This window comes from Nyctibius grandis, chromosome 1 (assembly GCF_013368605.1).
Source record: "Nyctibius grandis isolate bNycGra1 chromosome 1, bNycGra1.pri, whole genome shotgun sequence".
NCBI lineage: Eukaryota > Metazoa > Chordata > Aves > Nyctibiiformes > Nyctibiidae > Nyctibius > Nyctibius grandis.
The window spans coordinates 100,295,720-100,367,808 of NC_090658.1; positions in this window are offsets into that span (position 1 = coordinate 100,295,720).

The window sequence follows — 72,089 nt, forward strand, 5'->3', positions numbered from 1 at the left end:
TATCACCCAGGCTCCTTTTAAGTCAGTGGAGTGCAACACATGACTAATCTTGCTCTGGAATTTTTCAGATATCCAAGCTGAACAGCCTTTCAGAGATGCATTCTGCTCATTATTGATTATAAAAGGATTCTAGGGTAATTAGCTTGGATTTAAACAATTATCATTTAGACGACCAATGTTAGGAACAACAGGAAAAATTGCCATTTTGTCTATATGGTACCTGTCATGGTTACCGTAGAGCTCTCTTCAAGAACTGAAACAGAACTTACTGTTTTGCTCTTCTGGTCAAAATTGCTCAAAAACCTTAAACATCTTCCCTGAATCAAGCTGAGACATAAGATTATTTCAACAAATCTCTGCATTTTTAGCTTGGGTATTTGTCTGCTTTTACATAGCCAGATGTCATGTAAGATTTGCAAATAACATTACACATTCAAATGGATCAATTCAACCACTGTAAAACTATGTTTGGGAACAACCAGTCAAATTCTGAATATCTGATTGATTTGGCTTTTATAATGCTCCCTCATTTATTGTGTACAAATATTCACAAGGAAAGGCTTCAGCGCTCTGGTATGTTTGGAGAATAGCCATTTTTTCATGCAAATTAATGCATTTGCAAACATTAAAAAATTATTTCTGCCAAAAGGACACCATCTGCTACTGTGATCAGTGCAATAGCTGATTCAGCAGAAATCCCCCTGTCCTTGGATTTCCTTTATCTTAAGTTATTTAGTGCTGCTCAATCAATTTTCAAGAGAAAATGGATCTTTTAAAAAATGACCTGACTGCTCGCCGTAGGGGAAGCTCCCCTTTCGCTAGAGGGCTCAAGGATCTTGATTTTTTTTTTCCCCTCTCTCTCTTTTTTGGCTCATTTGACCCATATATAACACTAAGCAGCTCCCTGGCTGACAGACAAGGCCATTTCATCGTGGTAAATGGTAATACACTCCATTACACAGTAAGTTTAAAATCACAGCCCCACTGACAAGGCTGTGTTCAGAAATTAAAAGCCTTCCCTGAAGGATATCAGCCACCAGTTAAATATGTGAGTGGGGGAGAGCCCACATACCCCAGGAGAGGTTTCAGGGGAACTTCTTGCACATGCTCCATGGATTATTCTCCTTTGCATGATTGCAATCCTTTGTGTTCTTTCTCTCCCGTTCTATAATTACCTCTCACCCCTCAGATGGTACTTCTTTTAACCTCCTCTTCCCAGCATCCAGACACGCACTTGCAGCTTGTATGTAGAAAACTAATAATTTTTACCCATGAAAATGGCATAGTTTGGTGAAAATGCACATTTCATTTTCTTCATCCATATTTATCCCTCTCTCATTCTCTCCCTGATATTTCCCACCCCCCATCCCCCAGTATCAGCAGCTTGGGCTAGTTATATAAGCTGCCACATTGTTCATAGTTGGCCAAAGAGGATGTCTGTCTTAAATTTTGGAGCATGGCATAGAGACTCCCAGATTATATACAAGAAATGTAGCCTCTCTACAAGTACAACATACGATAGTTCCTCTCAGCAAACAGTATAGCCAAATCAGGGAAGCATTGCATGTAACCCACTCAGATGAGATATATATATTGTAGCCTACACTCTTCGAAAAACATCAGGAATGAAAAGTGACTGGCACCCTACGATAGTTATACTTACTCAGAAGCAAAAACAGAGTGGACCCAAATGTGGGAATTTTTTAAGGAAGATAAGAAATGATGAGGATTAATGGGAGAGGTTATTGGCAGGAAAGGTGTGGGAAAAAAGGAAATTTTACAGTAGGGTTCACATTATAATATGTATAATATCAAGGGTATTATCTAGGTAATATTTATATTTCGAGTTAATTATGTGTTATATATGTGAAAGTCTGAACCTTTGTTGAAAGACAGAAGCATTAGGGTTGAATGCACTGACATACAGTTATATATAGCATAGCTATATTATTCTGGGGATCTAAGTTAGTCCCTTCACACTGCTCCACACTGTGCCTTATGGACACACCAACATGGTCAGAACCAGCTCAGCTACCTATTTGGAGCTGCAAGCCAACATATGAGAATGCTTTTGTATATAGCAATTATTTGTGAATCCAAGTGAATATGTCAGTGAGAACACAGAAATAGAAAAAAGAACAAATACATAAAAACATGCTAATATACTTATCACAGGAATTTATATAATGCCTATCTTTTACTGGATATGTAATTTTTGCATTTTTTCTACTAACTGAAGAAAAATGAAAGAAAGAATGCTTTCATATATATAATCTTATGTACCACAGAGAAATAAAAAAAGTTCTATAAGTAATTTGGGCAGCAGATTCTCTACCACTTAACCAACTCAGATGAAAGGCTCAAAGTTGGGTACTTCTACAGCTTGAACTGATCTATTATAAGAAATTTGCTGCCTTAGACATCATTCAATGTACACCTAAAAAAATGACAAATTTGGGTAAATTTTCAGTAAAGAGCTAAGTATGAATCCGCAATAGGTGATGAAACTCTTATTGAAGTGTAATTTCATACTTTAACAAAAACTCAAACTTTGTAACAAAAATTGATAATAGTCACCATAATATCAAATTACTAAGGACTTACTCTGTTTCATTTAAGAGAACATGGTCAAACAAAAGAGGATCAGGATACCACATAGAAAGAACTAGATGATCTGATATATTGATGCAACAGAGATGTGACAAAATAAAATGGTCTGAAATGTGATGTCATGAACTTTAGGTTTTCTGTTATAACAACGTCTCCGTAGGCTAATGTCCTATGAGAAGATATATCATCTGTAAATATAGAAAGTGGAATCATACCATTGTGTAGGTATTAATGAAACATGTTTTATAATCATGTGCATTGGCTTGGTCATCTTTGTTGAAGAAGAAGATTTTCAGACATGTAATGTACAGAGGAGCAAAGAACTAGACAGATGTACCTCTCCTATATGCTAAATGAGATCCTGAACCATAGCACTATTGCACTCCTGTATGAGTTCACATTTAATTTGAAGTATCGAAGAGCTCTGTAAAAAGAAAGGAATATTAAAATATTTACATGCAATTTCTGAAACTTTAAACAATTAACATTTCAAATGGTAAAGATTACAATTCCAGTTATTTTTGCTTGCTTGGGTTCTAAGACTTTTTTTAGAAATTGTTTTTAACTTCATCCTTTCTTCCTGCTGTAATACATAATACTCTAGATTCAAGGACAGCTGTTCACTATTCTTTTTGCTATAATAATCAGAAATATTGTCTCATTTTAAAAGGAGAAAATTACCTTATTCTAAGTGCAAACCATGACTACACTTTGCAAGTCTCCTTGGAAGAGTTAGCAGGAAGATGTAAAATTATGAATTTCCAAGCACATTGCCAAAATTATAGCTCAAACTTTATTGGCAATAAATAGACAAGCTCAGCATCTGACATTTTATTTAGTGATAGGCTTGATTAACAAAGTTATAAAACCCAGACAGATTCAGAATATTCCTGACACTTTAAGTAGCTATGATTTGAGAGGGTTGTTTTAGCTTCACAACTACAGCCAGATTTTGAGAAGACCTCAAGGCCAGATTTTTAAGTACTCATCCTCTAGAACTGGAAACAATTCTTTAAAAATACGTATTTTGTCTTCTATAGGCAAAAAAAGAAGGGCAATACTCAGCAGCTCCAATCAAAGTACTTGCTACCCATTCTTCTAATGCAATCTCTTTGGACAATCTGGCTAATTAATTTGAGTCCTAAATTGGAGCTCATTGTTTAGAAAACCTGATCTCAGTCAGAGGTGCTGAGGCTTTATCAGCTTTTACCACTTTGATATTAAAGAGATTTAGATAAAGCCATTATTTTTGACATCTAAAGAAAAAAAAAAGGAAAAAAACTTGTATAATCAGTTGGATTTTTAAATACTACATTTTTTATATATATATATATATATGTATATATGCATACACATATATAGAAAAGTTGCCTGGTCAGTCATACCTGAAAAATATGAGGGCTTTTTTAAATTTATGGACATAAGGATTATAATTAATTAACTGCAGTAAGGCATCTGACACAACAGAATCCAAACTTTGTTTGCAATTTTCTTCAAAATTTAACTCATCATGACCACTTCTCGGATTTTTTTAAACTCTGATTTTTAGTAATACATGTGTTCATTTAAAAAAAAAATGAGCTTTGCTCTCATTTCACTATATTATATCACCTCAGCATTCAAGCAAGTTGTATAATATTTTCAGTATCTCTTCCCGCATTTGCACAAATACAAGTAAATATATAAATAAATAACTTCCAGAATCCCGGCAATGTATAATTTACTGTCTATGAGGACAAAATTCTTGTGCTTGGAAATACTCAGAAGGAAAAGGCTTTCAGGTTGCAATAGCTGGGTTGTGGGATGAGATCTAATTTGAGGTGTACCCGCAAGCAGTAATTTTCTTCAAAGTGGGGAGTCTGACAACTTTTCTTGTCCAGTCCAGACAGTGCAGGATAAATTGTACTGAAACAGATTCAGCACCATTTGTGAATGAAAGCTGTTCACAAAGGCTAGATCAAGCTACAGGAGGATGAGTTGACTTAGGAGTGGGCTTAATGTGCTTTACTGCAGGACTCACGTACTTAATGCCAATCTTCCCAGCTATTAGGTCAGCCAGAGACTGGTCTCAAAATATACTCTGCACATTTAGGGACAGACATGCTTAGAGAGAGACAGTGCATGTTCTTTCTGGATAGCATGGCCAAGTGTCTGTCTATGTCTTAAAATGTTAAGCATACTAAAGTACTCTATTCCAGTTACAAACAGAGCTACAGTAATCAGTTGAGCAAATATTAGGGAGGGCAGTGGTTAAATGGACAAGTCTAAAATACAATTGGGGTTTGTATCCATCTTATGAAGATGGAATAAAAAGATTGCCTCCATCTCCAAGGTCCTACAAATAACAGATGAGCACAGACATACAGATCAAAAGACAAAGAATGTAACAATTACAGGTGGCAGCTGCCCACAATAATCAAAAACTACAGAAATGAAGGAAACTAGGGAACTAAGAGAACTAAAGGTACTATTTAGGGATCTACTTAGGCAGCTAAGGAAATAATTTGTTTTTCTGTTCATTTCTTATGAGGTCTGATTTTGTAACTTTGAGTAAGGTGGGTGAAAAAAATTAACAGATCAGAATATTTTATATGCACTTTCAACATCTATATAGGATTTTTTTTCAGATAGTTACACTACAATTATGTGAAAAACAGAGTTCATAATGAAACTTTGGCAACACTCATAACCTATGACATCCATTAACATGTAATACTGTATACTACTGAACTACACTGATGCAAATACATACACTGTTTCTAGATTAGAGGTATTTCTACCATAAGTTGCATATTATATTGACTACAGTGATAAGGACATATATTGCTATAGCCACAATTCAGTCCAAAGAATCCCAAAGCATTCCAGAGACCAAAAATTTTATATAGATGGTGAGTCAGTACAGTCACTTTTTGCCCTTTTTCTTTTTTAATTCATAAACTTCAAGACTAAATATAAGAAACATTAAAGAATGTTCAAATTTAGTACAGAACAACTTATTTCAGGAGGCAGAGATTGTTTTCTTCTATATAAAGAATACCAGAATAAGCATATTTTTCAGTGAAGAATGGGACAATCCCGATCTATACAAAACAAATGGAAGAACCTGTAAGAGTTCTTTTTCTTTAAGGTCTTTTTTATCTTGTTTTATGGTGGCATCAAGTGAGAAACCCTAAGAGAAACAGAGATGACTGCTCTATCAAGATCATCACAAGAGTCGATGTTCTGGATGTGACTGAAAGAATATTTTAGAGTTGAGCATGTGACAGGGAATGACAACCTGGTATCACTATTGGACAGTCATTGCTAAGCTAGTATGCAAAATTAACAACCTCAGAAGAGAAAACATATTTGCTATATTCATCTGATGTTGTTCATTGTATAAATATTTATTTCAAGCAGTCCACACTCTTCATATGTACGTAAATATAGAAAATATGCAATGGAAAATGTGGATATATGAAATGAAAAAATACAGTTATACAGGCAAGTTGCTAACTATTTACCTTCCTTTGTTCAAATTCAAACCTTACTCTAAAAGTTCTGGATATTTTACATATTCTGAAAACAGTCATCATAGCCACTTTTTTAAACCTCAGTCACAATGTTACAACTTTAAATAAATTTAAACAACAAAAACAGATAGTAAAGAAAAAAAAACATTTACATCTTTCCTTAAAAGCGCTGAAATTCACTGGAGCAGAAATTATGTGTAAAAGCTTGTCATCAGCTAGAAGCCAGATGTGAAAATGTCCTGTACCCAGAAATTAAACAGGGTACAGATGGTACAGCAAGCAAAATGCCCAACCCAGAATTCCATGCCTAAGAATTATAAACATAAATCAAATTATTAAAAAAAAAGTTTCATTGCAAATAATATAAGGTTAAATTTTATCCCAAGGCTAGAAGTTTAATTGACTGCATAAGAGCATAACGTGGGAGTTGTGAGGTGTGGAAAATGTCAACCATGATGGTATGTTTTAAATGGAATATAAATGGGAAATAGATGAGGTAGGAAGGCTGGCCAAGAGATGTTCATAATAGCCCAGATGCAAGATGACAAATGTTTGGACAAAGATTTTCCCAGCTGGCATAAAAAAATATCTTCATATATTGGGAAGGACTAGCCATTTCACAGAATCACAGAATCACAGAATCACAGAATGTTAGGGATTGGAAGGGACCTCGAAAGATCATCTAGTCCAATCCCCCTGCTGCAGCAGGATTGCCTAGACCATATCACACAGGAACGCGTCCAGGCGGCTTTTGAATGTCTCCAGAGAAGGAGACTCCACAACCTCTCTGGGCAGCCTGTTCCAGTGTTCGGTTATCCTCACCGTAAAGAAGTTTTTCCTCATATTGAAGTGGAACCTCCTGTGTTCCAGCTTGCACCCATTGCCCCTTGTCCTGTCAAGGGATGTCACTGAGAAGAGCCTGGCTCCATCCTCATGACACTTGCCCTTTACATATTTATAAACATTAATGAGGTCACCCCTCAGTCTCCTCTCCTCTAAGCTAAAGAGACCCAGCTCCCTCAGCCTCTCCTCATAAGGGAGATGTTCCACTCCGTTAATCATCTTCGTGGCTCTGCGCTGGACTCTCTCTAGCAGGTCCCTGTCCTTCTTGAACTGAGGGGCCCAGAACTGGACACAATACTCCAGATGCGGCCTCACCAGGGCAGAGTAGAGGGGGAGGAGAACCTCTCTTGACCTGCTAACCACACCCCTTCTAATACACCCCAGGATGCCATTGGCCTTCTTGGCCACAAGGGCACACTGCTGCCTCATGGTCATCCTGCTGTCCACTAGGACCCCCAGGTCCCTTTCCCCTCCGCTGCTCTCCAACAGGTCTGCCCCCAACTTGTACTGGTACATGGGGTTGTTCTTGCCCAGATGCAGGACTCTACACTTGCCCTTGTTATATTTCATTAAATTTCTCCCCACCCAACTCTCCAGCCTGTCCAGGTCTCTCTGAATGGCTGCGCAGCCTTCCGGCACATCAGCCACTCCTCCCAGTTTGGTGTCATCAGCGAACTTGCTGACAGTGCACTCTATTCCCTCATCCAAGTCATTAATGAATATATTGAATAGTACTGGTCCCAGTACCGACCCTTGAGGGACTCCGCTAGACACAGGCCTCCAACTGGACTCTGTCCCATTCACCACCACTCTCTGGCTTCTTTCCTTCAGCCACTTCACAATCCACCTCACTACCCGATCATCCAGACCACACTTCCTCAGTTTAGCTGCGAGGATGCTGTGGGAGACCATGTCAAACGCTTTACTGAAATCGAGATAGACCACATCCACAGCTTTACCATCATCTATCCACCGGGTTACGTCCTCATAAAAGGCTATCAAGTTGGTTAAGCATGACTTCCCCTTGGTGAAGCCATGTTGAGTGCCCCTAATGATCCCCCTATCCTTGATGTGCCTAGAGACAGCACCAAAAACAAGTTGTTCCATCACCTTTCCAGGGATGGAGGTGAGGCTGACCAGTCTATAGTTCCCCGGGTCCTCCTTCTTGCCCTTTTTGAAGACTGGAGTGACTTTCGCTTTCCTCCAGTCCTCAGGCACCTCTCCCGTTGCCCACGACTTAGCAAAGATGATGGAGAGTGGCCTAGCAATGACTTCCGCCAGCTCCCTCAGCACCCGCGGGTGCATCCCATCAGGGCCCATGGATTTATGGATGTCCAGATTGCTTAACTTGTCCCTGACCCAGCCCTCATCTACCAAGACAGATTCCTCCTCTATCCTGACTTCTTCTGGGGCCTCAGAGGTCCGGGGCTCCTCAGGACAGCCTCCAACAGTATAGACAGAGGCAAAGAAGGCATTCAGTAACTCCGCCTTCTTTTTATCCTCTGTCTCTAGGACCCCCACCTCATTCATCAGTGGGCCTACATTGCCTCTAGTGTTGGCTTTACCTGCAATGTATTTGAAGAAGCCCTTTCTGTTGTCCTTGACCTCTCTTGCAAGGTTTAATTCCAAGGAGGCCTTAGCTTTCCTAGTTGCCTCCCTACATCCTCTGACAACAGACTTATATTCCTCCCAAGTGGCCAGCCCCTCCTTCCATGATCTCTACACCCTCTTCTTCCACTTGAGTTTGCCCAGCAGTTCCCTCTTTAACCATGCAGGTCTCCTGGTACCCTTCCTTGACTTCCTACCTGTTGGGATGCTCTGATCTTGAGCTCGGAAGAAGCAGTCCTTGAATGCTAACCAACTATCTTGGGCCCCCTTACATTCTAGTACCCTGTCCCATGGGATTTCCCCTAGCAATTGCTTGAAAAGGCCAAAGTTAGCCCTCCTGAAGTCCAGGGTTGCGATTCTGCTAGCTATTCTGTTCCTGCCACATGAGATCCTGAACTCTACCATCTCATGGTCACTACAACCAAGGCTGCCCTCAACCTTCACCTCTTCCACCAGACCCTCCTTGTTAGTGAGGATAAGGTCCAGCAGCGCTCCTCTCCTAGTTGGCTCATCCACCATTTGCATCAGAAAGTTATCATCAATGCACTGGAGGAACCTCCTGGACTGAGGATGGCTGGCTGAGTAGGCCTCCCAGCAAATATCAGGGTAGTTGAAATCCCCCACGACAACCAGGCCCTGTAATTGTGAGACTGCTCTCAGCTGCCTGTAGAAGGCCTCATCACCCTCCTCATCCTGATCCGGTGGCCTGTAATAGACACCCACAACAGTATCACCCCTGCCAGCCTGCCCCTTAATTCGCACCCACAAACTCTCAACTCGCTCCTGATCCGCCCCTGGACAGAACTCAATACATTCTAGCTGCTCACTCACATAAAGAGCAACTCCACCACCTCTCCTTAGTGGCCTCTCTTTCCTGAACAAGACATAGCCATCCATGACCACATTCCAGTCATGCGAGGCGTCCCACCAAGTCTCTGTAATTGCCACTAGATCATAGCCCCCCGACCGAACACGGATTTCCAACTCCTCCTGTTTATTCCCCATGCTGCGTGTATTGGTGTACAGGCATTTCAGGGAGCGAGCTGAGCACACCGATTTCACCCCAGGGGGATGGGAGGCCTCCTGGTCTACCTCAGCACTAGAGCATTGCCCCAGTGGTGCAAGCCCAGCTACTACCCCATCCCCCTTCGAATTTAGCTTGATGATGATATGTTACCTAAAAAGTTGTTCAAGTACAAATACGGGCAGAAAAGGATAAACTAGAATCTAGAATTTCTCACTAAATTTAAATATCTGTCATCTTGTTCAGGAAGCACTGCCTTCCTGAAAAAGAGCAACAGGAATCTAGTACAATACCTCAGTAGGTCACTGGAGAAAGGTAGCAAAGATTCATTTCATACAGATTTTATATTAGTGTGGAAACTCTCCTAGGCACCAAAGGAAATTATAAATAGTATTATAAAAGGAAAATAAATCTAACATAAATCTAAATCTATAAATCTAAATCTATGTCCTATAAATCTTAGACATAACATTGAGTGAAAGCATAAACAAGCCTTCTCCTTTGCTTAAAAAAACATTGAAGTAACAAATTCTGAGGAAGATGAACCTGAAATCTGTACAAGAATATATTAGAGTATGTACATTGTACTCTTATATTGCTTTGAACCTTTAATTTTTAACAGAGATTTATTGCAAGTAAAGGTTTTAAAGGGAAAAGATTTTTTTCATTCCCTCCGATGGGGAAAGAAAAAAAAGCTCTGACAAAATAACTTATGTTCTGACTTGAGACCTCTTTTTACATACATTATTAGAAAGAAACGTAAGTAGAAAATGGCATTTGTGTCTCGAAACAGTGAAGAAGGCTGATTATCTTGTGAATTCATATTGCTATGGAACAGCAAGCATTTGCATTACAGTAAATCATGGTCCAGACAAAAGCATAGGGAGACATGGTAAAGTTCCTTAGTTTGGTTTTTTTTTTTGTTTGCTTGTTTGTTTTTTCACTTCCAAGCATTAAAGTCTGCTCAGAGCTCACTTTGCAAGATTGGATCCAAGGGCAATAGGAGTGCTGAAGGTTCACTCTTGGAAGCAGGAATATTGCACAGAACAGAGTTCTAGGAAACAGAGCCATTGAGGTTAGTCTGTGGATAGCCAAGGGGGTACTGGAGAATCACAGCATCAATCAGTTTGGAAGAGACCTCTGGGACCATCAAGTCCAACCATTGCCCTGACACCACCATGTCAACTAGACCATGGTACTAAGTGCCATGTCCAGCCTTTTCTTAAACACATCCAGAGATGGTGACTCCACCGCCTCCCTGGGCAGCCCGTTCCAATGTCTAATGACCCTTTCTGAGAAGAAACGCTTCCTAATGTCTAACCTGAACCTCCCCTGCTGAAGCCTGAGGCTATGTCCTCTTGTTCTATCGCTAGTTGCCTGGAAGAAGAGGCTGACTCCCACTCTGCTACAACATCCCTTCAGGTAGTTGTAGACTGCAATAAGGTCACCTCTGAGCCTCCTCTTCTCCAGGCTAGACAACCCCACCTCCCTCAGTCGTTCCTCATAGGTCAGACCCTCCAGACCCTTCACCAGCTTGGTCACCCTCCTCTGGACTCGCTCCAACACCTCAACATCTTTCTTGAAGTGCGGGGCCCAGAACTGGACACAGTATTCAAGGTGCAGCCTCACCAGTGCCGAGTACAGAGGGACAATCACTTCCCTAGACCGGCTGGCTACACTATTCTTAATAGAGGCCAGGATGTCATTGGCCTTCTTCGCCACCTGAGCACACTGCTGGCTCATATTTAGCCAGCTGTCGATCAGCACCCCCAGGTCTCTTTCCACTGGGCCACTTTCTAACCACTCTTCCCCCAGCCTGTAGCGCTGCATGGGGTTGTTGTGGCCGAAGTGTAAGACCCGGCACTTGTTCTTGTTGAACCTCATGCCGTTGGTCCTGGCCCATCTATCTAACCTGTCCAGATCCCTCTGTAGGGCCTTCTTACCCTCCAGCAGATCGACACTCCCACCCAGCTTGGTGTCATCTGAAAATTTGCTGAGGGTGCACTCAATCCCTACGTCTAGATCATCTATAAAGATATTGAACAGCACCAGCCCCAGAACTGAGCCCTGGGGAACACCGCTAGTGACCGGCCGCCAGTTGGACTTTGCCCCATTCACCACCTCTCTCTGGGCTAGGCCAGAGATGAATCATAAACTAGTGATATGAGTACATATATTTGAAAATGAAAAGGTAGTGGTGATCCGAGTATGACGTGAATGGTATGGAATAAGGGGTGGAATGTCCTGGTTTGGCCCAAACCGGGCCAATTAGTCTTAGAGAAACCAAGGTCACTGCTAAATTCCTCACTGCTTATGAGTGAAGAGCCGAAGGGGGCTCGCACCTGCAGGGAGGAGCAGACAGGGCAGGTGACCCAGGATTGACCAACGAGGTATTCCATCCCACACACGTCATTCTCACTTTCCTATTTATCACTAACCCACTGCCTCCTGGAGGTGGGGCCCAGGAGGGAGGGGCCCTCCTGTCTCCCACTGATTGGTACCAGCTTTGCCAGTTTCCAGTTAAAAGCCTGCAGGTGTGATGGCAGGGAGCTATTGCATTTTCCCCTCTGCCCGTGCTGGGTGGAGCTACTGCATTTTCCCCTCTGCCCGTGCTGGGGAGAGCTACTGCATTTTCCCCTCTGCCCCTGCTGGGGGAGCAACTTTGCCTGAGGAGGATTTCCAAGCTCTCAATCTTGGCTTTGTATATATTTGTATATATTTGATTATTTCTATTATTATTGTTATTATACTCTTTTTCATTATTATAGTTTATTAAAACTGTTTTAACTTTTCCAACCCATAAGTCTCTCTCCCTTTTCCCTTTCCCTTAGTGGGGGGGAGAGGGTTAACAGAGAGCATCTGCCACCTGGTTAACAGCCGGCCCAGCTTTAAACCGTGACAGCCACCCAGCCACTTTTTAACCCATTTAAGAGTCCACCCATCCAAGCCCTGGGCAGCCAGTTTGTCTAGGAGGATGCTGTGGGAGACAGTGTCGAATGCCTTACTGAAGTCTAGATAGACTACATCCACAGCCCTGCCCTCATCTACTACACAGGTCACTTGGTCATAGAAGGAGACCAGGTTGGTCAAGCAGGACCTGCCTTTCATGAATCCCTGTTGGCTAGCCCCCATGCCCCGACTGTCCTGCATGTGCCGTGTAATGGCACTCAGGATGATCTGTTCCATCACCTTGCCTGGCACCGAGGTCAGGCTGACAGGCCTATAGTTCCCTGGATCATCCTTCCGACCCTTCTTGTAGATGGGTGTTACATTCGCTAATTTCCAGTCAGCTGGAACTTCTCCAGTCATCTGGAGAAGACCTACTTGTAGTGAATTTGTTTGATTGGCTTGGAAAACTAAGGACACTTGTTTTCTGATGCCACAGGTCCACCAAAAAGACTGAATTCTTAAGCATTATAAGTCAATAAGAAACGTTGTGGGAAAGGGGAAAGGGGGAAGGAGAGTGGAGGAAAGCTAAAGGAACACTAAAGGAATGCTAAAGGCATGCTTTCTCAAGTAAAGCATTGTGTGTTTTTTTTTTAAAGGAGCCCCAAGCTTCAGTGAAACTAGCCATTAATGGGATTAATGATTGAAGGGGAAATAGATAAATATGGAAACTGAAAGCACATAAAGGACTAGATTCTATTGCCTTTCTACACATTTAATTTGTTTAAATATATTTAAGTGAGACCGACTATGACATAAGCTTCTACTCTGTCACTGATAGTATCACAATCTTGGGTTTAAACTTTATTTTAAAAGCCTTTGACAAACAGCTGTAAAAAAATGTGCATAACAATGGGTTAAAATTCAGAGAAGCTACAAAAATTCAAGCAAACAAGGCTTCTTACTCCTGCAGCACTACATTAACAAGTCTGCATGTAGTTCAGATCCAAGTTCTGTTTCAGATATATTGCTTTTAAATTCTGAATCTGAATAAGCAAAGAAGGGACATATTAAAAAGTAACTAATTTTCTCCATAGCCTTAATTCTTAGATTAATTTTTATAAATTGGATGTCATAGAATTTGAAAGCATTCAATTCTTTTACAGAAACATGATCACACTTTGTTGCATTCAAAGGACTCAACTGCGTGCACAGCTAAGGGCAATCAAAATCCATTTAATAGATTATATTCACCTGCATTTAAGTAAAATATAGCAAAAATAGATGAGTCATGTGGTGACTTACAATACCATACTATTTGTAATATTTTAAATAAAAGGGCACTGCCAGATAACGTGTTTTGAATTAGCACCTTCATCTCCATGTTGCCAGCAAGTATTATTATTCAGCAAACACATTTGAACAAGCATGCAGAAGATCAGTTATAATTTGCATAATTTTAAATTACATTTTCATTTTGTTCACACAGAAAAATCTTATTGTGCTATTTTGAATATATTTGGAGACTATGAGAAATTAAGGGGTTTAGGAAAGAAATGTGAACCGTGATGTTTGGGGTCGGATAACTCTGAATGGTGCAGTATTATAGAGGCTTAAATGGCTCCTAAGATTGGCAAATATTGGTAGAACAGAAAGTGTTCTCACTTTGTATTAGGAGAAAAGAGAAGCTGGAGCTCAGAAATAGGAAGAGGAAAAAAATGTGTCACTGAAGAGCTTTGCGGAAAATTTTCTATTGAGAATTGATTTTAAAAAAAAGGGGCATGGAACATGTTTCCTATTACTAAACCTATTTAATAAAAATAAAACATTTGGTAAAATTCTATGAAATATATTTTCTGTTAAATGCATATACCATTGCATAGTATATATTTTGCAAAATATATATTTTAATGATGTCAACATGATATATAAGTATAGAATTATATAAAACTCATATTGCTATATTATACAAAAAATAAATCTGAGAGTAAATTATGTTTATCTATTATTTTTATTAGACATGTTGAAATGCTTTGTCTGAAAGCTAGGAAGCACAGAAACTTCCTGAGAGTTTAAAACATCCTGACATGTTAACTGAAACATTTGAGACTACTTAGAGACACTTTGTGTCAAGTGAGTGCTGCAAAGATGCTGTAAGTGAACTGAAAATCTAGACCTTATGAGCCCAAAAATAGAATTAATAATTGATCCTACTTGCAGCTCACATGTGGGAAGGAAATGATTATCTCTCTGTAACAAGTGTGTGTTCAATACTGGCCCATAAGGAACTCGGTCTAGAAGGCAAAGCAATAATTGGCTAGGACCTTATATAACACAAAAAAAGTTATCAGTAATATCAGTAATACAGGATCAAAACTCAGAACTCTGAGCTAACACCGTAGCTAAAATATAATTTTTGATTAGTGTGTAAAAGAAAGTATCAATGACTATAGATAAAGAAAAAGACAACTACTAAATCATTTCAGATGTCCACTATGGATTCATCAAAGCCATTAATCTCTCTTAGAAAACCTTTTTGATGGAGCTGTCAGTTCTAAACCTGAAATCAAAGAGGAAGTCTATTATGTAATGTGTCTGAAGAAAGACAATATCTGAAGAAAAAGCAATGTGATCTAAAGTTTTTGGAGGAGGACACAAAGAAAAACGTAAACAATAACATACTGAGAATTGAAGGAGCTGCTTTTTCTTTGTTTTCAAGAGTAAACACTAACACTTGTTTAAGGTAGTTGGAGCACTGGTAGAAATACAGCTCTAACATTTACATGAAAGACTGATGTAGAAATTCATAGAATCATAGAATGGTTTGGGTTGGAAGGGACCTTAAAGATCATCTAGTTACAACCCCCCTACCACAGGCAGGGACATCTTTCCTCTAGACCACGTTGCTCAAAGCCTCATCCAACCTGGCCTTAAACACTGCCAGGGAGGGGGCAGCCACAACTTCTCTGAGCAACCTGTTTCACTGTCTCACCACCCTCACAGTAAAGAATTTCTTCCTAAGATCTAATCTAAATCTACCCTCTTGCAGTTTAAAACCATTCCCCCTCATCCTGTCACTACATGCCCTTGTAAAACGCCCCTCTCCCACTTTCCTGTAGGCCCCCTTCAGGTCCTGGAAGGCTGCTATGAGGTCTCCCCAGAGCCTTCTCTTATCCAGGCTGAACAAACCCAACTCTCTCAGCCTCTCTTCATAGGAGAGTTGCTCCAGCCCTCTGATCATCTTCGTGGCCCTCCTCTGGACTTGCTCCAACAGCTCCATGTCCTTCTGTTCGGGGCCCCAGAGCTGAACGCAGTACTCTAAGTGAGGTCTCATGAGAGCGGAGTAAAGGGGCAGAATCACCTCCCTTGACCTGCCAGCCACGCTTCTTTTGATGCAGCCCAGGATGCAGTTGGCCTTCTGGGCTGCAAGCACGCACTGACGGCTCATATTGAGCTTCTCGTCAACCATCACCCCCAAGTCTTTCTCAGGGCTACTCTCAATCCATTCTCCACCCAGTCTGTATTTGTGCTTGGGATTGTCCTGATCCACATGCAGGACCTTGTACTTGGCCTTGTTGAACTTCATGCAGTTTGCACAGGCCCAGCTCTCAAGCCTGTCAAGGTCCCTCTGGATGGCATCCCCTCCCTCCAGCGTGTCAACCACACCGCACAGCTTGGTGTCATTGGCAAACTTGCTGAGGGCACACTCAATCCCACTGTCCATGTCACTGACAAAGATGTTAAACAGGACTGGTCCCAATACCGACCCCTGAGGAACGCCACTCATCACTGGTGTCCGCTTGGACATTGAGCCGTTGACCGTAACCCTTTGACTGCGACCATCCAGCCAATTCTTTATCCAATAAGTGGTCCATCCGTCAAGTCCATGTCTCTCCAATTTAGAGACAAGGATGTCGTGCGGGACAGTGTCAAATACTTTGAACAAGTCCAGGTAGATGACATCAGTTACTCTTCCCCTATCCACCCGTGCTGTAGCCCCGTTGTAGAAGGCCACCAAATTTGTCAGGCATGATTTGCCCTTGGTGAAGCCATGTTGGCTGTCACCAATCACCTCCTTGATTTCCGTGTGCCTCAGTATAGTTTCCAAGAGGATCTGCTCCATGATCGTGCCAGGAACAGGGGTGAGACTGACTGCCCTGTAGTTCGCCAGGTCTTCCTTTTTCCCCTTCTTGAAGATGGGGGTTATGTTTGCCCTTTTTCCAGTCAGTGGGAACTTCACCAGACTGCCACGACTTCTCAAAAATGATGGATAGCAGCTCAGCAACTTCATCCGCCAGTTCCCTCAGGACCCGTGGATGCACCTCATCAGGTCCCATGGACTTGTGCACCTTCAGGTTCCTTAGATGGTTTCGAACCTGATCTTCTCCTACAGTGGGTGGTTTTTCATCCTTCCAGTCCCTGCCTCTGCCTTCTGAGACTTGGGTGGTGAGGCTAGAGCTCCTGCCAGTGAAGACTGAGGCAAAAAAGTCGTTGAGTACCTCAGCTTTATCCATATCTTGGGTAACTAGGTCTCCCGTTTCCTTTCAGAGAGGGTCTACTTTTTCCCTAATCTTCCTTTTGTCACTGACATACCTATAGAAGCATTTCTTGTTGTCCTTGACATCCCTTGCCAGATTTAATTCTATCAGGGCTTTAGCTTTCCCAACCTGGTCCCTGGCTTCTCAGACAATTTCCCTGTATTCCTCCCAGGCTGCCTTGCTTCCACCCTCTGTAGGCTTCCTTCTTGTGCCTGAGTTTGTCCAGGAGCTCCTTGTTCATCCATGCAGGCCTCCTGGCGTTTTTGCCTGCCTTCCTCTTTGTCAGGATGCATCGCTCCTGAGCCTGTAGGAGGTGGTCCTTGAATACTAACCAGCTTTCTTGGCCCCTCTTCCCTCCAGGGCTTTACCCCAAGGGACTTTCCCAGGCAGGTCCCTGAAGAGGTCAAAGTCTGCTCTCATGAAATCCAGGGTGGTGAGCTGTCTGCGCACCCTCCTTGCTGCCCTATCGATCTTGAACTCCACCATTTCATGGTCGCTGCAGCCAAGGCTGCCCTTCAGCTTCACGCCCCCCCACTCCTTGTTGGTGAGAACAAGGTCCAGCATGGCACCTCTCCTCGTCAGCTCCTCTATCACTTGGAGAAGGAAGTTGTCAACTACGCATTCCAGGAACCTCCTGGATTGCTTGTGCCCAGCTGTGTTGTCCTTCCAACAGATGTCAGGGTGGTTGAAGTCCCCCATGAGGACCAGGCCTGTGAACGTGAGGCTACCTCTATCTGTCTGTGGAGGGCCTCATCCGCTTGGCCATCCTGGTCAGGTGGCCTGTAGCAGACACCCACTATAACATCTCCCATCCCTGCCCACCCTTTAATCCTGACCCATAAGCTTTCCATCAGCTGCTCCTCCTCCATCCCCAGACATAACTCCATGCACTCAAACTGATCATTGATATAGAGCGCAACACCCCCTCCTTGTCTTCCCTGCCTGTCCTTCCTAAAAAGCCTGTATCCCTCCATTCCAACGCTCCAGTCGTCAGAGTCATCCCACCATGTCTCTGTGATGCCAATAAGGTCGTAGCCTTGCAGGTATGTGCATGTCTCTAGTTCCTCTTGTTTGTTCCCCGTGCTCCATGCGTTTGCATAGAGGCATTTCAGTTGAGCCCCCGATGAAGCTGCCTTGCGGCCTGAAATTCCTGTCCGTGGCTCTTGTGGCACTCTCCTGCCGACCTGCCATCCTTCTCCAGTCTCTGGGCACCTATTACTGGCCCTAGCATCAGACTGGCTGAATTGGGATGGACTGAGAATCCCTTCCCCCAGCAAATCTAGTTTAAAGCCCTCTACCAGCTTGGCTAACTTATGATCAAAGATGGTCTTCCCCTTCTCTGACAGATGGACCCCATCGGCTGCCAGAAGACTGGATTTCTCAAAACAAGTCCCGTGGTCTAAGTAGCCAAACGCCTGGCTGTGGCACCAGTCCTGTAGCCATGTGTTGATTTCCCTAATATGACTGTCCCTTTTAGTCCCCTTCCCTTTGACTGTAAGGATCGATGAGAAAACCACCTGGGCCCCAGAGTCCTTTACCACTGCTCCCAGGGCTCTGTAGTCCTCCTTGATATGTCTCAGACTGCTCTTAGCTGTATCACTGGTGCCCACGTGAAACAGCAGCAGTGGGTAATAGTCTGAGGGCTGTACTAGGCTCGGTAGTCTCCCCTTGACATCCCTGATGCGAGCCCCCAGTAGGCAGCACACCTCTCTAGAGAGCGCATCAGGTCGGCAGATGGGTGTCACTGTGCCCCTCAGTAGAGAGTCACCTACCACTATCACACGTTGCTTTTTCTTGGTAGTACTGGTCTTTATACGGGGGGCACACTGGGCTACCTTACTGGGCTCCAGCGTCTCTCCCGATGCGGCAGGTCTTTCCTCCTCAGACTGCAGAGGACTGAAGCGGTTCTGCAAGGGCACCTCAGGCTTCAGGGGAAGTCTCTTCCTCCTGCTAGTCCTTACTTTTGCATCCTTCCAATCCTCTGCAGTTTTATCCCCCCTTTCTTCTGTGTGTGCCACTGGGGGGTTCTGCTGGGGCACCTCAGGCTTTGGGGGAAGTCTCTTGCTCCTGATGGTCTTGTCTTTAGTACCCTCCATTCTCCTGCAGTTTTATCCCCCCTTCCGAGTGTGCCGCTGGGGGGTTATGCCTGTTTGTCCATAGACTGTTGGGCCACTGCAGACTGCACTTGAACCCCATTTTCCAACTCCTTCTCAGCCTCCTTGGTATTACACAGCCTCCTCACTGACTCCTGCAGCTCAGCCACCTGCTGCAGGAGGTCCTCCACCTGGGCACACCTGATGCAGGCAGGTCTGCTGCTGCCCATCCCTGCCCCTGGCAAAAGATCAAGGCACTTACCACAGCCCAAGGTCTGCACTCCAGCCTCTCCCTTCAACAGCTCTGTCTGGGTGGAGGCATCAGTCACGGCTGGGATCGATGGTGCAGATCCCCGAGCCGGAGCTGCAGCCCTCGCTCTCAGGCGAGTGCTCACCATCCTGCCTTGAGGGTCAGGTAGGGTGTCTGCGCCCTCCCTGCGCGAACTGCCGCGCGAACTGCCGCGCTACACCCTGTTTGCCCGCTCTGGTCGCTGGCGCTCCCAAGGCCGCCTTTTGTAGGAGGGGCCACGGTGGCTCTGGCAATGCCCCCGCCTCATCAGCGACCCTCCGTGAGAGCTGCCGGCTCCGGGTGGCTCTTGCCGCTGCCCCGGCGTTTCCTTACCTCAGGAAAAGCCACTGTGCGCCGAGATCTGCCGCTCCGTTGCAGGACGGGCTGGCTCTGGAACAGCTCCCCTCGGCGACTGCAATTCTTGTCCTTAAGCCTAGAACTTTCTTTTTGTTTACAAATACAGTTACAGGGCAGTCGTATATTGTAGAGGGTTCATCTTAAGTTTGATAAAGAAAGGCTTTAAGAAATTTTGACATGAGACAAAGGCTATTAGTTGCTTTTTGTTGCAAATAGGTACGTGTCAGAAATTTCATGTAGTCACTCAATAATAGAAAGTCCTCATAAGCTCTCTACAGTACATCAAGGTTCCTCTCGGGTTTGCATACATTTTAGTACGTAGTTCCTTGCATGTTGCCCTCTGAAATGCTAGCAGCAAAATCCCTTGGCATTGCCTCCCCAAAACTGCAGGTGACATCAGGTTGCTTAGAAATCAGGCAGAGCAATTTACAAGACTTGAAGAAGGGAGGATGAGGGAAGAAGGAGGTGAACACAGCTAAAACAAAAAAGATAAGGGGTGAAATGAAAATAAATGAAAGCAACTTTAAGTTGTTCCTTATGATCCTCATTCAGACTGGTTGACAGCGGTGGAACATACACACTGGTTGAATGTGGACTTAAATTTTAGTTTGATAAAGTCAGCCATGATGGTTGGAAAAATCTCAGTAGAATTATAATTTGTTCTAAGATATCTGAATGCAAAAATATTACAGAAGTAAATAATAGTAAGAGTCCTCATAGAATTTAGTTTCAGAAATGTTTCCTGAATACCTAGTATGGTTTGCAGATTTAAAACCTCATGCTATCATTCTCCCAGGTTGCTTTTCCCTGCACATTTGCTAGCTGGACTACATTTGCTGTGATGAATAATGATTTTTGTATGTGGACAAGTAGGAAACTGCATTTATTATGTGAGTCCTTGGTCATGTTTCATCCTCTTAATCCAGCTGAAAATTTAATCTAACTGCAGAATGAAAACCACAGAACATGGACAGGAGGCATTCAAATTGCTATTGTTTGAGGCACCCTGTCAGCTTAATAAAATTTAAATATTTTATGGATAAATATTCGGGGGTTTGAACGTTCAGTTTCTCATTGATATGAAATACATGGAAAGCATCCATGACAAAGAAATCACTAATGCCTTAGCCTTCTACCTAACATTGTTTATGTGTTTACCCACAAACTTGCAGGCTCTCTGGACTTATATATGTACAGCTGTAGTCCCTTGGCCTACAATATATGTACACACAGCTGTTTTACCGGCATCATGGAAATAATGAAAACCAGCTCTATTTCCCAGATTGCATTTTGTGTTTATTACTTGGAATGTGACTTTCCTCACCAGACACCCGTCAAGTAAAAGTTAAGATCCCTAAGCTAGTCATCTAGGTTTCCATGGTAGTCAGTAGTGAAAGATAGGCTGTTATAGTGGGGAACTGTCCTCTGCAGGGACTGGCCTTCTGTGCCAACTAGAGAAAGAGTTTAGACAAATACTTTTTTTAAAAAAAAAATTAAAATAGTGTTTTTATTCGAATGTTTCTGTCAGCATCTGGAATGCCAATTCTAATTCATTAGCCATGATCAGAAATACTCTGAATTCAAATATAAATCCGTGTTCTGTCAAAGCCAACTGTAAAAGTATGATTTATTTTAAGTGAGAGGACCTTGTCTGGAGTGAAAATGCTCCTGTCCCCTCGAAGCCAAGACAATATCTCTCCTGGTATCCTACTTGATAAGTGAGAATTTGTCTGAGTGAGAAATTCATGTAATTATTCACAGAATCACAGAATGTTAGGGATTGGAAGGGACCTCGAAAGATCATCTAGTTCAATCCCCCTGCCAGAGCAGGATTGCCTAGACCATATCACACAGGAACGCGTCCAGGCGGCTTTTGAATGTCTCCAGAGAAAGAGACTCCACAACCTCTCTGGGCAGCCTGTTCCAGTGTTCGGTTACCCTCACCGTAAAGAAGTTTTTCCTCATATTTATGTGGAACCTCCTGTGTTCCAGCTTACACCCATTGCCCCTTGTCCTGTCAAGGGATGTCACTGAGAAGAGCCTGGCTCCATCCTCATGACACTTGCCCTTTACATATTTATAAACATTAATGAGGTCACCCCTCAGTCTCCTCTTCTCCAAGCTAAAGAGACCCAGCTCCCTCAGCCTCTCCTCATAAGGGAGATGTTTCACTCCCTTAATCATCTTCGTGGCTCTGCGCTGGACTCTCTCTAGCAGTTCCCTGTCCTTCTTGAACTGAGGGGCCCAGAATTGGACACAATATTCCAGATGCGGCCTCACCAGGGCAGAGTAGAGGGGGAGGAGAACCTCTCTTGACCTGCTAACCACACCCCTTCTAATACACCCCAGGATGCCATTGGCCTTCTTGGCCACAAGGGCACATTGCTGGCTCATGGTCATCCTGCTGTCCACTAGGACCCCCAGGTCCCTTTCCCCTACACTGCTCTCCAACAGGTCTGTCCCCAATTTGGGATTAATTAAGTAAAATCAGCATTTCTTTTGATGACATTAGAGAATTTAAGAGGTGTAGGTGGTGTTACCATAGCAAAATCCTTTTTCTGCAATCTAATTCCCTAGCTCCCTAGAGTACCTTTCATAGCTTTTAAACGAGTTGCTGATTCTTCTTACTGTTTTGCTAGCTGTGCATTATGTGTATTTGTAAGAAAAAACGTTTTGTGATTGAAAGTCCATTGGTTTCTCCTTTTAAACCACATCTGAAAACAGAATCTGTGGGCATTTTCACTTTGTTTTTACTGACAATTCATCTGGTTCCTCTAAGTGTTAGGATGATGTCATAAACACTGGATTATGACTTCAGGCTGAGAATAAGCAGTGGTAGCAGATGGACTCCTGAAAAACAAAGATCCTGTTTTCATGCAAATTTTCCTAGTAGTAAAGAACAATGGAAGATAAATATAGAAAAATACATAATATAGAAACAGAATGGCTTGTAAACAAAATGCTTTCAGAGTCAGCTGCTCTTTAAGCAAACTAGAATAGAGTGGCTCTAGAGACACATTACTTGATTCAGTGTAATTACTGACTTGTTCAAGTAAGTGCATTTTATCTGATTCTAATCTGAATACATCAATTTAGCTATATGGTACAATGCTATACTTTGTATTTTGGAAAAAACACCATACAGAAACACAGACAATACATCTTCACAATTTTATGTAATATTAGATGATATGACAGAAAAATGAAATACAGAAGGGATTTTCAGCGCAAATAATGTTGTCAGAGTGATGAAGAGAGTTTGGAAACACTGTAAAATATATTATTTTTTTTTTTTTAATTAAGAAAAAAGCAAACACAGACATTTACTTTGTTACTGTTTGCAATTTCTGTTATTAATTTCCTTGGAGCACTTCCAGGGGTGATTTTTGTTTCTTCACAATGTTCCCATAACACAAATATCTTTTGAATATTTAGACATAATTGTGCACATACTCTATTTGTACAGTGTTTCTTTCCTAGAAAATGTCCTAATCACCAAGCTATACAATATTATGATATCAGAGATATCAATCAAAAAATCCTCACTCAATCCTTTTTAAGTAAGACATGTAAAAGGAAGAGAGTATCAAAACAAATTAGGCCAGAAGAAGGAAACAAAAACAATTCTAGACTAATGTATAGCTCAAACAGTTGGAGAGAGAAGTCCAGTATCTTATTTTCCTTGTGTTGTGCCTTTTTTATGTAACACATATGAATGGACTTAGAAACAGGAACAGTATTTAGCTTAATGGGTTAAGTCATATTACCTGTTTCTTCTCCTTCCACATCAAAACAATTCAAACTATTTTTCCCCACCAGAAAGAAAGGTAACACTTTCAAAAAGAAGGACAAAAAATAGATGCCTCAGTACAGTATGGTCTCTAGGTAGAGAGTCATAAGGAATTTGGAGATACCAATTTATGCCCTCTCAGGCTGAATAAAGAACTTTGGATAGAGTAGACTGGATCAGGGTAAGTGTGGCTGTATATAGAAGGTAATATTTATGTGTAGTCAGTTTTTTAAAATTATGTAGTTACTACCAAAATGAGGAGCTGGAAGTCACTGTGCAGCTGGAAAGCTATGATCTGATCACTGTCACAGAAACTTGGAGGGATGAATCACATGACAGGGCATCCACCACCTCTCTGGTCAACACATTCCAGTGTCTCACCACCCTCATCATATAGAATTTCTTCCTTATGTCCAATCTAAACCTACCCTCTTTCAGTTTAATACCGTTGCCCCTTCTCCTGTCACTACAGGTCTTGGTAAAAACTGTTTCTCCATCTTTCTTTCAAGCCCTCTTCATATATTGAAAGGCTGCAATAAGGTATCCCCAGAGCCTTCTCTTCTCCAGGCTGAAAAACCTCAACTGTCTCGTCTTTTCTTCATTAGAGAGGTGTTCCAGCCCTCTGAACATTTTCATGGCCAGGGCATGATCACTGAAGCCCAGGCTGCTACCAACCATAACCTCTCTAATTAGTTCTTCTGAGTTGGTAAGCAACAGGTCTAGCAACACTTCTTTTCTGTTCAGGCTTCTCTTAATCTCATGGATTAAGAAATTATCCTCAATGCACTCCAAGAATCTCCTGGACTGTTTACAGCTTGCTGTGCTGCTTTTCCAGGACATGTCAGGGTGACTGAAGTCCCTGAGCAGGATCAGAGCCTGCGAGCATGATGCTTTCTGTCTTTGAAGTAAGAACAGTTCATCAACAGGCTCCTCTTGATCAGCTGGCCTGCAGTAAACATCAACCACGAGGTTTCCTTTGTTGACTTGGCCTCTATTTTTTTACTCATAAGATCTCAACTAGTTCATCATTGTTTTTCAAAGACAGCTCTATGAAGTCAGTCAATTTTTTTTACATAGAGGACAATCCCCTCCCTCCCCAACTCTCCTTCCTTGTCTGTCCCTCCTGAACAGTTTATAGTAATTGCTTGCGGTGCTCCAATCATGTGATTCATCCCACCAAGTTTCAGTGACAGTGATCAGATCACAGTTTTCTGTCTGCACAATGGCTTCCAGCTCCTCCTGTTTGTTACCCATGCAGTGTGCATTGGCATAGAGTCACTTCAACTGCCCTGTCAACTGTTCCACCTTTTTGGTCGAACATTTTTGGAGCATTGAGGGACATTCCTCAGTACTTAGGTAGGTGCACTCATCCACCCTGTTGCTTGCAAGTACACTTGTTACAGCTTTGGACCTCACCCCCCAAGTTCATTAGTTTAAAGTGAGAATCACTAAATCAGCTAATCTGCCAGCGGAGATTCTCCTTCCTCTTCTAAATAGATGGATCCAGGTAGGATTCCACATTCAGGTAGACCTGTTTGGTTTTTGGTTTGTTTTTTTTTTTCCCCCCAGTGATGCTCAAGGCAAAAAGCATTAGTAGACAATTGCAGCTTTCTGCTTCAGTTTCTTTATACGAACTGAGGAGGGTCAGATTCCCTTCTCATGCCTTTGCCTCCCTTCTCCATGCCTTTGTCTGTTCTCTCTACGATTTCAGGGCAAAACTGGCATTAAATTTGTGTACAGCCCTAGGAAACTCTGTTTTCAGTGGGATCTTCGATAGTACTTCCAGGAAAAATACCTCAAATGGGTAAAATAGTGGGTCATATTCTTCTATGGTATAAGATGGAAGATTTTTAACAAAGATCTCTCACTCTTATCTTGTATTTTTAGAAGATTTGTGTGGAGGATTTGGTGAATACAAAAAGTACAAAGAAAGACCAAGTTTAAAATGGCTGTATCTGCTCATTCTACTGTACAATAACAGGTTACTTTTGCTGTGTCTATTTGTTATCGATATCATAGAAATTCCTTTCTCTTGATGAGCTGTGCATAGAAACAGGCTTATGCTATTACTCAGTAATAGTCTTTATATAATAGCAATTCTGTAGAGTTTGGTTACTTCCTTGAAAACTGTTTCAATCCCACAGGTCTTTATTGATCTTCTTTCAATCAATTGACCACAGTCTTACAGAAAAACACAAATAGTTGACATTCTAATGAGAATTCCTAACCCTTTTCAATTGAACACTTGACCAGTAAATGTGAACACTCAACAAACCTGTAACTTCATTACTAGCAGTAATTACAATCAATAAAGAGGTTAATTTCTAATGCTGTTTGAAAGATGGAGACAAGGGAGATTGCTTAGGAGATACAAAGAAATAGATAACACCCATTCCACATGCAGACAGGAAGCCTGCTGGCTACACAGACTACTTGAACCACAAAACTTTTTCTGTAAAGGTCCTCTTTCTGATGTATAAATCAGAACAAGTGGTTTCAGTGTGTTGACACCTACAAAAAAACCCTAAAAAATTATACTCCCTACAAAATATTTCTTTCGCCCTGGAAGATGAATTCCTTATAACTCTGATGGCACAAGGTATGAGGATTAATATGGGGTTTGAACTAGTGAACATCAGATCTCTCCCACTGTCATAAGAGATTACATGTTCAAATATTTTAACAGACATTTCTTTCCTCCCCTTTCCCATTCTTTCATTTTGGGTGGACTCTTAAATGGGTTAAAAAGTGGCTGGATGGCCGAGCCCAGAGAGTGGTGGTGAATGGGGCAAAATCCAAGTGGCAGCCGGTCACTAGCGGTGTTCCCCAGGGCTCAGTTCTGGGGCCGGTGTTGTTCAATATCTTTATAGATGATCTAGACGTAGGGATTGAGTGCACCCTCAGCAAATTTTCAGATGACACCAAGCTGGGTGGGAGTGTCGATCTGCTGGAGGGTAGGAAGGCCCTACAGAGGGATCTGGACAGGTTAGATAGATGGGCCGAGACCAACGGCATGAGGTTCAACAAGAACAAGTGCCGGGTCTTACACTTTGGTCACAACAACCCCATGCAGCGCTACAGGCTGGGGGAAGAGTGGTTAGAAAGTGGCCCAGTGGAAAGAGACCTGGGGGTGCTGATCGACAGCCGGCTAAACATGAGCCAGCAGTGTGCCCAAGTGGCCAAGAAGGCCAATGGCATCCTGGCCTCTATTAAGAATAGTGTAGCCAGCCGGTCTAGGGAAGTGATCATCCCTCTGTACTCGGCACTGGTGAGGCCGCACCTTGAATACTGTGTTCAGTTCTGGGCCCTGCACTTCAAGAAAGATGTTGAGGTGTTGGAGCGAGTCCAGAGGAGGGCAACCAAGCTGGTGAAGGGTCTGGAGGGTCTGTCCTACGAGGAACGGCTGAGGGAGGTGGGGTTGTTTAGCCTGGAGAAGAGGAAGCTCAGAGGTGACCTTATTGCAGTCTACAACTACCTGAAGGGAGGTTGTAATGAAGTGGGAGTTGGCCTCTTCTCCCGGGCAACTAACGATAGGACAAGAGGACACAGCCTCAGGCTTCACCAGGGGAGGTTCAGGTTGGACATTAGGAAAAATTTCTTTTCAGAAAGGGTCATTAGACATTGGAACGCGCTGCCCAGGGAGGTGGTGGAGTCACCATCTCTGGATGTGTTTAAGAAAAGACTGGACATGGCACTTAGTGCCATGGTCTAGTTGATAGGGTGGTGTCAGGGCAACGGTTGGACTTGATGATCCCTGACGTCTCTTCCAACCTGGTTGATTCTGTGATTCTGTGATTCTGTGATTCTGTGATTTTCTTTCTTTCCGAGGTTATTATAAAGGCTAAAAAATAAAAATACTGTGGACTTTCTGTCAGCAGATGTATAGTAGGAAATAAATCCACAAATGCAGAACAGTGTTAAAGAAGAAGAGAAAAAAACTTTCTTGAATGTATAACAGAAAAAATATAACATCAGCACGGTCTTACTTTTCTCATCTTTTTTTTTCCTCTGGAATACAGAGACATGTTGAAATGTATATATGCATTACTATAAACTTCCTCAAAAAAGACATCATGACTCTTCTTTTTAAATAAATTGCAAATTTATTTGCATTTTATTTACATTTGCTTGGTGCCATTAAGTAGAAAAAAATTTTTTTTTGAATCTTTCTAACTCTTTCTACCTAGTTTCCACTTCTGGTTCCCTTTTTCAATACCTGGAGACAAACATCAATTTGTATATGACTTGTTTATGGACTGCATGTCCAAAACTTCAGTAGGTATTAATTAATGCAGGAAAACACAATGAAGAAGAGAAAGACCACCACCACGTCATCCCCCAGGAACAACCATGACCCATATTTTCCTTAATTTTTTTTCTTTTTAAAAGTTAAGTAAGAGAGAGCAAGCACATTCATGCATGACAATACTTTTAAAAATTGTTATTTTCCTATTTATTCTCCTTAGCAATATGCATTGTGCACTGGTTCTTTGATCAATGTGTAGAAGGTGGCATAATACACATTTGCTAGCATAATTTACAATATGCTGATTTTTTCTGGCAAACCTTTTCATCATATATGAAAAGCTTTTTGTGTATTAGATTAACTGATTATCAGTCAGTATTTTTAAAATTTACATAGGCTTAATTATACATTCTTGAATATGGGAAAAAATTATGTTCTCTCACTTTACAGTTACATAAGTGACTATCCAATTTGTAAGGGAGTTGACCATGCTGTCTGTTTTAAAGTATGACTTCTATGACATTTTGCTCTTTATTTTGGTAGCCCTGCACTAAGTCAGTGATACTTTGACTGCTTCTGGAAAGGAATGAATTCAGTTCTGTTGTTACTAATCAAGATATTTAGTCAGCATGTTTCTTTGTTGACTCTACAGTAGTTGGGGGGTGTGTATACGTATACACATAGAGAGAGAGAAAGAGAGTGTGAGCAAGCTTACTGGTTATCATCTCTCATGCTGTTTTTCTCTCAATTCTACTTGCGTTTTCCCATGTTTGCAAACATTAGGCTGTTACTTCTGTTTGCATTTGAATATCATCCTAGATCTTCAAATGCTTTAACTTTTTTACACATTTTTTAGTTTGCTGATAACTGCTTTTCTGGGTAACATTCTATGTTTGCCTAGCTCAGCATCCTGTCTCTAATGTTTGCTCATAGAAGCTACTCAGGGAAGTGCAATATGGCAGGACAATCACACAGAGATCTTTCTCACAGAGTACATTATCATTTTCAAGCATCAGAAGAAAAAGAGCTTAACTATGTCAGAGATTTTGCCAGTTGTTAGCAGCCTGTGTTGGAGGCTTATTTGTTTAGTTACCTCTTGAAGTCTCTAAGCTTTCAGCTTCATAAACATCCTGCAGGAATGAGTTTCATAGTGTCAATGTCTTATTTAAAAAAAAAAAAAAAGCAACCAAATAGTGTCCTTTTTTTTTGGTATGAACCTACTGACTTACCTATTTTCAGATGACTTTGTTTGACTCCCCAACTTCTGATGTTCTGGACAATATAGAATAATTGCCCTTTATTAGCTGCATTCATGACTGAATTTATTATTTGGTTGCCATCTCTCATATTCTGCCTCAGCTACATCATTCCTGAGCTGAAAAATTCTTGGCTATTTAATTTTTCCTCATGAGATCTGTTTAATACCACTAATCAGTTTTGTTGACATTTTCTGTACCTTTATAGGTCCTGCTATGTCCTTTTCTGAAGAAGGGGATGAGAGCTGAATGTAGCATTCAAGATACAAGGACACCAGATATTTATTAACTATGCTGAGCACTAATATTTACACATAATCATTTCTTTCGTGAACAGTGATAAGTAACCTAGAGCTCATCATACTGTAGATGTAGTTGGCTTGTTTTCTTTCCCCCCATGTACAGTCCTTTTTGTGCATAATTTTTGGATTTTTTCCGCTTCCCAAGGACCGTGTAGGAATTTATTCCCAATAAACAGTGAAAAAAGTAGAGCTGCAATAAAGAAAAGTATAAGTAGCTAATGGAGAGAAAAAAAATGAGTCTCCCACTAAAATCAGTGAGTTTTTTTTTCTTATGTGAACCACCTGCATAGAGAAGAAAAAAAAAGTATTATCATAAACCCGTTATAAGGTTATTTTTCCTTCCCTAACATTTTAATCCTTAGCATACCTCAATGATATCCAAGGTATAGATGGAACTTTGAACAACTCAGTTTACGTTTCACACAGTGGGACGTTTCAAATAGTAAATGATTCAGGCCTTCTGCTCTGTTCTTCGCTAACTCTTTATTTACATATATTTAAATCTTTACAGCTTTTTACTCACACCTGCTTCACTTCTCAAATATTGTCTAGTTGAGTCTAAATTTCTTCAATGATTCATGCTTCCAAATATTGCCCATGTGTTGTTTCTTCAAATACTGCAGCTTTTTGAAATCTTCTTCTAAAACAACCTAAATCTCCCAGTTTTAATACAAGACCAAGCAAAATATATTGATTTCACCTGAACCGCACTTCGGCATTTTGTTTTCTGCTGAACATGAAATTAATACCAGAGCTGATGTGAACATCCAAGAACAAAAAGCTTAACAGAAAGAACTCCATAACCTCTTGCAGAAAAAATCCATCAAGCTGCACACTGATTTATGCACACTAAACACTGAAAACCTGCAGCATACCCTGGCCCCAGTAAGGGGTAGCATCTTTTCTTTCTGCCATTTCTGTGCCAGTGTTTCAAAACTTCCATTGTTTCTTGACAGTAGGTATCTTTTACTGTCTCCTCCATCATCAATCACAAAGCAGGACAGAGAGCTGTCTTTTTCAAGTCCTCTTCCAAAGTAACACAATGAATAATTGAAACAGAAAAGAAAATGAAACAGAACATTGCCAAAGAGCTAAGCCTTCCATATTCTGAATTGCCACAAAGCTGCAGACTGACCAGGGCCACACCTTGCAAAGTTGTCCCTGGTCAGAAGAGGTCATGACTACTGCCACTGGAGAGAGGATTGCATGATTTTAAAGAAGCTTATGACTTGTGCTGAGAAAGCAGGAACCTGAGACAAACATTACTGTGGAAAAGGAATCTGTGATTTATTGAATTCCCGCACCTCAACATAAGGCACCACTTCAAGTTATAAATGATACTTTACATTTAAAAATGCATTGGAAGTGCCTGCTACTTCTGCACAATTCATTGGGGGCTATTTTTCAGATTCTACTGGAAAAGGTTTGCTTTCATAAAGGAATGAGTCTTTCCTTTTTGCTTCTGTAACATCTGTAGCACCTTTTCTCTGATGAAGATGGCAAAGGAGAATGTACGTATAGGAGACTGTATATATAGTTTAAGGAACAGACTTTGCTATAAGACATAGCTCTCCATTCCTTATAAATCCATTAGGGTTAAGAAGGTTTTTTTTTTTCAGAACAGACAGGGACAAAGAGTATATTTTAGAGTAACACATAACAACCCATGTATCATCCTGATATATCACTATGAACATTTTTCTACTCAGAATTAAAGGAATCAGACTTTAGAAGAATGATAAGGTAAAGGCAACAGAAAATAGATTAATCACAGTGAAACAAGACAGAATTATAATGAAAATTGTATTATAATTGTGAATCAATTTGGAACAAGAACACTATATGCAGTGCTTGGATGAAAAATGAGCTACAAATAAGGGAATTCTCAGAAAAATGTATGAGACAATACAGAGAAGCACGGGGACAGGAATAAAACCTGAAAATTGAGCAGAACAGAAATGTATTTTAACACAATGAAATTATTTCTACATTTTTATTTTACTGACTGATATGTTTGGTTCAAAAAGTTCTTGCACTCCTAGTTACTGAAGCAAGTATTTTTAATTATTTGAGACTGGTATTTTTGTAATAAGTAAGTGAAATTATTTGGATAGGGTGAGAACTGACCTAAATCTTTACATGTCCTTGAACACCAGAAAAAAGCCCTCTGAACTTTCTGAAGAAATACAGTATTTTATTTTTATCTTTAATCTTTGTATATGTTGAGATTTTTCTGACATCTGTTACTATAAGAAAAAGACATAGGGAAATAAATAGGAAAGACTTGTGCCATGGTTTTGTTTTAATGTTCTCTTTAGAATTCTACATACTTATGTGTATAGTCCCTTTTTTGCATAAACCTAATTTATAGGTAGTTTAGAGCTCACCATATTGTAGATACAGGATACTCTGTAAAACAAAATAGGTCTTTAAATACAAACAGATATGACTTTAAGCACAAATGAGTTAATTCAGAATCTCTTTAAGTAAATTAACATTTTATTAAAAGTCTGTAATTTACAACATAACTGTGACAGGTGCACCCGCCCTGACCTGAGCTGGGGGCTTTTTTGTGCGCTTTCCTTGCTTGATTTTTCACCTGCTTATGGTGACCGTTGCCAGGCACGCAGCCAAGGGAAGGTGGGGCCCCCAGCCAATCATAATTGACCACAGGTCAGACCTGACTAGGGTATAAACAGAGTCCTGCTGGAGGGTGAGTTGAGTTGGTCCTCCTTAGGGCAGTGGGTCTACAGTAGAGGACTTTCTCTTTGGATTGGGATGCCACCCAAGGTAACTTCCCTAGGATTCAGAGCCCTCATTTTATGGGTGAGTGATTGCACATTTTGAGTCATCATTCTGAAGGATTTGTCTATTTTGTGGGTGCCTCTGCGACAATAGCGCATGCTGCACATGTTTTGAAATTAAATTCCTATCAGATATCTGGTGATATTTAACTGGTCACTAATCCAAAACCTTAACATTAATGAAATTTCAGCTGAATTATAACAGAAAGCTTCTGTGATTAGAAAAGATAATTTCTAGAGTCTTTCAAGTTTTGCATTGTGAAGGAGAAAATAATGTTGTAATGGCATAAACACAAAAGGATTGTGGATTTCAATTCTGTCTAATTAGTTCTAAATGAGGCTCTTGAACAGTTCTACTCACTTTTGTAGAATGAAGCTGTACTACTTCAGGAAGAGGAAATAGCTATTTTCACTTTTTGTTTCAGTGCACCATCACAATGCTTATAAATTTGCTTTTAGTAATGCTGTTTCTGTAAAGAGTAATAATTTCAGAACTGGAATCTTCAAACAGTCAATAGGAGGCATAATTATGTAAAAAATCTACTTAAATATTGTGAAAAATACATTTTTAGTCATTTTGTTTTTCAGAATTCAAGTTAAATATATAGTTATATAAGGAAATATATTTTAATAGTTAATTGAATCATATACATTTGTTTGATAATGAAACTTATCAAAAAGGCGGTTACAACATTTACAAAATTCCTCAGCTTCATTGTGAGTTTTAGTATAAATATGCATTGTTGGCTTGAACTCATGCCTCAAATAAAATCATCAATATATATATACTAGTAAATAAAAAGTACTAAGAAAAATAACTCAAGAATATACCAAGAACATTCTCAGAAGACAATACAATTAACAGATAATTATTCAATTACAACATAGGAAATCACAAATTGTAGCATCTTGGTCATATGGTGCATTTGTGCTTTTGTTTTGATATTAGGATTTTACACTTTCTGTAACAGTAATAGTTTTAAAAACTTGAAAGAAAGCAAACAATTCTAACTAATTGAGTATAAAATGAAAAAGTTACCAGGGGCATATAACATGCATCTCCAGGTGGTTTTACATGAAGGGAATGGGAATGAGACCTTTTTAAAGGTTAGTCTCTTTCTCTCAGGCAGGTTATATTTTAAGTACCCATCTGTTTCTTATTTCTACTCTTCTGTCTACACTAGCCCAAGGCTAAGACTCCAGTTGGCTTCCAGTTTCTAAGATGAGCCTGATCTTTGCTTCACCTTTGAACTAGTTGTCATCACTTCTTACAGCTGGAAAAAAATCTTTCACTGTATGAATGTGAAAATGTTTACTGATGAATGATATGACCAGATTTTGCAGGCCCAAAACCCCCAGAAGAACTGGTTTGATGTTACAACTGTCTTCATAGATTGAACTGACTCATAAATTGAGATTTTATAAGTTTCACCCTAATTGTTTGGCCTTTAAATTACCTCCAGAAATGGAAATGAAGTTCAGAAATCTGCTAAGGAGCTTTCACTGATTTTTCTCTAGATTTTTTTCTTGATTGCATTTCTACCTATTTCCGTGATATGTGGCTGAATGTTTTGTTGGACATCTTGTCTGTTCAGTGTCCATTAACATTCCTAGTGCTACATTCTAGAGGTTTTTATTTATTGTGATTTTTGGCATGCCCAGAATTAAGTAAATCATAATTAAATACATATTTAAGATCATTCTGTATGAGTTAGTTCAAACATTCAAAACAGTATATACACATTAACCTGTATAGATTAAGGAAAAATTATCAGGCTAATTATCTTCACAGGGTGCTCCAGAGCCGTATTTTCTGCTTCAGTGTTCAGTTGTTCAGAGACATTTTTTAATTCTGTATGCTTATCATATTATCTGTAAATGAGCCCCCAGAGTCATAAGAATACCTTGATTCCTTGACAACTTCAGCCAGGAGTGGTATGCAAACTAGTTGACTATGTAACTTTGAGGCCCAACCCCTTTATCCCTGCTTGAGTGGTCATAGCCTTGGACCAATGCTGGATTTGGAAATACTGAAATGTATCTTTTTCTATTTGACAATGCTGTTCAAGCTTCCAATGCCTAGAATATCTTTAAATAAATATGGCAATGTTTTGTCACAAACACTATTTTAGGTTGTGCTGGTTTTGGCTGGGATAGAGTTAATTTTCTTCATAGTAGCTAGTATGGGGCTGTGTGTTGGATTTGTGCTGGAAACAGTGTTGATAATGCAGGATGTTTTTGTTATTGCTGGGCAGTGCTTACACAGCATCAAGGCCTTTTCTGATTCTCACACCACCCCGCCAGCAAGTAGGCTGGGAGTGCACAAGAACTTGGGAGGGGACACAGCTGGGACAGCTGACCCCAAATGACCAAAGGGATATTCCATACTATATGATGTCATGCTCAGCAAATAAAGCTGCGGAAAGAAGAAGGAAGGGTGGATGTTCAGAGTGACGGTGTTTGTCTTCCCAAGTAACCATTATGTGTGATGGAGCCCTGCTTTCCTGGAGATGGCTGAACACCTGCCTGCTGATGGGAAGTAGTGAATGAATTCCTTGTTTTGCTTTGCTTGCGCACGTGGCTTTTGCTTTACCTATTAAACTGTCTTTATCTCAACCCACGAGTTTTCTGACTTTTACTCTTCAGATTCTCTCTCTCCCCCATCCCAATGGTGGGGAGTAAGCAAGTGGCTGTGTGGTGCTTAGTTGCCAGATGGGGTTAAACCCTGACAAGGTAGACATAAACCTTCCCTCACAATCAATCCATGTCATCCCAGTAACATAAAAGGCAACCCAAATACTAACCTCTACACAAATTTTCATTTTTTGTATTTGACCAACTGTGGAGTAACTACCAGGGGACAACTTATTGAAACTAATTATTGGATGTCATTTATTGGGAGTCAAGTTATATCCACATCTTCTAGAACTAAGAAAGCATCTAGGGTAGGATGTAGTCGGCATTTAAAGGAATCTGCTCTGTGATGGTTCCTCAGGCAACCTGGCCTGCGTTCTTAGATGTTCGTGCACCAACGGAGCTTGGAGTGATAACTCTGAGAAAATGGAGGGTGGAATGGTGTGAAGATAACCGTGGCCAGGCTCTGTGTAAACAAGGCAGGCACAAGAACTAGATGGTAGTTCATAGCTGATAAATCACATAGCTACTGTCAAATAAGAGATAATATTTTGTTCCACCCAGAACGCTGGTCGCTGAGCTAGCAATTGTGGCGAAATTGTGTCCTATGGATGAACTTTGTTCATTATAATCTCATTATAATACCAAAACACACCTCCATCCCAAAAGTTACCTGCCTCCCTCTGCCCCTGAGCGTGCTCTCTGACTTTTTCTTAGCCTATACCTTTAAAATCGAAGTGAGAGAATTTTACACCAATCAATAATAAAGGTATATATGACTACAGTCACTCAAGCTCCACCTAAACATAGGAAAATAGTATAATATGCCTTGAAGAAAGAGGCAAGGTGGGGAAGATACCATCGCTAATAAGTCAGGGAGACATCACTGCAGACTTCTGGGATCAGTTGACAGGCTGAACCTCTTTTCCCCACCCATAGGGATGCCCTTGGCTAAGACTTGTACACTTGGTTATACCAGGTGCTTCCCGGGGAAACTTAGAAATCAAGCTTGTATTTGTAGTTCCATTAGTAGTGCTATATAGTCATCTTGCAACATATATATGTACGTTGGTACCTAGGTACGCTTTGCAGACAGTGTATTTATCACCGGCAGTCTAAAACAATCTGTATCTGTTGTTTAAAAAAATTACCTTAACAGTGGATCTAGTCATGAGGATTTTATTTTGGTGGACATGCCCAGATTTAATGTTGTCCTGGTTTCATGGGGATAAAATTATAGAAATCAATTTTCTGTTACATTTTTTTTTAGTTTGTGGCCAGCCATAGTATGGTGATCAAGGACATTAGCAGTAAGCCTGGGCAGCTGACTTAGGCTGGCCCACAGGTGTATTCTATAACATTAAATTCAAGTTCACTAGAAGTGGGAAAGTTTGCTGAAGATGGGGGACTCTTTGCTCTGCTCTCCTCTCCCTCTTTCTCCTTCTTCTCTCTTCTCAACGGTTGCTATCCTTGGAGGGACTTGCTACCACTCTATAGGCTGAGTGTAATTTTGTGTCTTTTATATTAGTATCGATATTGGTTTTCTTATTTTATTAATTCTGTTTCATTTTCAGCCCATGAGTCTTCCTCCTTTTCCCAATTCCCTTTCTCAATTGGGGAGGGGAGAGGAGAATGGGTGATAGAACAACTGGTTATTGTTTAGTCCTGGGTGTGGGCTAAACGGAGACAATGGTATAATCTGGAACCATGTTAGTTCATCGACTGTGACTAGGCCCTGCACTATTAGTGAATCTGGACCTGCGTTAGTTAGACATATTAGCTGTTGAATGCAGCAGGACTGATAGTACTAGTACTGACTTTGGCCTATCTCAGTCAAAATTTAGGGTATCAAATCGGGCATCACTCACAGGTTAAGCTCAGTTGCCCCCAGCCTCTCTAATATCTGAGGACAAGCTGGAATGCAAGGGTGTTTAGCTTCTGCCAAATTAGCCCTCTTTAAATGCAACTTCAACATCTAAAGACTACATCTGAATTTGAATCACCTCCTCTTTCCTTCGTCACTTGTCCATGTCTTACTCTTCTTTTAAAGATGTTTGGAACCTGCTATGCTTCACCACCTTGCATGATACTTCACAATAGTCAAAATGCTGACTTCTAGATCTGTAAGCTGTCCTTCTGCCACAAAATGTGTTTATAGACTAATAAAACTGAATAGTTTATTGTGAGTCCTTCTCTTATGTACCTAATAATTTCCCCAGTGTATTTCATAACTGATTCTAATACTGTCACCTTCATGATGTCATGAATGGGGAAGTAGAGTTCTAGCAGGGCTTTTCTGCTGAAAACTTGCCTAGCGCTTAAATTCATAATAAATTAAATATTCATGTAATTAGGCAAACATATAACATAGAAATCTAACAAGAATATAAATATGACATTTAAAAGAAGAAATACAAATTATATTATACATATTATATATAGACATACACATACATAGTACATGTACATACATATATATATGCACACACACAAAAGAATACACACATGCCCTATTAAATCAAATGTCATTCTAAACTATGTGATTCAGCACCTTAACAAGATTAATTAAACCCAGAATCCACCTCTGAAGTTAGTGGTAAATAACAAAGTAATTGGTCATTATATCTGGATGTTATCTACCTTGACTTCAGCAAGGCTTTTGACACTGTCTCCCATAACATCCTCATAGGAAAGCTCAAGAAGTGTGGCTTAAATGAGTGCACAGTGAGGTGGATCAAGAACTGGCTGAATGACAGAGTGCAGAGGGTTGTGATCAGTGGTGCTGAGTCTAGTTGGAGGCCTGTGGCTAGTGGTGTTCCCGAGGGGTCAGTACTGAGTCCGGTCCTGTTCAACTTATTCATCAATGATCTGGATGAAGGAACAGAGTGTATGCTCAGCAAATTTGCTGATGACAAAAAACTGGGAGGGGTGGCCGATACACCCTAAGGCTGTGCTGCCATTCAGTGAGACCTGGACAGGCTGGAGAGCTGGGCGGAGAGGAACCTCATGAAGTTCAACAAAGGCAAGTGTAGGGTCCTGCACCTAGGAAGGAATAACCCCATGCACCAGTACAGGTTGGGGGCTGATCTACTGGAAAGCAGCTCTGCAGAGAAGGACCTGGGTGTTCTGGTGGAAAAGTTCACCATGAGCCAGCAATGTGCCCTTGTGGCCAGGAAGGCCAATGGTATCCTGGGGTGCATTAGGAAGAGTGTGGCCAACAGGTCAAGGGAGGTTATCCTGCCCCTCTACATGGCCCTGGTGAGGCCACATCTGGAGTACTGTGTGCAGTTCTGGACCCCCAGTTTAAGAAAGATAAGGAATTACTGGAGAGAGTCCAGTGGAGGGCTACAAAGGTGATCAGAGGACTGGAGCATCTCTCTTATGAGGAGAGGCTGAGAGAGCTGGGTCTGTTCAGCTTGGAAAAAAGAAGACTGAGAGGGGATCTTATCAATGCTTACAAATACCTTAGGGACGAGTGTCAAGAGGAGGGGGCCAGACTCTTCTCAGTGGTGCCCAGTGACAGGACCAGGGGCAATGGGCACATGCTGAAACATGGGAAGTTCCATCTGGATATGAGGAGGAACTTCTTTACTTTGAGGGTGACGGAGCCCTGGAACAGGCTGCCCAGGGAGGTTGTGGAGTCTCCTTCTCTGGAGATATTCAAAACCTGCCTGGACGTGACCCTGTGCAACATGCTCTCAGTGAACCTGCTTTGGTAGGGGGTTGGACTAGATGATCTCCAGAGGTCCCTTCCAACCCTTAACCATTCTGTGATTCTGTGATCTGGCTGCCTTTGACTGTTGTGTCTGACTATCCAGTAACCACTTATAACTAGACTGATTAAAGTAGTGTTTTCCAATGAGCAGACCAAGGCATAAATTCCTATTTTGGGATATGTGACAAATAATTTAACCATTCAGCCACCAATCCCTCAAACACTTGTTAAAACAACATCCAGAGATAATTATTCCTGAACTTAAGATAAAATACATTGTAGAGTTTAGCACAGACGAAAAGAATTAAAATTGCAATCAAAGAGAAGCAATGCCTATGTGATTTCCAATATTTATCATCATACTTAGCAATTTCTGTAAGTTACAATTTCTTATGATGGAATATTTCTCATATCAGTGTTTCCAGAACATTGGATACAATTAATGTTTAGTTCTGATTGGTAGTGCTCATGTAACATTTAGATCCTTTACTTAAATGATAAATTATCTTAGATACTCACGGTGAATCCCTCAGTCTTTTTCATATTCAGCCAAATATCTAATCCAGAAATGATCCTGCTGCTTGTTATAGAGTTTCATGGAGATGTCCAGGATGTAATTTATCCTGGCCTGGTAGTCTGTCAGTTTTAATAGGTATAATTTCCTAACTCCCTGCTTCATTGTGACGATAAAGCCTTTTAGCATTTCTCTTGCTTCACCAGGAAAATTTATCCCAGGCTGTGGAATATGACCTTCAAATTCTTTCACACATACACTAGCAAAGGATTCATTCAGCCTCTTGGCAATACGAACCTCATTTGTCATTAACATTTCACTCTTGTCCTTTGATAGTTCATCTGACTCCTTGTCTACCTTCCAGCCAATATTGTAATTGTAATATTTTAATCCATTTACTATTTTACTCTTCATGATTGTTAGCACTAAGAAACCTAGTTTGCTTTCTCAGTCTTCTTTTTTTCTGCAGACTTGTCTCAAAGGAATTTTTCCTCCTATATTTTGAGAGCACCAGTTTTCTTGCACTGCTTTTTTTATACCTGGTCAAAAAAACCTATTTCTAAACATGTTTGCTTCCTATAGCACTGCTCTTTGTGATCTCTGCCTCTTTCCTATTTCCCGTCCTTTCTTTTTTCTTCCAATTCCTCCATTGTGTTCAAGACCATATGGATTTTCCGAACAAACAGAATAAATTGTCTAATAATATTGTGGACTCTGTTTTGTCATCTTAGTATGCCTATTTCTCTCTTCCTTTCTATCCCCATATCTTCTCAGATTACTCCAGAGGACTTTAAATGGTCAGTCTCATGTTTCTTTTCTCCAAGAATGGCATTCTGATGAATCTGAAGTCAAAGTGAGTTTTGTCGTTAGCTTCAACAGAGACAGGTATTCACTGGAATTAATTCTTCGTAAAGGTTTATTTGCTTAGGACTGTGTTGCTTGAAACACAGTGATTCTGAACATTATATGCCTCCTAACTATGTATGTTGGTAGCAGCAGATAGACATTTTCTGTGATGTAAGTAGGAGATGCCAGCTTCTTGCCCAAAGAACTTGACAGACAAGCATGATAAGGTCAAACAAATTTAGGAGATTCCTCAAGGACGTTCCTGGAGTGCATTGATGATAATTTCCTCCTCCAAGCAGCAGAGGAGATGTGCTCTGCTGGACCTCATACTCACCAACAAGGATGTGCTAGTGGGGATGCGAAGATCAAAGTGAGCCCTGTCTTCAGTGGCTATGAGATGGTGGAGCTCAGGATCCTGAGAGCAGGGAGGAGGGTGAAAAGTAAGCTCACAGTCCTGGACTTCAGGAGGGCAAATTTTGGCCTCTTCAAATGTCTGCTTGGAAGAGTCTCAAGGGATAAGACCCTAGAGGGAAGAGGGGATCCAAAAGCTGGTTAATATTCAAGGATCACCTCCTCCAAGCTCAAGAGAAATTCATCCCAACAAATATGAAGTCAGACAAAAATGTCAGGAAGCCTGTGTGGATGAACAAAGAGCTCCTACCCAAGATCAAACACAAAAAGGAGGCACACAGAGGGTGAAAACAAGGACAAGTAACCTTGGAGGAATACAGAAACATTGTCCAAGCATCCAGGGATGAAGTTAGGAAAGCCAAAGCCCAAATAAATTGAATATCGCCAAGGATAGTAGCTGGGCTTGCACCACTGGGGCAACGCTCTAGTGTTGAGGTAGACAAGGAGGCCTCCCATCCCCCTGGGGTGAAATCGGTGTGCTCAGCTCGCTCCCTGAAATGCCTGTACACCAATGCACGCAGCATGGGGAATAAACAGGAGGAGTTGGAAATCCGTGTTCGGTCGGGGGACTATGATCTAGTGGCAATTACAGAGACTTGGTGGGACGCCTCGCATGACTGGAATGTGGTCATGGATGGCTATGTCTTGTTCAGGAAAGACAGGCCACTAAGGAGAGGTGGTGGAGTTGCTCTTTATGTGAGTGAGCAGCTAGAATGTATTGAGTTCTGTCCAGGGGCGGATCAGGAGCGAGTTGAGAGTTTGTGGGTGCAAATTAAGGGGCAGGCTGGCAGGGGTGATACTGTTGTGGGTGTCTATTACAGGCCACCGGATCAGGATGAGGAGGGTGATGAGGCCTTCTACAGGCAGCTGAGAGCTGTCTCACAATTACAGGGCCTGGTTGTTGTGGGGGATTTCAACTACCCTGATATTTGCTGGGAGGCCTACTCAGCCAGCCATCCTCAGTCCAGGAGGTTCCTCCAGTGCATTGATGATAACTTTCTGATGCAAATGGTGGATGAGCCAACTAGGAGAGGAGCGCTGCTGGATCTTATCCTCGCTAACAAGGAGGGTCTGGTTGAAGAGGTGAAGGTTGAGGGCAGCCTTGGTTGTAGCGACCATGAGATGGTAGAGTTCAGGATGTCATGTGGCAGGAACAGAATAGCTAGCAGAATCGCAACCCTGGACTTCAGGAGGGCCAACTTTGGCCTTTTCAAGCAATTGCTAGGGGAAATCCCATGGGACAGGGTATTAGAAGGTAAGGGGACCCAAGATAGTTGGTTAGCATTCAAGGACTGCTTCTTCCGAGCTCAAGATCAGAGCATCCCAACAAGTAGGAAGTCAAGGAAGGGTACCAGGAGACCTGCATGGTTGAACAGGGAACTGCTGGGCAACCTCAAGTGGAAGAAGAGGGTGTAGAGATCATGGAAGGAGGGGCTGGCCACTTGGGAGGAATATAAGTCTGTTGTCAGAGGATGTAGGGAGGCAACTAGGAAAGCTAAGGCCTCCTTGCAATTAAACCTTGCAAGAGAGGTCAAGGACAACAGAAAGGGCTTCTTCAAATACATTGCAGGCAAAGCCAACACTAGAGGCAATGTAGGCCCACTGATGAATGAGGTGGGGGCCCTGGAGACAGAGGATAAAAAGAAGGCAGAGTTACTGAATGCCTTCTTTGCCTCTGTCTATACTGCTGGAGGCTGTCCTGAGGAGCCCCGGACCTCTGAGGCCCCAGAGGAAGTCAGGATAGAGGAGGAATCTGTCTTGGTTGATGAGGGCTGGGTCAGGGACAAGTTAAGCAATCTGGACATCCATAAATCCATGGGCCTTGATGGGATGCACCCGCGGGTGCTGAGGGAGCTGGCGGAAGTCATTGCTAGGCCACTCTCCATCATCTTTGCTAAGTCGTGGGCAATGGGAGAGGTGCCTGAGGACTGGAGGAAAGCGAATGTCACTCCAGTCTTCAAAAAGGGCAAGAAGGAGGACCCGGGTAACTATAGACCGGTCAGCCTCACCTCCATCCCTGGAAAGGTGATGGAACAACTTGTTCTTGATGTTGTCTCTAGGCACATCAAGGATAGGGGGATCATTAGGGGCACTCAGCATGGCTTCACCAACGGGAAGTCATGCTTAACCAACTTGATAGCCTTTTATGAGGATGTAACCTAGTGGATAGATGATGGTAAAGCCGTGAATGTGGTCTATCTCGATTTCAGTAAAGCGTTTGACACGGTCTCCCACAGCATCCTCGCAGCTAAACTGAGGAAGTGTGGTCTGGATGATCGGGTAGTGAGGTGGATTGTGAAGTGGCTGAAGGAAAGAAGCCAGAGAGTGGTGGTCAATGGGACAGAGTCCAGTTGAAGGCCTGTGTCTAGCGGAGTCCCTCAAGGGTCGGTACTGGGACCAGTACTATTCAATATATTCATTAATGACTTGGATGAGGGAATAGAGTGCACTGTCAACAAGTTCGCTGATGACACAAAACTGGGAGGAGTGGCTGACACAATGGAAGGCTGCGCAGCCATTCAGAGAGACCTGGACAGGCTGGAGAGTTGGGCGGGGAGAAATTTAATGAAATATAAGAAGGGCAAGTGTAGAGTCCTGCATCTGGGCAAGAACAACCCCATGTACCAGTACAAGTTGGGGACAGACCTGTTGGAGAGCAGCGGAGGGGAAAGGGACCTGGGGGTCCTAGTGGACAGCAGGATGACCATGAGGCAGCAGTGTGCCCTTGTGGCCAAGAAGGCCAATGGCATCCTGGGGTGTATTAGAAGGGGTGTGGTTAGCAGGTCGAGAGAGGTTCTCCTCCCCCTCTACTCTGCGCTGGTGAGGCCGCATCTGGAATATTGTGTCCAGTTCTGGGCCCCTCAGTTCAAGAAGGACAGGGAACTGCTAGAGAGAGTCCAGCGCAGAGCCACGAAGATGATTAACGGAGTGGAACATCTCCCTTATGAGGAGAGGCTGAGGGAGCTGGGTCTCTTTAGCTTAGAGAAGAGGAGACTGAGGGGTGACCTCATTAATGTTTATAAATATGTAAAGGGCAAGTGTCATGAGGATGGAGCCAGGCTCTTCTCATTGACATCCATTGACAGGTCAAGGGGCAATGGGTGCAAGCTGGAACACAGGAGGTTCCACTTCAATATGAGGAAAAACTTCTTTACGGTGAGGGTGACCGAACACTGGAACAGGCTGCCCAGAGAGGTTGTGGAGTCTCCTTCTCTGGAGACATTCAAAAGCCGCCTGGACGCGTTCCTGTGTAATATGGTCTAGGCAACCCTGCTCCGGCAGGGGGATTGGACTAGATGATCGTTCGAGGTCCCTTCCAATCCCTAACATTCTGTGATTCTGTGATTCTTGAAGGATGTCAAAGATAGCAAGAATCGTTTCTACAAGTAAATAGGTGACAAAAGGAAGATGAGGGAAAATGTGGGCCCATTGCTCAATGAGATGAGGCACCTGGTTACACAGGACATGCAAAAAGCTGAAGTACTGATTGCTGCCTTTGCCTCAGTCCTTACTTGCAAGAATGACCTTCAAGAATCCCAGGTCCCAGAGATCACAGGGAAAGCCTGGAGCAAGGAAGATATACCCTTGGTGGACGAGGATCAAGTCAAGGAATACGTTTGAACATACATAAGTCAGGGGGCCCTGCTGGGATGTATTCATGAGTGTTGAGGGAACTGGCTAGTATGTGGGGGCCAGTAACTAGTGATATACCCCAGAAGCCCATACTCGGTCCACTCCTGTTTAACATCTTTATTAATAATCTGATTGATGGGGCAGAGTGTACCCTCAGCAAGTTTGCTAATGACACAAAACTGGGAGGAATGGCTGATACACCAGAGGGTTGTGCCACTGTCCAGAGGGACCTGAACAGGCTGGAGAAATGGGCTGACAGAAGTCTCATTAAGGTCAACAAGGGGAAGAGCAAAGTCCTGCACCTGGGGAGGAAAAACCTCAGGTACCAATATATACTGGGGGTTACACAGCTGCGAACCAGCTTGGCAGAAAAGGACCTGTGAGTCCTGGTTTACACCAAGCCTGGGCTGCATTAGATAAAGTATTGCCAACAGGTTGAAGGAGGTAATCCTTTTTCTCTACTCAGCACTGGCAAGGCCACACCTGAAATACTATGTTCAGTTCTGGGCCCCCCTTGTACAAGAGAGATATAGACATACTGGAGAAAGTCCAATGAAGAGCCATAAAGATGATTAAGGGACTAGAGCATCTCTTTCACAAGAAAGGCTGAGACAACTGGGCCTGTTTAGCGTAGAAAAGAGAAGGCTTAGGGGGGATCTTATCAATTTATATAAACAGCTGAAAGGAGAGTGCATAGAGGGTACATAGAACCTTGTTCTTTTCCATGGTGCTCAGTGACAAGACTAGAGACAATGGTCACAAACTGAAACAAAGGTCGTCCTATCTGAACATCAGGAAACAGTTCTTTACTGTGAGGGTGACTGAGCACTGTCACAGGTTGCCCAGGGAGGTTATAGAGTCTCCATCCTTGGAGACATTCAAAAGCCATCTGTACGCAATCCTGGCCAGCCTGCTCTAAGTGGCCCTGCTTGAGCAGGAGAGTTGGACCAAATGACCCCCAGAGGTTCCATCCAACTTCAACTATTTTGTGATTCTGTGAGGAGTCCCTAAAAGCCAACTTGGATTTGCTCTTGCTTCTGAACTATCTCGTAACATATATATGTATACGTATACTTTGAAAAAAAGTCATAGTTATCTGTTGTAGAGTGAATTCAATCATTACTCTTTCATTCCTATAGTCACCAAGGAAAAGTTTAAGCCTTTTTTCCTAATATTTCAACTCAAATTTTCAGTTTTGAAATTAACTAATACGTAAGCAGTGACCTGTGAAGAAAACTGTACCAAATACAACCCTTTTTCTTAAGCATAAGAAGAATGACTACCCCAGAACTTACATTCTCTAGATCCACTCCATGCAGCACAATTAAATCCTTATTTGTAGTAAGTCTGCTTCTTCTTGGGTTGTTTATTTCAGCTTGCCAGTTCAAAACCATATGAAACCTTTAATATTAATCCAGGAATAATTTATATTTCCCTAATAAAATTTGATAGCACTTACCAAATCTGTTTTCCTCACTATTTCTACTTTTAAATATAATCACTTATCAGTTGTGTCATTTCATTTTCTATTATTATGGTCATGCAGTGAGGTGTTGCTGAATGCCTATAATGTGCTGATTTTGGACTACAACAATCTGCCATCCCTGATGACTTGCCCAACTAAGAAAAACTAATAGAATTGTTGTAATTATACTTTTACAGAGCCTTTCAGTAGCAGGAAGGGAGAAATTTCTGTTAGCAGCAATTTTTGGTAGCCACACAGTCCCAATAATTACATTAAAAAATACTTTACTTGGGAGAAGTGGCATCTTTTGTGTTTTCCTAGAAGTTTGAGGGATATAGGCATAGGCAGATTAAAACTAATACAGTCCCAGTAAGCAATAAATATCTTAAAGAAAATATAGAATATATTCACTTAGTATTATGAGGAGATTGAGTTATTTCCATAGCTCCCGTACACTGCAGTTTAGATATGACAGTAACAAAAGGCTAACAGTGATTAGAGATGTCAGGAATACACAAGTTTTACCCTTCCTCTTCAAAGGTAGGGTTTGTTTTTTTTTTATTCAGGGCTGGGGATAGGGAAAGGGAGAGAGAGTGAGAGAAAAATACTGAATCACAGAATAGGAAAGAGCTAATGGTTTAAGGGCATTCAGCTGATAACGCTGAGGTTGGACTTAACTCACTAACGTGAATTAAACAGAGTGAGGAAAAGACTGATCTATCCCTCAGGACTTGGTCTACTGTGTAGAGAGCTTGCACTCCTTCTCTGGTTTTGCCTAGAAATTCCATCCATATTATACAAAAATCTGCAAATGAGCTTTATTTTTTTGTTAATATTTTGTAAACGGTATTCAAACAAGGGTGTCTGCAAGTCCAGTTTCTGAACCAGCTGTCTTATACTGTACATTGAACATCAGAGTAAGAAGGCAAAAGGAACTATGCATTTGTTAATAGGAAATGAGATCAAACAACAGATTTTGCCAAGACAATTAAAGTATTCTCTCTCTTCTTTGCTTGAGTCTTCACAGAAAAGTTACTTTGACAAGTTATGTAGCCCATTTCAAGTAGCAGGAGAAGAGCACAGGTCAAGACAGGGAACAAGAGAACAAAGAATGTTCCAGGAGCATATATTAGATATATTCATCAAGTCAGCTCAGCCTAAGGAAATCCACCTTAGAGTATAGGTGCTTCCTATAGTATAGACATATTTCAACAGGAATCAAGAGGTAGAACTGACATTCTGTATTGCTAGAACCGAAGCAGCTCTTTGCAGCAGAAAAAATGCCCATATCATATCTGTTATATCTTATTCCATCTACTTTACGTATTAATTTCCTATTATTTCTTAACTGCATTAGTGAATAGTTTAGGGACCAATTTGGATGAAAACTATTTATGGAGCAAATTAATTATTACTTACTATTGCATTACAATGGTTGTATTATTACTGAAAATTTATTGCAGTGATTGAAGTTATTGGCTGGAATCAATGTAGAGAATGGAGTATCCTGTCTCCTGTCCTGTGGAGTACTCTGTAAAGGGCTTCCACTTCACCTTTCCGATTTTGGCAAGAAATTCTGTGCTTACTAAATCAGTCACATGCAAAGCAGCAATAAAAATATTTTTATTATTCATTTATAGAAGATATTAAATGATATTTGCAAATTTTAAACATAAATTCAGTCTAATAAATAGGTAGATGGCAAAAGTTCTCTCCTTTAAGTATGCAGAAATGTGATTAGGTCAATATACTGTGCATACTGAAGGATCACTGTTCAAGAGAGTGGACAGGTATGGAAGTCTAAACAATAAATCTTCGTTAGTAAATTGTTGTGGGAATTGTGAGGAATCTTATCAATGTTTAAAAGACTACAGTGAGAGCCACTTAGAACTAACTATTGTATTATATAGAGGCTTGTCTTAAACAATGTTAGTCTGCTAATACACAAATCCAGAATAAAGTAGACTATTATTGAGTGACTTCTGACCACAAGATAGATCAGAGTAAAACATGGAAACTAAAAGTACATCATTTGGATGGGAAACAAGTATCCAGTTCTTAAAGAACTGCTTGAAAAAAGGGAAAATGTTTAAGAAACTTTTTACACAATGTTAAAAAAATACAGTGCTGACGTTAGTTTATTCCAAAGTATTTGATGTTTTCAGTGGCTTTCAGCAAAACAGGAAAAGAAAACTAAAATGTAGTTGAAGAGTTCTTAACTTATTCTGAAGTGGGATACATGAGTAGTATGCTTTTAAGTACATAGTGAAAGGAAAGATAGAAACAAGGAGTTTATGATTAAGCTAGTTTTTGACTAACACAGGGTGAGTAAGCCAATTCAAACTGGCAAAAAACAGCTAATTTGTTTTAAAGATGAGACCACTGATTTGCTTTCCCATCTTGTGAAATATGGACTGTATTCTGACACTGTGAATATTACTTCAAATTCTAAATAGAAACAGAAAACAATTTTGAAGGGGAAAGATATTCAGAGATTCGTGTTACCATTTTTCAAATAACAAAAAAAGCACATATAACTCTATGGTGATGGAGAAATGGTGCAATTCAAGACAATGTCCAGTGGAAAAGTAGTAAGAACTGCAGTGATTTGCAGGATTTCTTAATGAACTTGCAAGTACCATGAGAGTGTGGCAAACAGGACAAAGAGGATCTAGTTCAGAGGAGTAATTCACAGCAATCATACCCAACATTTTTGCATAAGATGAATAGACTACCAGCCTGAAATAAAATGGAATATCTGTTTGTTTCAAAGTTGGGCACAGATGCATAAATTGATGTGGTGCTAGAAGCAATGGTACCAGAACAATGCTAGCAATAAATGGAACAGAGAGAAGATAAAGTTTCCACTAGAAGAGCATGTGAATTAACTGGTATGTAAATCCTTCATCAGGAAAAAGTGGTTTAGAGAATCAAGGGACCTGGCAGAATTAGGAAGATATGGAAGTTTTCAACATAGTGCAAGGCTAAAAGAAACCAACCACTCTTTTACATTTGCTATATTTCCTCTTACCCTAAGACTAATGTTAAAATATTGACTAAATCAATTTCCTACTCTAGATATCACAGAGCAAGAAGAGGATGTTAGATGGAAATATTGAGACGTTCAATTGCATACAGACTCAAGAAAAGATATTCTAAGAAATACACCTGCACTCTCTTTGGGATTATATAAATGGCACTAAGATTTGTTCATTTTTTTTTGTTGTTACTGTGACAAAAACAAAACAGAAAATGAGTTTTTTTCAAAGTGATTTGAGGAAAAAGACAGCGACCTGAATTAAACAAAACTGTGAAATGCAATATAAGGACTAAAACTGGGTGTGAGGAGGAGTTAACACACCAAAGTGAAGAAGATAGTCAAAGTAAGACCGAGAGCATTACTTGCCTGCTCTCTGAAAGAGATAAAAAGGTAACAAGTTTCTTCTATGTTGAGAAATAAATGGGTTAGTTGTATTGCATCTGAGCGAATCTTCAAGCCAAGGAAACTATTCTGCAGAGCTGTTAAATAGAGAAGGGCTTACATTTTTAATATGCATTTGTAAAAGCTAAAAGTAATTAATCAAATAATTTACAATGGAAGCACACAAAAACTGAATGCAAATAAGCTTAATAAAGAAGGAATTTTTGGTTTTAATTCTTACATGTAAAAACTTCACTATCTTTTCTTTTTTTGTGAGTGAAATGTACATTACCTGAAACAGATTCCAAAACACTAACATTATAAAAAGTGGATTAGCAAACAAGATGAGATTACTTTTTTTCAGCACTATTCTTGATTTACCCATGAGACAGTCATGGATTGAAAAAGCACAGTGGAGTGAATTACCGGTCTAAACATTGTACATATCAGTGTAATAAGAGAGATCTCTTGGGTTTTGGGTTTGATGTGAACTATGATTGCCAGATCTACTCCACAATGTGAGAGTTAGGAGAAGGTAATTAAAGTTTTACCACAGAGCTGTGAATGGTATAGGCTCATTAAAAAAGTAATTTTTAAAGAGGCTAAGATTGCAATTGCTGAGAAAAATGTATGGAACAGAACATACTGTGGTCATTAACAGATTAGTCACATGAAAAATATCACTTGGGAGGTGTCAGTGGAAAACAATGGTCTCTTGAAGAAAAATAAACAATTTTTTATATGTGGTAACTGAAAAAAAGAAAAGTAAATTTATGTAGTCCCTCTTGTCTCCCATTTTCAAGTCATTGACATAGCTGGAATACAAACTGGTGTCTCTCTTGATTGTTAAATTCATCTTTCTTAAGCATGGAAAAAAAATTACAGGCTTGACATTGTGATGTTCAGTCATCGGTCAGAGTTTATTAGGCTTGAATTTCAATCATTAATAAACTTTCTTATGCTTAATCAAAAACTCTGGTTAAACACAAAACCAAAATGATAATAAAAAAATGGAAATAAATTGTAACATCAGAATTTCTTTGTTCCATGCAATGAAACTACAGAATGGTTATTAAGAAAACAAAATGGCATTTTGTTCATTGGGCCCTAAGCCAAATACTAGCATCACTTACTGTAATATTGGTGTTTCGGGAAGAGACATAGGTAGAGCAGGGTGTTCATACTACATCTGTACTAGCAAATAAAGCAATGACAGGTTCTGGATTGCTCCTGTGTGCTGGAGCTCCATATCTGCTCTTTTTATTTGTTAGAGTGGTCCTGGTCCTGGGCTAGGCCACCTAGCACCCTCTAAGGCATATCTTGTGCATGATACAGGAGTCTGCCCAGGGACAATTGCAAATGGGCATTTTGAATATAGAGTATCCTGGCTATGAGGGAGTGAGAGAATTTCCCATATGGTTTCCTTTAAGAAATTTCCCTTAAAACTTTTTTTTTCATTTCTGAGAACCTAGGTATGGCAGAGCCTGTATAATGCTGTGTTATATTAATTATAGATTACTATATTATGACTATATTAATAATAATGTATTACAATACATTATGTATATCACTGCATAATACTGTACCCATTGTCCTTTGATAAGGTGAGGTCATTAAGGAAGAAATGGGAAGAGACCTTTGTCATACTAAGGACAAAGACAGTTCAGTGATAGCTATGTACATACCTGTATTAGTCTAAAGTAAAAGGATTTTGTATTAGTTTTATTTCAGATTAAATGCATATTTGGTTTTTTTTGTTCTTTTTTTCTGAACAGATAAGCATTCAGACATTCTAGTTTGTCAAAAGTCCATCAAAATCCCCTTGAAGTCTTCAGGGTCATCTTGGTCACTTATCTCCTCATCCATCTTATTCTGTACACACAGGTGTTTTTACCTTACAATTCTAAGAAAACTTCAGGATGTTCTGTTAACTATATACCACAACGTAGACCCAAGTTGAGCAGTTTTCTGCCTCTATAGTCTCATGCTCTTTTGATAAATGCTTATTTTCTAAACAATTAATTACCTTTTGTTATATCTAAACTTCTAAGAAACTACTGATTAAACTTGACTGGGTTTTAAGCCAGCCCAGGAGGGGGCTATACAAGGGCCCAATGAGCAGCAGTATGGTTGCGTTGTGGTTCTCAGAATTTCTGAGCACCTGTCGCTATTGTTTCCTTAACTCTATTCACTATTCTTATAGTACTTCTATTTATTCTATCTTTATTCATTTTCCTATCTAAGTCTAAACTCTTTGATCTAAACATAAAACAAAGCAAATAGTTTATTTTCTTTTGCAATCTGACATACTGTTAAAACACAGGACAGAGTTTTTTTGTAGATTTGGACATATCATTTCACACAAAGCTCCAAAGGAAACAGTTTTCTCTGATGAACACATGGAAAACAGATACTGGATAATTCTACACATGCAAATGCGTACCTATGCAAGTTAAAATATTTCTGCACAGTCCCGTATCTGAATTTGTAAAGCACTTGGAAAAAGAATATGGCTAAATGACTCCAGTTTACAATTATATCACCTTCCCTAATGTAGGATTTTTTCTTGTTTCTGCAGCAATTACTCAGACCCCACTCTATTCCCTTCAACTGTTTATTTTTCCTTCACATGAGCCAAATATATTTATCTACCTTGCTGTTATACCAAGCCTATGTACTGTAGCTGTAGAATTATCTTTGTCTTTAGTGTGTAATTTCTTTTGCAGTCAGTGGAATAATTAGATCCTTTTCTTCAACACATGAAGCTTGTGTCATCTTCACTGCTTTAAAGTGGAGCTCTCTCTAACTGTAAATGCCTTCTTGACTGATGTAAGGGTCCTTGGTTTTTCCACATCTCTGCAGGAACTCGTAATGTCAAGATTTCTCACCTCACTAAATACAAGGGATTTTTTTTTCTTGTCAACGATATTCTACAGATCTTAAAAATTAGTACATTCTTACTGCATATCTGTAGAAAGTTTAACTTGGAACATTCATAGAATGGTTTCAGCTGGGATTGTCAGGAGTATAAGCTTTGATTTAGTTCTTTTGCTACTGATTCCTATAATTCCTTCCTTATTCTCAAGAGTTACATTATGGTGCTTGCACTTTGAACAGTATATCATTTGTACATATTATCCATTTAAATGTTACACCTATCACTGGGATAAAATACTGCATAATTTCATTAGAAGAATGTGGTTTTGACATTCAGCATAAGGTTTGGTTTTGAAAATCTTTGTTACACTGGAATTAATTTTCATGCCAGAACTGTTACTGAAACAAAAGGTCCCACTCAAACAAGTACAGATTTGGTGAATCTTGTCTGAATCTGATCTGCACATACTTTTTTTCAGGAAAGGAAGAGAATGTTTCAGCTTTACTGTAACTGAATTAAATTTAGGCTCTGCAAATAGATAAAGATGAAACAAATGTCTGAATGTCAAAGTTATCAGGCTGCTGGCATATGCAGATGAAAAACTTGATCAGGACAAATTCTAATCAATGAAGAAAATGCTAGTACTGCTTTAACAATGTCTTTTGCATGATATTGTGAAATTGGAAAAAGATACAAGCGCAAAAGTGGAATCTGTTGAATACTACATAACTTCACTATATTGTATCATGAAAGAAAATTTAAATCTAAGCCGGAACAGATCTTTCCTTACTTTTTTTTTGTTTCCTCCCCATGCGTCCAGTGTTAACGTTATGCAATCTGCAGAGGAAGCCGAAAAGGAATATAAAAGCCTAATTTGATATAATGAGAAAAAAACCTTTATATACAAATTAAAGATAAAGATTGCTATTTGCAAATTCAGAGACAAATTCTTTTCTCTCAGGAGAAAAAAACAAACAAACAAACAAATAAAAAAAGGAACCAAACCGTTATGAAGCAAATCTCAAAATGAACTAAATTCAACTGAAGAAAAGTGAAGGGTATGACCTTCAATTTGCCTGCTATTTGTTCAACTAATTAAATGTTATGAGAAATCTCACTAAAAGAAAAACTTCGAAGTGTACTTCTGAAGTAGAACATAATTTTCAAATCAGTGTGAATTGTGAATGGCATTGACTGTGTTTTCAAATATTCAAAAAACCCCCTCTATTCACAGTAAACATATTTAATATTTACTCAGTCTACACTATAAATTCTGCAATTACAGTATCAATTTATCAACAAAGAGATGGAATGCAATAGCCCATGGGAGATATTAATTAAAAACCATCTCTTAATTGTATGCTACAAAGTGTAAGACAGACGCTATTTTCCTGAAGGCAGACGGAGGATTGTATTTACAATTCAGTTATGGACAGGTGCCCAGATTTTAGCTTATCTATCATTTGCTACATGCTGAGTTTGTTGCATATAAGCTGCCCTTACTAATAGTTTGGGACAGAGCCATGAAATTTCAAGTGCTGTATATTTCAGGTCAGAGCACAATCTAGTTAGTGTCATCTGAAATATATCCACCATTCCTCCGCTTACGAAAGCCTCCTGGTGACCAAATGAACTGCAACATTGGTTTACTTCTATTTGTTATTTTTTGTGTATGCTAAAAGTATGTTTTGCCTATGCTGTAGAAACACAGCTCTATTTCTTGCCTAAAATCCTTTAATTTCTAATATGTTTGTAATTTCATTTTCAATATCATTCTTTACACATACTATCCAGGTTACACACACTATGCAGTACGCAATTAATTCCACAGATGACAGAAAAAATATCTTTCCTTTCAAATAACACATCATGCTCAGAAAAAAAAAAATCTGCTCTGCATTCAGCATGGAATCTTTTGAAATAAATTAGAGCACATCTAGTTTTTGGCTTTTCATGTACACCACATAAGACTGAAGGAACATTGCAATGGATCACTGCAAGAAAGATTGGATGATACAAATAATGTGTTTTACCAAACACTTCAGAATTTCCATTTGAACTTTAAGGTCAGTGAATTGCTGGCTTGTTTAGAAAGTGCAGTTCTGGTATTAATGTTGTGGCAATTTCAGTATGGAGATGGAATTTAGATGCTTTTATCAGCAAAACCAGTTTTGTTTGTTTGTTTGTGGAAGAGCATTCCCAAAGCCATAACACTATACTGGAGAATTGATATTGTTATTTTTATACACTTTTTTCCAGGTTGCAAACCATAGTTTTTCAATAGTATGAGTACAAGTTGGGGGCAGACCTGTTGGAGAGCAGCGTAGGGGAAAGGGACCTGGGGGTCCTAGTGGACAACAGGATGATCATGAGCCAGCAGTGTGCCCTTGTGGCCAAGAAGGCCAATGGCATCCTGGGGTGTATTAGAAGGGGTGTGGTTAGCAGGTCAAGAGAGGTTCTCCTCCCCCTCTACTCTGCGCTGGTGAGGCCGCATCTGGAATATTGTGTCCAGTTCTGGGCCCCTCAGTTCAAGAAGGACAGGGAACTGCTAGAGAGAGTCCAGTGCAGAGCCACGAGGATGATTAAGGGAGTGGAACATCTCCCTTATGAGGAGAGGCTGAGGGAGCTGGGTCTCTTTAGTTTAGAGAAGAGGAGACTGAGGGGTGACCTCATTCATGTTTATAAATATGTAAAGGGCAAGTGTCATGAGGATGGAGCCAGGCTCTTCTCATTGACATCCCTTGACAGGTCAAGGGGCAATGGGTGCAAGCTGGAACACAGGAGGTTCCACTTCAATATGAGGAAAAACTTCTTTACGGTGAGGGTAACTGAACACTGGAACAGGCTGCCCAGAGAGGTTGTGGAGTCTCCTTCTCTGGAGACATTCAAATCCCACCTGGACACATTCCTGTGTGACATGATCTAGGTAATCCTGCTTCGGCAGGGGGATTGGACTAGATGATCTTTCGAGGTCCTTTCCAATCCCTAACATTCTGTGATTCTGTGAATAGTAATTTGGTTCCATTTGAATCTATCAGATTTGAAAGACTAGGGGTGGGAACCTAAAGATTGGGAATAGTTTAAAATTTTTTCATAGACATTTGTTTTAAGCTTTTATTTGTCATTTTATTTAGCAGACTAGAAGCAGTAAATGCTCATTTAAACTAGGAAATGGAATAATTCAATAAAAAAGAATTAACAACCTTGACTAAAAGAAATGACAGCTTGCATGCTAAGGACTTTTAATTTACCAAGAACTGTAATTTTTTTTTGTGTGAAGCTCCCAAACGATTTATTTTCTTACTGACGCCTATAAAAATATGTCCATACCCATCTTTATCTTAAATGTAGTTTGAGAGACCAAATTGTGCCCTGTTTTCTGAGATGCAATACTACCAAAAATCTGTAGCTTATCTTTACACTGAGTGCAGTACACATATGTAACTTATAAGTGCTGAATGGGATGTAGCTATTAATTGTTTCCACATGATTATGTAAGGATTTAGAACTTGTAGAACTTTTTTTTTTTTTTTTTAACTTGTAAGCTCTGTTTTTTAACAAGTCAGAAAATAAAGCATGGTTAAGAAATGTATGCTTACTCTGTTGAGTTTTATTATAGTACATTGAGAAATAACCTCTCTGTCATACTCTCCCCTGGATATCTTAGATATATATACCTGGACTAACGGATATGCCACATGACCCATGAAAATCTTGACCCTTTAGGAAATACTGACCAAAGGCCAATTTTGGTATCCTAGTGCATGTAAACCTGTAGATGCTTACTCTAAGGCAGCTGAATCTAACCTTTATCAGGAGACTAAAAGGGCTTGCACATACATGAAAGACGGATTTTGTTGAGAAACAAGGTCTATAAGAGCCTAAGCCACAATGACTGAGTGAGATATTGGCTTTACATTGGTAGTAACTGAATCCCATTGGCAGCTAAGAATTTGGTTAAAGTCATTGTGTCATGCACTGATACCATTATTAAGCTTAGGTTAGTCTTGCCACACACAAACACTGTCTTTTTGTAGTAGACTTAAAACTCCAGGGAAGGATGATAAGCAACTGCATGGTTTAATTCCATTTATAATGTTCACCTTTTGCATATTAAAATAATTAATAGGTGTTTTAATATACTTTATTAGCATTAAAAGAGTACTATTAGAAACATATGCGGTACATAGTTAGTGTGATAGAATGGTAACAAATATCCAGATATTGTGCTAACATATTTACATTGACAATAAAAGTTATGTTCCTAAGCACAGATAACTTGGTCTGAATGAAGATAAATTTTCATCCTCTCATGGTCAGGTCAGCGATTAAATACTATCAGGAGTGCCAGAGGAAGCATTAGAAATTAGTAGAGCCTTTTCCTTTTCTTGCACGCGCATACACACAAGGCATACGCTAACCTGTTGTCTTACTGTGAGTCATCATTTGAATATTTTAGATTTACTGTCAAACTAATAATGCTTTTTGTTATGTTGCAGGTTTAGGAACACATCCTTTGACCTTCTGTGGTGGGTTAGCCTTGACTAACAGCCAAATTCCCACTCAGCCACACGTTTTCTCCACTCCTTCAGTGGGACAGGATAGGGAGAAAATAGAACAACAAAAAGAGAGTTTGTGAGTTAAGATAAAGACAGGTTGATCACTTACCAATTACTATAGTGGGCAGCACAACTTGACTTGGGGAAAATTTACTGCTAATTAAAATAAAAATGTAATTACTAGTTCGTGTAGTGAGAAACAAAAAAAAATCTCATTAAAACAACATCTTTCCTCTCCCTTTTCCTAGGCTTAAGTTCACTCCTTCATTCCAGACTCCTCTACATCCTCAAACAGGGTTTGCAGTCAGTCCATAACAATTCGTCTTTGCTGTTCCTTCCTCTTCACACTTTTCCCTGCTCCACAATGGTTGCCTCCAGGGGTTTCAGGGGAATCTCTGCTCTGGCTCTGGAACACCTCCTCCTCCTCCTTCTTCTCTGACTCAGGTATTTTCAGAGTTGTTTCTTTCTCTTTTTTCTTCACTCCTTTCTGCTGAGCAGCATTTTGCCCTTTCTTAAATATGCTTTCCCCAAGGTGTCACCATCTTGGCTGCAGGGCTCAACTGTGGCCTGTGGAGGGTCCATTGGAGCTGGCTGGAACCAGCTGTGTCTGGCACAGGGCAGCCCCAGCCTCTACTCACAGGGGCAGCCCCAACCTCTACTCACAGAGGCAGCCCTGCAGCCCCTGCTGACAGTGCCTGGGGACCTGCACCTGTTATACCATCATAGCACGAAACTACTCATAGAAGTGAAGAAATCATTTTTCTTTTAAGTTGTTCTAGACAGCCTTTTGTTCTTAGCTGAATGTCTTTTTCCTTGCTATCCTGACCCCACACCTAGGTGTCACCCACTTTTACAGGCTTTTCCAAGATCATAGCCTTTTGAATTTTTTAAGTGTCTAGAAATCTAAATAAGTAAAAATAATACCAATGCCTAACTTCCATATAGTATATATCATAATAAAAAATAAAGCACCAGATAATAAAAGTGAGTTCTATATCATAATTTTATAGCTTATAATAAAAAAGATATGCTGTTACAAAGTAGCAGATGATATAAGAAACCACTGGCAGAAGAAAAAGCAGAGCTGGTCTCCTTCACAATGCTCAGTCCTCTATTCTATGCAATAATCAAAAATTATTACTTAAGTTTATTCTCCATTGAAGCACCCTGCTTAAGCACGTTTACTCCAAGCCCGTTTGAGTAAGTCACAGAAAGCACAGTACAACATTTTCAAACCATTCAACTGTTTCCACATTTGAAAATAAAGCAGTTCATTTTTCACGTGCTATTCTGGAGCATTATACATTGAATTTCAACATACTAAATTGAACTAAATCCCTTTCTCATCTTAAGTTCAAGTGCTGTACAGGTTGATCTCTTCACTAAAAAGCTGTCTGGAATTTACATGTTCCTCTAAAACATTTTATTAGATTCATTAAAATAATAAGCCCTGATAAATTCAGAGTAGGACTGAAGTCAGATCATTGATAACCTCCTTCTGGACTTCACAACTTAAAGGTACTAAAGTGTCATAACTTACCGACCATGCTGAGGGAGCCTTGGATCCTCCCCTGGAAGATGCCAGGGGAAACTAAATCAGTAGCTGTTACTTTTTCATATTCATGCTTTGCTGCTGTCAAAATAATCCTTACATAAAATGGGATTTTCCAGTCAGGTGGCCACCAGGAACCGTCGGTCTCATAGTCCTTCTAAAGACAGAACTTAGAGCATTCAATTAAGACAGTTTTTCACTATGTTTTATAGCACTTTTGTGACTGGATTATAACTGTGTTATAAGTGCAGTTTGTTTATACTGCATTAATTGCTTACTCTAAATTTGAAACTGCTCTGAAGTAACTGTTTTATGGAAATGCTAGCACCTCCTTTATTTTCCATCATAGGGACTGGGCAGTAGGTAACATATTTGTCAACATTGTTGGGATTGACAGGCAAGAAGAAATCCAAACTATCTAACAACTTTTTTTGTGAAGGCAACTCAAGGCTTCTTTGGAAAAGAGACATTTGAAGAGAAGGCCTTTGCTAGTTACAAGAAACATTTCACATCAATGAAAAAAAGCAGACACAGTTATATTGTCATAGAAAGACACTGTAACAGATATCATCTGGAACTTTTCATTAACAAAATTGTAGATATTTTATATAGTCTTACTGCTGCCAAATAAGTACTTAGTAGTACTTACCTGTTTCTCACCAAACAAGGCAAGCACAAGAAGGTGAATTGCATAGACTTTTTTTTTTTTTTGCAGCCAAGTTTAAGTACAGTGAAATGAAAAAAAAATTACAAAAAGAAATTGTTTCCATTGACTTTTCACAAGAGGTGTAGCAAGAATAGCAAAACTCTAATCCCTTAATAATAGAAATATTACAGATACAAACAGACATTTCAAAATCTTTCAAACGGATGAAAAACATGGGGATTTTTAAACTGCTAAAGTTGACTTGCTTAGCAAAAATGATTTAACAAAAATTTAATTTTTTTTTAATGTATGCAAGTAGATGAGAAAGGTAAACTAAAGGAACATAAACTCATAAAGTCATACTGAAGTCTTTGTGCCAATTAAGGATCAGATTACCACAACAGATTAAATGCTAATTCAGACTTCTAGACCCTAGAGCTGCCCCTCAAAAAATTTTTTCTTCCTCAACCTGAACATTAGCTCATGTCACCTGAGTTAATCCTTCTTTTTTCTTCATCTAGTCTAGAACCTTTGGTACAAACATATTTTGCTCTTCATCTTTATAACCATATAATGTCCAAAGAGACACGAAAATCTACGCATAAAACTCTCAACAACATTGACAAGAAAGATTGATTTAAAAGATTCATAAACTACCTTGCTGTGCCCCACAATAGAATCCTTAAATCTCTGAGCTTGCAAGACAGAGTTTGCATCAAGGCATTATGTTGAGTGCTGGTTTTCGGTTTGTTCTTTAAGGAACTAGAGAAATGTACAAAATCCACAAAATCAGTGAAAGTCTCATTAGGTTTTTGTCCTACATTGACTGGTCCAATAGAAAATTTAATGACCATTAAAAACATCTGATGAAATCAGTTCTTCAAGTACAGTACTATCAAGAAAAAACAAAGTCAAACTTTGAGTGTCTCTTTCCTGAAAACCATCTTGCAATTTAAAAAAAAGAAAAGTTTACTTGATTTCTAGTTTATTAGAACAGCTTCTGATATATAGTAAAACAAATGCTCAGCTTCTTAGTATTAAAATATGAATTTAACAAATGATTTAGAAATAGGACACTTTAGAAGTTTATTTGCCCAGATAAATGCAGGTAGATGTTTTTTTTTCTCTCTGATGGAAGAATTATTTCATTTTTAGTGCACTGGTTTTCAAACTTGTTCATATTAGCTTTTAATAAGCCTATCTCCTCCCTTCCTGTCCTCTACTTCCAGTTCCTCAGTTACTAATAAAGGTATTTTTAAAATTATATTAAAGAAAAAGTTAAAAATATATCTATGTTCCTTATATTTAACAAGAAATATAGTTTATTTCCTTCCCCCCCCCCCCCCCCTCATTTATGTCTTAGTGCTGAACATTACCAATCTATCCACTCCAGGTAATTTTTCTGGTTTGCTTCCTCCAGTGTGTAGATTTTCTATCCGATGTTAATATCAGTCATATAGAAAATTAAATTTACCAGGCAATCCAGAGCAGCCACACAGGGTATATGAATTAAATTCTTTAGTTTGAAAACATTTCTGAATGCATGTGTTGTTTTGCTATATTTTGTAACCACCTAGAAATATCTTTGCTTGAGGACACCTGGTAGTGTGACAAGCTTGACTTCCTCAAACAATCTTGTTCAAACTATAGATTAAGGCTGCTGTAGAAATCCAGCTACTGCATATACAGCCATAACTCAATTCCTGCTCACCTTTCTCTTGGAAACTACTTACATAAGTGCATGAAACAATACTCATACTATTTCTTGCTCTTTTGCTCAAATCTTTTTTTGATATGGAAGCAATATCAAGAAGGAAGTCAAGGCACCAGAAAATGAGACCCTACAGCTAATAAATCCAATTACCTCAATACTTTTGGTTTCAGCAATTTCTGAATACAATTTGGAATTCTCTAATGCTTCATACAGTAATCTTGTTTATAATAACTACATACACTTTCTCTAGTATTTCAGAGAAATATTTGATTGGCATGTGGAACTTCTCCCCTAGTACCAGAACTGAACAAGAAAATTAGTGAACTTAGGTGACTGATTATAGTCATTCACTCAAACTAGGAGGAAGCAAGCTGCTGCAACAAAAGCAACATAATTTTGATTAGCTAAAAATATCACTGACAAAAGATTAATGACATTTTGTCTTTTTTTTTCTTAGACAGTTAAATAATTTTATTCAGGTTCATTAGATAAAATAATCCTTTACTGCAGAGCATTTTGAAATACATTGTGTGCAACTTTCTATAATATTAACTTTGCAACTGATATTATTTATTACAACAAAGTCAGTGTGAAAAAAGCCACATGAGCAGGTTCTTGTGGATTCCTCTCCATTTTTCTCTTAGGCTTACTGAGGAGTGATTCTGCACTCTTGTGAAGGCTTCCTGAAAAAAAGACAACTTCACAGCTCCTCCAAAGGCTTTTTGTGTGACCATGCTCTCTTCCTACCACTGCATGTTTGAGAGAACAAATCAAAAAAAGCATGGCTCTATCACAAGGGATTTTGCACATATAAATACACTTAGGATTACAAGGTCGTTCAATAATAGAAACAAGTAATAAAAATGCCTGTGGTAATGAGGAACAGGTTTTTGAAAAGCCTGTTGACTTTGTCATTGCTACAGTTCATGTGTTTTGTGATGCATATAGCTGAGGTTGATAGGTGTCGGTAAAGTATTCTGTAGTGTGATTGTCCAGACCAGATAGTGTACTAGAACAAAATACACATCTGCCTGTGCATCCAAATTTACTACTGAGGGTGAAATGGGAAATGGGAAATGCAGCTTATAGATTTACAGAGACAACAGTTGATTACAAAGAGAGCTACCCCACTGACTAGACCCAGCTGAACAGACTATATAGACAAGAGAATTAGATATAAAGGACACAATTTAAAATAGCATGGAAGCTATTACAATATGTTTTAGGCAAAATTATAACTGATTAAACTGAACAGCATTAAAAAAACCCCTCTGCCCAGTCACTTACATGCCTGAAATCTAAACCTTTCCCATTTTAAACTCTTGAGGCATCATACAAACCAAATGAAGGTGATTAGAAAAAGCCAACGCAAATTTACCAAAAGCAAATCATGCCAAACTAGCCTGATCACTTTCTACAACAAAACACCACCTTCTGTCTAGCAGGTGAACTGTTAGAAACAAAGATCTTGTTCTTATACGAGTTCAGCAATTAAAAAATAGAACGGGAAAAAATGTTTTGCATTGTGTAGTTCAGAGGATGTTTTTTAATATATTTTGTAAACTTTAATAAGCCATGCAACAACCATATGAGTAATGCATATTTATGACCACTAGAAAGTGATAACAGCCTAATGTGAGATCTTTGGTTTTCAAAAGAGTTGTGTTAACATATATGGGACTGCTGTTTCTATGTATGGAGCATATATTAGAGAAATACAGTAATACAAAATCTCTTGTATCATTTAGCAGTAAGATTTGACCTTGACCTGACAAAACCACCTATACAACTCAGTCTCTGAAGACCAGCTATTGCTATTCAGAAAGATGTCCAACACAGAAGGAACCTGACTACTCTAAATTTCGTTCCTTTAAGCTCTGCAACAGAATTTACGAAACTGAGACAGGCACCTACATTCCCTGTAGTAACTGCAGGGATTGAAGCATCTCATTATGTGATTCATAGCACACAGCATTGCCTAAACAAGGAAGAGCTGAGGGAATAAATGCATCTTAAATCACAAACTCAGTGTATTCATTTATTTTTAAGTGACATTTCTGAGATGTTCCCACTGGATGACTAGCACACCACCAGCTCTATAATCAGACAAGCAACTGTGTCTAATTGTCAGACACTGGAAAGATATAACTTCCTAAAGTTTTCATTTTTCCCTAACCACAAATACATATTCAAGAATCTCAGGTTCATGAAAAAGCATTGCTACAGAGACATGTAAGAGGATTTCCATATATAGCCTTGAGGACTAAGGTTGCAATTTCTTTTTATTTTTCTAAGAATGATATTATAAATGCAACCCACATTTCTAAAATGATCTGGGAGTATCTCCAGGGAGAGAAAAAGAAAACCAAGAGAGAAAAGAGACAAAAAGAGGCCAGAAGAATAAGAGAGGAGCGGAATGAAAGTAGAACCCAACAAGCAGGACAGAGCAGAAAGATGGGAGAACAAGTAAAAGCTTAGAATGCATAGAACAGCAAGAGGTGAAGAAAAGGATTAATATTAATTGTAGAGAATTTACAAAGATTCAAAAATCCATATTTTAAGGAAACAGTAGTATTTGGTTTATTTACCAGCTGTTTACAACAGAAATCTGAAAGCTTATGTATCATTCCTATGACTTCCATGTTATAATAGGCTATGCATTAGGTCTGCACTTTCCTTATGCTGCGTTTTTTAGAGTCTCAGTATAAATGATGTCATTAGCTCCCTGGTACCCTGTTCCTAGATGGATCCATAAAGTCACAGTCATATATTCCTTTAAATTCTCCTAATCGCTCATTTCACCATGCTGTTTCAAGAATATTCCCAAACAGTAGCAACTGCTGCTAAAAGTAGTATTAGTATTTTTAAAATAAGTGTAATTCTGAGGCACAGGACAAATACAATTGTCACTTCAGTGACACTGGACTACTAGATATTTTTAATCTCCGTATCATCAGTGTAAATCACGGTCACAGATGGAGAGAAAGCTCATTCAAGGAGGACAAAGGTAAGAAGAAGTTAGCAGCAGCAGACTGACAGCTAACCAAGAGCCTAAGCTGGAAACAAAGTCTGTTACTTGTTTCCCAGTAGAGAAGGCACATGTTATGATAGGATGTGTTTTAAAGAGCATGGGTAAGATAGGACAGTAGTCTGAGATTTTATACCAGTTGTAAATGACAGGCTTTTTTCTTTTTTAATATTTCATTTTAAAATGCTTCTTATGTGGTACATCCTGATATTAGTGCTTCCATTGAATAAAGCTTGCAAGTGTCCAGACTGCTGTTAGCAGTATCTATCATGATTAGCAAATTGAAAAGAGTATATTGGAGATCTGTTGGCATCCTGGAGTCCCATACTAAAGAGAAAATTGTAAAGGAGTCCTGAAAGAGGCTCATTCGGAGAGCTTTAAACTAGATTCGAAGGGGGATGGGGTAGTAGCTGGGCTTGCACCACTGGGGCAACGCTCTAGTGTTGAGGTAGACCAGGAGGCCTCCCATCCCCCTAGGGTGAAATCGGCGTGCTCAGCTCGCTCCCTGAAATGCCTGTACACCAATGCACGCAGCATGGGAAATAAACAGGAGGAGTTGGAAATCCGTGTTCGGTCGGCGGGCTATGATCTAGTGGCAATTACAGAGACTTGGTGGGACGCCTCGCATGACTGGAACGTGGTCATGGATGGCTATGTCTTGTTCAGGAAAGAGAGGCCACTAAGGAGAGGTGGTGGAGTTGCTCTTTATGTGAGTGAGCAGCTAGAATGTATTGAGTTCTGTCCAGGGGCGGATCAGGAGCGAGTTGAGAGTTTGTGGGTGCGAATTAAGGGGCAGGCTGGCAGGGGTGATACTGTTGTGGGTGTCTATTACAGGCCACCGGATCAGGATGAGGAGGGTGATGAGGCCTTCTACAGGCAGCTGAGAGCAGTCTCGCAATTACAGGGCCTGGTTGTCATGGTGGTTTTCAACTACCCTGATATTTGCTGGGAGGCCTACTCAGCCAGCCATCCTCAGTCCAGGAGGTTCCTCCAGTGCATTGATGATAACTTTCTGATGCAAATGGTGGATGAGCCAACTAGGAGAGGAGCGCTGCTGGATCTTATCCTTACTAACAAGGAGGGTCTGGTGGAAGAGGTGAAGGTTGAGGGCAGCCTTGGTTGTAGCGACCATGAGATGGTAGAGTTCAGGATGTCATGTGGCAGGAACAGAATAGCTAGCAGAATCGCAACCCTGGACTTCAGGAGGGCCAACTTTGGCCTTTTCAAGCAATTGCTAGGGGAAATCCCATGGGACAGGGTATTAGAAGGTAAGGGGACCCAAGATAGTTGGTTAGCATTCAAGGACTGCTTCTTCCGAGCTCAAGATCAGAGCATCCCAACAAGTAGGAAGTCAAGGAAGGGTACCAGGAGACCTGCATGGTTAAACAGGGAACTGCTGGGCAACCTCAAGTGGAAGAAGAGGGTGTAGAGATCATGGAAGGAGGGGCTGGCCACTTGGGAGGAATATAAGTCTGTTGTCAGAGGATGTAGGGAGGCAACTAGGAAAGCTAAGGCCTCCTTGGAATTAAACCTTGCAAGAGAGGTCAAGGACAACAGAAAGGGCTTCTTCAAATACATTGCAGGTAAAGCCAACACTAGAGGCAATGTAGGCCCACAGGTGGGGGCCCTGGAGACAGAGGATAAAAAGAAGGCAGAGTTACTGAATGCCTTCTTTGCCTCTGTCTATACTGCTGGAGGCTGTCCTGAGGAGCCCCGGACCCCTGCGGCCCCAGAAGAAGTCAGGATAGAGGAGGAATCTGTCTTGGTTGATGAGGGCTGGGTCAGGGACCAATTAAGCAACCTGGACGTCCATAAATCCATGGGCCCTGATGAGATGCACCTGCGGGTGCTGAGGGAGCTGGCGGAAGTCATTGCTAGGCCACTCTCCATCATCTTTGCTAAGTCGTGGGCAACGGGAGAGGTGCCTGAGGACTGGAGGAAAGCGAATGTCACTCCAGTCTTCAAAAAGGGCAAGAAGGAGGACCCGGGTAACTATAGACCGGTCAGCCTCACCTCCATCCCTGGAAAGGTGATGGAACAACTTGTTCTTGATGTTGTCTCTAGGCACATCAAGGATAGGGGGATCATTAGGGGCACTCAGCATGGCTTCACCAACGGGAAGTCATGCTTAACCAACTTGATAGCCTTTTATGAGGTTGTAACCCGGTGGATAGATGATGGTAAAGCAGTGGATGTGGTCTATCTCGATTTCAGTAAAGTGTTTGACACGGTCTCCCACAGCATCCTCGCAGCTAAACTGAGGAAGTGTGGTCTGGATGATCGGGTAGTGAGGTGGATTGTGAAGTGGCTGAAGGAAAGAAGCCAGAGAGTGGTGGTCAATGGGACAGAGTCCAGTTGAAGGCCTGTGTCTAGCGGAGTCCCTCAAGGGTCGGTACTGGGACCAGTACCATTAATGACTTGGATGAGGGAATAGAGTGCACTGTCAGCAAGTTCGCTGATGACACCAAACTGGGAGGAGTGGCTGATGTGCCGGAAGGCTGCGCAGCCATTCAGAGAGACCTGGACAGGCTGGAGAGTTGGGTGGGGAGAAATTTAATGAAATATAAGAAGGGCAAGTGTAGAGTCCTGCATCTGGGCAAGAATAACCCCATGTACCAGTACAAGTTGGGGACAGACCTGTTGGAGAGCAGCGGAGGGGAAAGGGACCTGGGGGTCCTAGTGGACAACAGGAAGACCATGAGCCAGCAGTGTGCCCTTGTGGCCAAGAAGGCCAATGGCATCCTGGGGTGTATTAGAAGGGGTGTGGTTAGCAGGTCAAGAGAGGTTCTCCTCCCCCTCTACTCTGCGCTGGTGAGGCCGCATCTGGAATATTGTGTCCAGTTCTGGGCCCCTCAGTTCAAGAAGGACAGGGAACTGCTAGAGAGAGTCCAGTGCAGAGCCACGAAGATGATTAAGGGAGTGGAACACCTCCCTTATGAGGAGAGGCTGAGGGAGCTGGGTCTCTTTAGCTTGGAGAAGAGGAGACTGAGGGGTGACCTCATTAATGTTTATAAATATGTAAAGGGCAAGTGTCATGAGGATGGAGCCAGGCTCTTCTCAGTGACATCCCTTGACAGGTCAAGGGGCAATGGGTGCAAGCTGGAACACAGGAGGTTCCACTTAAATATGAGGAAAAACTTCTTTACGGTGAGGGTGACCGAACACTGGAACAGTCTGCCCAGAGAGGTTGTGGAGTCTCCTTCTCTGGAGACATTCAAAAGCCGCCTGGACGCGTTCCTGTGTGATATGGTCTAGGCAATCCTGCTCCGGCAGGGGGATTGGACTAGATGATCTTTCAAGGTCCCTTCCAATCCCTAACATTCTGTGATTCTGTGATTCTGTGAAGAGTTACTTTGCATAGAGCTTTCTGGCAAGATGATATGCTCCTCCTTCATCTTCCTTTTTTTGGAAATCTTTTCTATTCAACAGTGAAAGACTAACTAGTTCTGGCAGTTCTAGGCCAACAATGCATACTGCTGAACATGTATGAATTAGTGCTTTCATTAAAAAAAAAATATCTCTAGGTAATTCTATGTTAGATTTTAAAGCTCATTGAAAAAAATCTAGAATAGGTCATGTTGAAGCTGATTCTTACATTGTGATGCCTACAATAACTTATCAGACAATCTGCATGTATGATGTCATAAAAAAAACCCACTATGATAAAAATAAATAAAAATTTTTACACACTGTAGTCACCTTCCAGTGATCTGATAAAGAAATGCTTATTTGGCACACTACTTGAGTTTAAGGGTAAGAGAAAGAACTTTGACAAATAGCCTTTATGAGTATAACTTTTGATGATCTTAAAGGACTGAAGCCAGGCATGGCTAAAGGGAATTAAGAAGTCTAGGATTCTTTCTTTCCAATTAGCATATTCATTGTGTTACATACTCCCTACCATGTTACAGGGCAACAAGTTATCTTACAAGCCGCGTCCTCATATGAATCCCTCCTGAAGATTGCATTTAATCTCCCTAAAGCCAATAGAAAAACTGAAACAGATTTGGTCTCCATGTACAATTTTTTTGGTGTGTATATCTAATTTTATACCACCAGTGTGCGAAGATAAGTAGTGAGATAACTGCGTTTATATGAATATGAAAAAAAATCCCTCGTGAATTAGCTCTTTAGTTCACAAAATATTTCAAAGTTTCCTTGCAAAAGAAACAATTTTACTGGTAGCATGACCTTCAACTATAGCCTCTATACTGAGGCTCTCACAGGCTCATCAGTCCCTCCGTTGTACCATGAGGAGACCTGCAGTAAGCATATATCTGCAATAAAACTATTTTTCTAAAGGGTATCTGACAAATCACTTCATGAAATGAAGACCCTTCACTTTCTAAGGGACTTTCGCCTGGTGAAGATACTTTGGGGAATTAATTTTTAAAAGCTAGCATTTTAGGACTTCATTTTAGAAGTAGAAAGAGGAGAAAAATAAAAGACCATCACAAGCGGGACTCTGCTGGTAATAAGGACAGAAAAAAAAGCCATGAACTAATGCTCACTCTACATAGTGTTAATGTTTCATTAGGATGCATAAAAAACACTCAAGGTCACTGCTTCATGGTATCTGGTGTAATGGAAGCTTGCAGAGGAAGAGAGAGAGATGAAACAAAGAGCTTATAAAGAGAAACATCAGAAAAGGTAGCAAAAAGGGATATCACAGGGCAAAAAGGAAACTGGAAAAATGGTGCAAGGAAAAAGAAGAGAGAGCTTGTAACAACATCAGTGAAGGATCAAGCTGGAATAAATGCTGAGAACAAAGATAGAAATATTGATAAGTAGGACAGAAAAAGGCAGAAGTGCAAAGCATATAGATGAAATTATACTGGATTATTAAGGCCTGGAGAAACTTAGAGGAAAAGAAAAAAAAATCAGCCAGAAGGGATAAAGACATAAAGGTATTGACGAAATGAAAGACCTTTAAAGCAGCTGGAATTCTCAGCCATCCTACTGCTTTCCTTGGCACAGAGTCATGAAACTTTGCTTCCAGAGCTTAGCTTGGTACTCTAAAGTGTCATCTCCTCATACTGAATCAGAGGGAACTTGAAGCTTCCTTACAGGAAGTCTGCAGTGGCCAATTTATTCTTAATTTGTCTTATAAAGCATCAAGGGGGTAAGGATCAGGGGGAAGGCCAACAAGGCAGATATCATGATGGGAATTGTCCATAGACCACCCAAATAGGATGAAGACGCAGGTGAAATATTTTATAAGTAAATGGCAGAACTCTTGCAATCAGTAGACCTTGTTCTCCTGGGAGACTTTAACTTACCAGATGTCCACTGGAAATGCATTACAGCAGAGAGGAAACAGTCTAGGAGGTTTCTGGAGTGTGTGCAAGAGAATTTCCTGACATAGCTGGTGAGTGAGCCAACTAGGGAAGACACTGCTCTGGACCTCTTGTTTGCAAACAGGGAAGGACTTGTCAATGATGTGATGCTTGGAGGTCGTCTTGGGCATAGTGATCATGAAATGGTAGAGTTTTCATTTCTTGGAGAGGTAAGGAAGGGGGTCAGCAGAACTGCCACCTTAGACTTGCAGAGGGCAGACTTTGGCCTGTTTAGAAGCCTGGTTGCCAGAGTCCCTTGGGAGGCAGTCCTGAAGGGCAAAGGAGTCCAGGAAGGCTGCACACTCTTCAAGAAAGAAATCTTAAAGATGCAGGAGCAGGCCGTCCCCATATGCCAGAAGACGAGCCGGAGGGGAAGAAGACCGGCCTGGCTGCACAGAGAGATTTGTCTGGAACTCGAGAAAAAAAGGAGAGTTTACGAGCTTTGGAAAAAGGTGCAGGTCACTCAGGAGGACTACAAGGATGTAGTGAGGCTATGCAGGGGAAAATTTAGAAAAGCCAAAGCCCAGCTGAACTTAATCTGGCCACTGCTCTAAAAGGCAATAAAAAATGTTTCTGCAAATACATTAGCCACAAGAGGAGGGCCAAGGAGAATCTCCATCCTTTATTAGATGTGGGGAAAACATAGTGACAAAGGATGAGGAGAATACTGAGGTACTTAATGCCTTCTTTGCCTCAGTCTTTAGTAGTAAGACCAGTTGTTCTCCGGGTACCCAGCCCCCTGACTTGAAGACAGGGACGGAGAGCAGAGTGAAACCCCTGCAGTCCAAGTGATCAAGTGCACCCTCAGTAATTTCAGTTGGTGGTGGGCCCTGGTGAAGGGTCTAGAGCACAAGTCTTACGAGGAGCAGCTGAGGGAACTGGGGTTATTTAGTCTGGAGAAAAGGAGGCTGAGGGGAGACCTTATCGCTCTCTATAACTACCTGAAAGGAGGTTGTAGCGAGGCAGGTGTTGGTCTCTTCTTCCAAGTAACAAATGATAGGATGACAGGAAATGGCTTCAAGTTGTGCCAGGGGAGGTTTAGATTGGATATCAGGAAAAATTTCTTCACCAAAAGGGTTGTCAGACATTGGAACAGGCAGCCCAGGGAAGTGGTTTTGTCAGCATACCTGGAGGTATTGAAAAGATGTGTAGATGTGGTGTTAGGGACATGGTTTAGTGGTGGACTTGGCAGTGTTGGACTTGATGATCTTAAACATCCTTTCCAACCAAGAAAATTCTATGATTCTATGGTTTTATTGAAGGGAAAAGTGTAGATATGGCATACTGTCTGATAGCAGGAAGACAGCGCAAAAACAAAGAAGTGACTGTAGAGGTAGAAGATTGTCAACTAAAATAACATTTATCTGATTAATGTAGGCATTTAGTGATACAGATGTTGATGGTATACTTAAATGCAGGTGGATTTGCATAAGTAGCAGTCACAATTCTATATTTCTATCTCCTAATACATGGTCCAATCATTATCATTATTTATTCTTTATAATCATCTCCCTTACCCATTTGAGCAGCAGTGATACTTTGTGGGAGAAATACCTCACTGTGATAAAATATTCCTCTGTGTCTCCTTTCTTTAATGGGAATCTGTTCAAATAGCTTCTGCTTTATTAGTACTGACTTTGGTAGGTGCTGTACATAGCATTTCTGTTCTTTAGTTTGAAATGCAGAGGAATGCACTTTAGTCAAGTAAACAAAAAAAAAGACCATGTTCACCTTGACTTTTCTGCTATTGTGTTACTTCAGTCACAAACCAAAATTTAATTCAAATTTAACTGCCCTCAATTAGAGTAAATGGGGAGGTAAATGATGCTATTGTACAACAGAATATCCATTACACTAAAAAAAATGTAGATGACCTACTTTGTACCAGAGTGTGGAATAACTGCCAAAGCTGTATAAAGAATTAAATTTTTTTAGTTTGCTCAATTTTGCAATTCAGTATGTGCAAGCTTTATCTTAATGAGGTTGGCAGAGGTGCTTCATCTAGAAAAAAATACAGTTAAGCCAGGTCCCTTTCCCCAGAATTACTCTTCTAACTTCTTCCCAGGACAAACAAGGATACTCTGGGACAGAAATTTCAGAATAGAAATAGCAAATTTTATGGATTCACAATTATAATTGTTAAACCCAACACAGAGTTGTAATTCCACATTCAGTTCATGACATTAAGTTACTTGCTTGTTAAGAGTTCTTTAAAATCTAATTACAAAATCTCCATTTCTGGTTTATTGGCATGGTCCATGCTGACATTTATAACCTTTCTTTCCCTAAAAAGCAGTTCAAAAGGTTTAAATTATTTAGCATTTTCTTGTTAACACTTCTGTCTGGCAAGTCCAGAAGAGAATTGGTGGAGTCATGATTTGACAGTCCCCTTAGCTATGGCAGTAGAGATGCTTTTTGTCATACTTTTCCCAGCAGAATCAATTACCAATGACACTTTTTCTTTTAGAAAAATATAAAAAGCCACCTCAAATGCCAGCAACATTTTAAGAGAAAAATCTAGATTATTGCTTGTCCCTGTCATCCTTCCTTTACATTTAATGAAAGAACACATAATTCATCAGAAGAGGAAAGAACATAGTTTATCACTAATAGGTGCTGATACTTTTATACGTCAAGCATCCCAGTCATGTTAATATTTTACGATACTGGTGACAACTGTTCAAAATTTAACATCAGAGCAAGTGTTTGAAAGCAGTAAAAAAGTTAAAGATTTAAAATGTCATTTGCCTTGTTGGTGAAATACAAAATTTGTCTTTTAATCAATAAGTTTTTTGTACGGAATGATTTCTCATCCAAGTCCTCATAGAAGCTGTCTTAACTATATTATGACAGAGTTATTCAGCAATGGAGTAAATATTTCGGGTGAAATCCTTGATTCATAAAAATATATAGCAAAAAGTAGGGACAACTAAACATTACATCATATCATAATTTTTAAATGACCCTTCTATGTTATTCAACACTTTAGAAGATCACATTAGAATTTTTTTCCAACACTTATTAAATCCATATTGATGATACTGACAAATTACTAAAAATATTAATGAATCTTTATCTTAATCACTATCATATTCATGCTTATATTTATACTTATTTCACAGTTTTATTTTTTTTTATACAGCTGGTGCAGATGTTTGCTAGATGGAAATATTGCACACTAGTACAACTTTTAAAGCATACTAAGTGAACAAAGCATTAGTGATGAATGAAATTAGAAATTGTTATTGCTTTGTAAATTTTTATATATTTTTAGACCAATACATATATTCCTGAAGTTAGTATATCAAAAATCTATTCAAATTACATATTTTGCAAAGACGTCAGAAAATTTTCAATACTTTAAACAATAAGGAGGGTTTTGGTTGGGTTTTTTTGGAGGTCTATATAGACATAAATAGATGCACATACACATGCACACATGCAAACAATGAAATGAAAACAAAGTTAGATGATAGCCGTGAACCTAACGAAAACCAGTAGAGAAACAACTCATACTCAGTTTTTCAAGATGAACAGAAAGTTTTCTTTATATGAAGATTCATAGAAATATGTCAC